Raw genomic sequence first — 72089 nt, 5'->3', positions numbered from 1 at the left:
TATAGAGTCAGCAAAGTGGTGGTGACTTTTCTGCCCTCTGCTCCTCAGCACACAGCCCCCCACTCTGTAATGTTCTGAGGTCTCCACTTTGTGCCTGATTAGCCGCAGTTTCTTCCACTTCTCAATAATATCAGTCATATGTGATGATGGAAAATTTAGAAGGAAGAAGTGTCATGAATGGGCTTACTACCCCGGTGGCTCCTATTACAGGACTCCGCTGGTATCTCTGAGCTCTGCACCACCGGCCATTCTGACACATGTTAGTAAAGGCAGATGGCATGTGGGGGGGCAGACAATATACAACAGGGACAATGGGAATAAAGTAGAAAACTGAAATAAATGGTTAAGGGAGTGGACCAATACTTTTCTCTATTTAGAGTATGATAGAACGCTACACGTAAAACTAATCCTCACTCACTATGGGTAAGCAGCATCTAATCTATTTTCTATGTGCCACCCTGTACTGATAGCTACTTGGCCTTCTTTATCACATATTGCCAATGGAGACTGGCTGTTTAGGTGTTTTGCACACTGGGACCTACTTCATATAATGGATTTTTTTTGCATAATATTTAATAGATGCATAATAGATATATATAGATATTGTAGATAGATAGATAATACATAGATAAATAGTAGTGATGAGTGAGTATGCTTGTTGCTCCGGTTTTCCCCGAGCATGCTCGGGTGATCTCCAAGTATTTGGATGTGCTCGAAGATTTAGTTTCTTTTGCCGCAGCTGCATGATTTGTGGCTACTTGACAGCCTGAATACATGTGGGAATTCCCTAACAAAGAGGCAATCCCCACATGTATTCAGGCTATCAAGTAGCCACAAATCATGCAGCTGTGGCGACAGAAACTAAATCTCCGCGCACATCCAAATACTCGGAGACCACCCGAGCATGCTCGGGGAAAACCGGAACAACAAGCATACTCACTCATCACTAATAGATAGATAGTAGATAATATATAGATAATAGATAGACAATAGACAGATGAATAGAGATAATAGATAGATAATAGACTAAACCAAACTTAGTAACGACTTACTTACAGCCAAAGCTAACAGACAATTCTCTATACTCCTCCTTCTTGACCTGTCTGCTGCCTTCGATACAGTTGACCACTGCCTTCTTGATCTATCCTCGATCTCCTCATACCTTTCCAACCGCACATTTAGCGTTTCCTACTCCCACACTGCATCCTGATCCCATCCTCTCTCTGTTGGTGTCCCTCAAGGTTCTCTCCTAGGGCCCCTTCTCTTCTCAATCTATACACTTGGCTTGGGGCAACTCATAAAGTCCCATGGCTTCCAGTACCACCTTTATGCTGATGACACTCTGCTCTACCTCTCTGGCCCAGACGTCACCTCTCTGCTCTCCAGAATCCCGGAGTGTCTATCAGCCATATCCTCCTCCTTCTCCTCTCGTTTCTGTGGTGCCCCAAGGAGTATGGCCACCACAGTGGCTTTGCCTTCCTCCAGGGAGGGTAATGCCAGGCTTGGAAGCAGTGAAGCGTCTCTCTCGCAGTTAACCCATACATGCAACACAGTTCCACTCCAGGCCAGCAGGGGGGATTCTGAACCGGAATTGAGGGGAGGAGTGCTCTCTGAGGGCCAGGAGGAAGGAGTAGTCAGTTAGTGTGAGGAGGGTGAAGTGTGCAGACGTGGGGAAGAAGCGCGGAGATCGAGCAGAGAGGAAAGGCTCATCTCCAGTGAGAGCGCATGAACTGGAGCCTGGTCTCCACGGTTGTATGGATACTAATGGTCCTGCAACAGACACCAGAGGAGTAGGAGGCTGTAAATGCACTACTCCCATCTAAGACTTGAGGGCACAACAGCAACATTGATAGTGAGCCGGGACTTAGGAGCAACGAGTCCCCGAAACAGGCTACAGCTGTCTGCCGTACAAGTAGAGTTCTTGGGAACATCTGATAGGAGGAACTCCAGTGTAACTCAGTACTGGAGATCCCTCAAATAAGCGCTAGGAAGGAGACTGCACAGCCCATCTGCTGAGAAAGAATCCCTGAGTTGCTTCCAGGCTAGCCTGCTCTGGTACCATCTGTAATCAGGACCCTGGACTGCATTTGCCAAGTAAAGGTACAGAAACTGCACCCCGCTGTGTCTTTGTCTGCTTCCTACCTTTCCGGCACCGCTACATCCCCGTGCCAACCACATCTACACTGCCCTGGGACTACAGCTTCACCTGTGGGGAGCTTTTACATCTTTGCTGCACCATACCATCATTCCCAGTGGATCTGCATGCAGCGTCGGCTTAACACCTCCCTTGCCGAACACCACAGGTGGTGTCACGAACTATTCATTCAATTAACTACATTCCACCATTCAATCCCCCTATTACTTGGGCGCCCAGGGCCACGGACCGGGTCACTGCTGCTGTGACACATCCCGCTGATATCGGCCCGGTACCGAGTACCCCACAGCCCTGGGAGGGCGACCCACTTCCTCAAGCTCAATATGGACAAATCTGAACTAATTATCTTTCCTCTATCTCGCATATTTTCCCTACCTGATCTATCTATCACAATAAATGAAATCACACTTTCCCCTGTCCTGGAAATCTGATGCCTCGAACTAACCCTTGACTCTGCCCTGTCCTTCTAACCGCACATCCAAGCTATTGTATGGGTTTAGCAGGAATGCGGGATGCAGTGACGAGCAGGAGGCAGAGCAAGAGTTAACTGGTATTTTATGCAGAAAAAGGAAATCAACAGTAAGCGCTCCGCGCATGGAGCACAAGAATTTGATCGGTTAAAAGGTACACATATTGTAAACAAAATACGGTGCAGATTAAAACAAGTTTTAAACAAGTTAACTTATCAGTCTGGGGGTCCTGGAAGGAGAAGGTTGGAAGATCCCACGATGGTGCCGAAGGTGGCGCAAGACGTAGATGAAGTGGTCCCGGATAAAGTTGTAACACAGTCTCTGAACTGAAGCGGCGGTTACTAGTTTTCCCCAGCGGGATCTCTTGGTCCTGGTATACGGCGTGGAACAGGAGGAGCTCTGTGACACTGAGAGCGGAGTAAGGAGACCTGGAGCAACAGCCGCGGCTGCACCTTCTGAAGCCGCGTGGTAAGAGGGCCTAGCACTGTGTCCCGTGCCTGGTACATTTGGGGCACCAGTCTGTCTGGACCCTCATGGTTACATGTCGGAAGGGTCCTAGCATCTGGAGCTGTACAGTCAGTGTACGTAGAGGAGGATAGGCTGCGGAGTGGGCTGAATCTTTGGTCAGGTTCAACGGAGACGGAGTCAACCTTCTCCCTCTGGGTAAGCTGTCTTCCCGCCAAGAGCCCCGACCTTGCGCGCTTTCCTCTATTTATCTCTGACCCGCCTCCTTCAGTTAGGTGCACAGGTTTGCTCTGGACAGAAAGTCCTTCCCCTGGCCACACTGGTGACAGGCCCGACAGTTCCGGCCCGGATACGCAAGGAGCAGCCCTAGCTTGATCCATCTTCCTACGCTCTCACCACCGCCTGTCGGATCCAGCTCAAAAACATTTCCAGAATCCGTCCTTTCCTCAACCCTCACTCTATCAAAATGCTTGTGCATGCCCTCATCATCTCCCACCTTGACTGCTGCAACATCCTCCTCTGTTGCCTACCTTCTAACACTCTCGCACCCCTCCAGTCCGTCCTTAACACTGCTGCCTGACTAATTAATCTCTCTCCATGCTAAACTCCTGCTTCCCCTGTTTGCATATCTCTTCACTGGCTCCCATTCCCTCAGCGTATCCAGTTTAAACTACAATCAATAACCTTCAAAGCCATCTATAACCTGTCTCCATATATTTCCCAACTAATCTTCCAATATCTTCCCTCACGTAATCTCTGGTCCTCCAAAGACCTCCTTCTCCCCTCCATGCTTATTCACTCCTCACCCAATCGCCTCCAAGACTTCTCCCGAATATCCCCCATCCTCTGGAATTCTTTGCCCCAACACGTCCAGTTATCCACCATGTTTGGATCCTTCAGACGGAACCTGAAAACCCATCTCTTCAAGAAAGCTTACAACCTGTAATGTCCACGCTGCCACCACAACACCATCAAAGCTACTGCAACCCCCGACCGACTGTCTCCTTCCACACCATCCTGTAGAATGTAAGCGCGCAAGGGCAGGGTCCTCTCCCCTCTGTACCAGTCTGTGATTGTTAGTTTGTTTACTGTAGGTGATAACTGTATTTTGATGTGCAGCACTATGGTATTAGTGGTGCTATATAAATTAATAATATAATAGATAGATAGATTGATAAAAGATAAATGATAGATAATTGAGAGATGAAAGATAGATAATAAATAGATAGATAATAGATAGATAATAACAGATAGATAATAGATTGATAGATAGATAGATGATAGATAGATAGATAGATGACAGATCATTAGATAGATAAATAAATAACAGATAGATAATAGATAATAGATAGTAAAAGGTAGACAGATAGATATTAGATAATAGGTAGATAACAGATCGATAGATAATAGATAGATGATAGATAATAGAAAATAAATATTAGATAGATAGATAACATCTGTAAGGAGTTTGTATGCTCTCCCCGTGTTTGCGTGGGTTTCCTCCGGGCACTCCAAAGACATACTGATAGGGAATCTAGATTGTGAGCCCCATCGGGGACAGCGATGATAATGTGTGCAAACCGTAAAGCGCTGCGGAATATGTTAGCGCTATATAAAAAGAAAGATTATTATTATTATGGATAGATAGATAGATAATAGGTAGATAGATAATAGATAGATACTAGATAGATGGATAGTAGAGAGATAGTAGATATGTAGCTAATAGATAACAGAAAGATAATACATAGATGGATAAGAGATAAATTGCTAGGACTTTGCTAGGAGTCGCGGCTCATGGTGCTGAGCTCTGCTGCTTCCATACGTATCTGTGTTTTCTTCCGGTCTCTGTGGATAGATCATTCTCAGGATTAATAATAATCATACAATCAGAGACTTTTATCTCTCCCGATATGTAGTTTGTCGACATCCGTTCTTCTGGGATTAGATAAATATTTACTGTACAGACGGAGGAATCCTAAGTGTTTTTGCTCTTATTAGGAAAGTTTGGGGAAAACATTGGTGATTACTGTTCCCCATGTACCTCCCAGATGTTACAGACCATGATGAACACAGTGAGGTGTAAACCCAGGAGCAGCCCCTGATTTCTGCTGTATGGCCCATGGCTTCCTGCCTCCGCACATGATTCATCCTCCCTTCTCATCACTAAGGCACAAGTAACAGCAGTGACTGTGGATAGAGACTTCCTCCATTCCATGTGTGGTAGCTGAGGTCCATGTGATTTATGGAGTGAAGCCCTCACTGATTTGTTTAACATTTGCTTGACTTTTGTTCCTTGCGGCTCACGCCGACCAAAAAAAATACTTTCATTGTGATGTCATATTCGAAAAGAACTATTTAGTCTGAGAGCAGAAATCTCCTGGAGCTGTCCCAGCTGGTCTGATAGGACACATTTATAGAGGTTGTGTCAGACTCATCATGAATTACTGCGGAGAAAAGAGTGAGAGCAATGGATGGTCGGAAACTTCTATTCCAGGTTTTAGCAACCAGATTTCCTACAAATATGGGCAGAATAATAAGAACCAAGATCAGCAATGTTGCCATGCTGAGACAATGATATGGTGTGACTTAGTAAGTATCAAGAGCCAAGATGAGGGAACCTTTTAAGATTCAATTTTGCCACCGTCGCCGAATTTTCCCAGGAAGTTGATCAAGAATCTAAAGTATTCCAAAGCCTCCATTTGCTCTGAGGTCTCCTAGGACTGCATCCAACCTATCTCAAGCTCTTCAACCCAAACACAGTCCTAGTAGTCTCTCCTGATTGGCTCTATGTAATATCCTAGCTGTAAGACATTATGGGTAAACTCGCCAGGATGAGCCTGAGATTAAGTGAGTCCTCTCTGGCTGATCCAATCTTCTGCAATGTATAAAATGACACAAAAGAGCACAAAAGAAATCGCAAATAGTTCAAATTTGCCAGATGTAGGGAATCCCTCAAAATTTGACACAAATTGGCACCAAATTTTTTCATTCATCTCTGATTAAGAGAATATAAGAAATGATGAATATAGACCATGGACAGTCTCAAAGCGTGGTTCTCCAATGGGTTTCACTTTCTTCATGATGCAAGTGACGTCTCCTCAGTCGCCTGGGCATTGGAAATGTCTGGTTGACTAAGTTTTATTACTCCCAGTGTGTAACAGTAGGGAATGTTAATTTCTTTCATGGAAATCACACTAATGTGAAGAAACCAATCTTTCCAATTGTGAAAAGTTGACAATTTAATTGTACTGACCTGTTATCGTTAAAGGTATCAGTCAGTGGTCATCTAATTCAGTGGAAGCGACACACTAGATGCGTATATTTCCCATCTGGCCAACTCCTTACAATAAAGCCACCCTGTGGATTAAGTGGTCAGTGCCATCATTGGCATGGAGCTGTGGAGTGTGCACATTACTTAGACCCTCAATGGAAGGTAATGTTACTCCTTGCAGAGACCCAGATTCGCATAAAAAGGTTTACAGGCATACCTGCAAAGTCTGCTAAAATGTGTAGGGAGACCTTTCAAAAGAGTTGTCACCAAGTCGTCATTTTGTAGGATTCTTTTGGGGGATGGAAAGGCATTGACAAATAATAAAAGATTACAGTATACTCACCCATCCAAGGCCCACTTCTCCAGTCCTGTCACCGAAGATCCACGCCTAGTCCTTTGCTCATTTCAGATTTGTCTTCTTCTTGGTTTCCTGTTCAGATCTTCCGACGCTAACTGAGCTTTGTTGGGCTCAACACTCATCATTAACATTAATAATTTGCATCATGACCGGCATCATCACATGAGGCCTAGGCAGCGACAGAAGATCAGGGTCAAAGATGGAAGAGAAGACCAATCCGAAGGCCAATGAAAAACAGCATAAGACCAGGCAGGAGCTTTAAAGGAAGGACAGGACAGGTGAACAATGGGCCAATGACAAGTGGGTGCACTCTTATTTTTTTATCTCTTCACAATCATCCATTTATTATCCTATGGGGCATGAAGAGACCTCAGATCCAAATGAACGCCTTTTCTTGTAGATTAATTTCAAACCGCATCAAATCTACTGGCTGTGTAAAGCTCTCCATTAGGTTTTAGTGCCCTTTTGGGCAGCATTATTCTGCGTCACTGAAGCAATGGAGTAAGACCCTGATACAAGAATACCTGCATGGCATTGGCATGTTTTTCCTTGCAGGAGTTTCTCAGGGTCAATAAATATTATTTTTAGTACGAGTCAGATCGGTTAAAAATATTTTTTTTAAAATGATGCTAATCATTACTCTATATTTATTATAATCATTACTAATCTCTCTTTTTTTCAAATAATATTTGAAACTGTTTTATTAATTATGGTTCTAATGACCAGACATTTCTAAGGTGGTCAACAAAAGAACCAATGATTGACTGAGAGGGCATTTCAAACTTAGAGACTATAGGAAGAAGACGAGACCAGTGGGTAAGAGCTGGAATGGGATCTTGAGAGGGTGATTTAGTCTTCATTATTATTTTTATCCTTTCTGAACCCAAACTGATTCTTGGTCATCCTATATTTTTTATTTAATTCAATGGCCTTCGGCTCGGTCATGAGCCATGGCGACTTCATGGATGAACGATCTTGTCCTAGATAGGTTCAACGGGGTCTTCTCCACCGTTATCTTGATAGTATCAAGCCATCACATTGCTGGTCTTCCTCTTCTCTTTGTTCCTTCTATTCTCCCAATCATTATGTCCTTTTCCAGTGATCGATCTCTTCATATGATAGGTCCAAAGAAGGCAAGTCGTAGTCTGGTGATCCTTCCTTTGAGTGACATGCCTGGCTTGATTTGTTCCAAAATGTATTTCTTTGTTCTTCTTGCCATCCATGGTATTGATAACATCCTTCTCCAGCACCACTCTTGAAAGGCTTTGATTCTTCTGTCTTTATTATATATCGTCCAGGCTATATATCCGTATGTTACCATGGAAAAAAACAAACTATGTATGAGCTGTGTCTTATATTAGCCTCCCCCACTCAACATGGAGGCCATATGCTCTTCCAACCACGCGATTTGGTTTCTAACGTAACAAAGCTCTCCGTGGACATAAGGAAACTTCACATCTATCTACGTCAAACAGAAAAGTCTGCTTTTGCCCAAACTTAAAAGGCTATTGAGTCAGACAAGGAAACATTTTGTAAATCCCTATTTTCTACTAATCAAATCATTTTAATAGCTTTTATGGTTTTTTCCGCATTCCAAAAATCAGATTTCTAAGCAAATGGGGAATACATGTAGACTTATAATATTGAAGTCACAGACACAGAAGTGACATGATGACATTTACCAAATCCATAAAAACATCCCATATTCTTCAGAGCTGCCAAGTCCAATAAAATGGATGTAGGAATCTACTCAGCACTAATCCGGATCTTAGCGCACCGGAGTCAGTATTCCAGGAAGCGGCTTTTCAAGTTATATATTTCCAGTGGAGAAAGCCAGAACACAATAGATTCAGCTGCCTGAAGTCAGGATGTTTTTAAAATTATTATTATTTATTTATATAGCGCCATTAATTCCATGGTGCTGTACATAAGAAGGGGGTTACATATAAAGTTATAGATATCGTTAACAGTAAACAAGTTTCCACAACAAATTTACAATGACAGACTGGTACAGAGGGGAGGGGACCCTGTCCTTGTAGACTTACATTCTACGGGATAGTGGGGAAGAGACAGAAGGTCGGAGGTGCAGCAGCTATGGTGGAGGTGAGGCGGCAGCTCAGGCGGTGGTGAGGCGGCAGAATGGTTATTGCAGGCTGTAAGCTTTCCTGAAAAGATGGGTTTTCAGGTTCCATCTGAAGGATCCGAGGGTGGTGGATAATTGGACGTGTTGAGGCATGGCATTCCAGAGGATAGGGGATATAGGGAGAAATCTTGGAGGCGGTTGTGTGAGGAACGAATAAGTGTGGAGGAGAGTAGAAGGTCTTGGGAGGATCGAAGATTACGTGAGGGAAGATATTGGGAGATTAGTTCAGAGATATAGGGATGGGAAAGGTTGTGGATGACTTTGTAGGCCAGTGTTGGTAGTTTGAACTGGATTCGTTGGGGAATTGGGAGCCAATGGAGGGATTTGCAGAGGGGAGAGACAGGGGAGTAGTGAGGAGAGAGGTGGATTAGTCAGGCAGCAGAATTGAGGACAGACTGGAGTGGTGCAAGAGAGTTAACAGGGAGGCCACAGAGGAGAGTGTTGCAGTAGTCAAGGCGGGAGATGATGAGGGCATGTACAAGAGTTTTAGTAGATTGAGGACTGAGGAAGGGACGGATTCTGGAAATATTTTTGAGTTGGAGGCGACAGGAGGTGGCAAGAGATTGGACGTGCGGTTTGAAGGACAGGGCAGAGTCGAGAGTAGAGAGTCGAAAATATCAAAAATATACAATGTACCATCTTCAAAGCTGGGATTCTAGGACGGTCATGTGCTGGCCTAATTGTAGTGGTTGATATGGGGCCAATTGGGGCGCCGCGGGTTTATGTCCTTCCCTCTCTTTTGTCTCCGATATGCCTGTCCTGGGACTGACCATATTGCACACCTTGGTTTGGCTGCATTAGGAAGGACTAGATTTAGGGTAAAAAAAAATGGGCAAATATCAAGTATGCTATAGGACCTCAAGAATGGGAAAACCAAAAACAACTCAGTAGTGTCTGTTGGTACTATGCAGAAATGGAAGTGCAGTACTGTGTGAGAACTACAGTTTATAACAGCACCATGAGCCATTTTAAATGTGGACAATTCTTATTCAGACATTATAGAGTGATATAATATTGGCTGAATAGGACAATAATAATAATACAGTATTTTCATGAAGTCAGTTCTCCTTGTGGAGAATGACATGCTAAGCATGCCGAGATGAGGAGACTTAAAGCCGCAATGCTCCTCTGGGAAATACCGTATGCAAATTGTCTCTTCAGAGAGGAAGAGCACAAGAACTCTAGTGCCACCTAGTGCAAAGTATTTTCATGGCACTATGAAGCAAGATGGTAAAAGGAGGGGTGATGCACACCACTTCTGATTTTGAAATACTAAAGTGCTCAGGAAGGGCGTTCTTCAACCTCAACCATGTACCCAAGTCCTGACCACATCTTAAGATTGCCTCTATGTAGCCTGAGTACCTGACAGCTGTTAATGCTGTCTGTCCGGAAGGTCTGTGATGCGCAAAGCAGACGGATAAGAATATTCCCAACATTAGAAAACCAACAGGTCATCACACCAGTAATGACTTCATCCAGGGTAATCGGCAGCTGGAGCACAGTGTGTCAATATAATCAAGTAAGATAAACCCTGCACTCCATCCTTCTTGAGAAAACTCTGTGTTTATTGCAACTTTATTCCATACATGATAAATCACTGAACACAGATTCTTAAACATCTGACGTGTTTTGGAAGTAAACTTCCTTCTTCATAGATGAATGAAGTAATAAAGACATTTACGCCTGAAACGCGTCAGATGTTTGAGGATTTGTGTCCTTACATGGTTTTAGCATGTATGGAATAAAGATACAATCAACATGGAGTTGTCATGGTTTGAACAGAGTTTTTGCCCTGCACTCACAGGGTTAAGTGTTCATGGCCTCTTTCTGGATCTGGGAGGGGTATTTATACACACTCTTTACCAGGGTTCTCTGTCAGCTATACTGTTGTTCTGGTGTGTCTGACCCCTGGTGTGCGTGTATTCTGTGTTGCTTGTTTGCTTCCCGTGTATGACCCGGTCTGTCCCCTCACTCTGTACTCCGTCTCTCGTTTTGGTACTATTGTCTTCTCCGGTTCTGATCTCCTGGTTGGGCTATCTTTACTCCGTTACAGTTTGTCCTATTGTACCGTCTATTGCCCGTTCTGGTTTTCTGATCTGTTGCTACGTCCTGACTATCCATTCTGTCTAACCCTTTGGTACTGTATTGCTATCTTGTGCTTTGACCCCAGCTTCATCTGGTTTCTGTCTCTGTCTATGCCCCTTGGTAACACTGTCCTGTAGTTACCTTTCTAGGAGTTTCCCTGCAGCTCCTAGCTCTGTGGAGCTTAGGCCATGCTCCCAGCAGTCACGTGCTTCAGGTCCTGATATGATAGTCTGAAGCACGCATCGTCACCGCTGCTGCTCTGTTCCACAGGTATCTTTGAGCATTGTTTTTGTACCCAGGACACACGCACTGGCTCAGTGAGCAAGTGCAGTGCGGGGTTCCTGAAAGGAGTTTTGTCAAGAAGGACTGGGGTTTAAAGTGTAACATTTCTGCTTCTGGAGAATGACAAGCCAAGCCTGGCATGTCAGAGTGAGGAGACTTATATGTAGAGATGGACTAATCCAAACTGTTAAGTTCGGGGTTTGTACCGGACACCTAGTGTTGGGTGCTGAACTTCAAACACGGACTTCTACTGGAAGTCCATTTTACAGTTTGGAATTTCTTGGAGGAAAACGAGAGATGGAGAAAGAGTAATGGGGATAGCCACTGACTTCTATGGTGTTCAGGTTCAGGTTCAAGCTCGAGTAGAATTTGGTACCCGAACCGAACTTTAGGCTAAAGTTTTTTTTTTGTTTTTTTTTTTCATTTTGTCTTTTGTAGGTTTTGTAAAGTTCTGTCGAACCTGAACATCAACGGATCCCCTCATCCCAACTTATAAGTCATGCATGCTCCTATGGGAAATTATATACGATAATTTTCTCTTAGTTGGACTGAATGTCGGCTTTTCTCTTACTTGCTGAGTTTTGCAATCTCTTCATGACTCTCAAAGGTTTCCTTTAACCATACAAATACTGGAAGTTATACCGGTAGACCGCCATCAGATATGTTTTGTATATGTGTGCTGAAATTGTAGGCAATAGAACCACCTAATAGTGTAATTCTAAAAAGAACTGCAATAAAGCAGCAACTGTATCTATCAGAATAGATATCTCCTCATCGTGGACAATGGCAATGTGCTTTTACAGTAAATATATAATTTTTTCTAAATCTACGGGTATTCTGCATTTGCCAAAATATGTCCATGTCAAAAAACTCCTTTCGCTTCAGAAGTCCTCAGTGTTGAATAGTAGTCATGGATGACAAATACTTTTATCGGAGTGAAACATCTCTGGAAATAAAACATATTTATTAGGATCCAGAATCAGCTTTTAAAGCAAACATGAAGTAATCTAATGAAATAGTGCGGGGGTCAAAAAGATTTATGATCTGTTCAAGCCCCAAGTAGTTCACTGCCTGATTCCAGAGATATTAAAATCAATATAAGTTGGATTAAAAATGTTGAAAAAAATGTAATAAACTGGGCTATGAAACAAAGAAATTTCTTCAGAAAAATAGTTGTTTTGTATCCTTCGTGTGTGTTCTCTATTAACTTTCATGAAAAACTACTATACAAAGTTTGGATGTCATTAAGCGAGTTGTAAGGCGTCGCTGGTTCACATCTCCTAGTAGTGGCCATGCTGCCATCCACTACCGATTTCAATCTGTATTTCGCCTCTCGATTCGTGATAGTTCCTCAGGATTCTTAAAAGCAATGGACATCTTTGGGGCATTTTTTTATTTACATTTTTTTTTAATTTGCAATCTGGCTTTAGTAAACATTCTAGACCAATGACTCTGACAGTAAAATGTCCTTATTTTTCCTCTCCTGAACCATCACCTACTCTGATTAGTCACCAAATTAATGCCTTACCCTCCTTTCCATTTGGACAATCAAACAGCAGAACTTTTTTTTCTTCGGTGCAGCAACTTAGTGTTACAGAATGGGGGCTCAAAAGGTGAAGTGGATCCTCTAAACCCAAGGTCCGAGTGGGCTCACAGGTGTCAGCGCAGCAATCGAATGAGGCACGCAGGACGCATTCAGTTAACTGGAGGACTGGAATCCGCAGGCAGCAAGGAAGCAGAGTTACTAGAAGCCACAGGCTGATTGCAGAGTTGCTGAAAACCGCAGGTGGACTGGACATTCCAGGATTGGAAGCCGCAGGTATACCAGAGGCATCATGGAGACCATAGACAGGTAGAAGACAAAATTCTGAAGTAACAAGAAAGTCTAAGTACCATGGAAGCCACAGGTAGCTAGAAGATGTCCTGGAAAACGCTGACAGCCACTCAAGAGCGGTCATAGAAGACCGGGAACAAGTAGCAGTCAGAACTCCAAGGTAATTAGAAAAGTTGAAAACCATGGAAGCCACAGTCAGAAAGGAGACTCTTCCAAGTTAGCAGTAGTACTAAAAGCAGCAGACAGATAACTCAAGGACTGGATCCACAGGGAGCCATAAGATAGCCTGAAGACTGTGGATAGGAAGTGTGTACAGAAAAACTAAAAGTGTAAAAGTGAAAGACTTAATACCCAGACACAGGTGTGTGTCTTGGGACGTGTTATATAGGCATAGGAAGTTTAACACATGGGAGCATGCCGGGCTATTTGCAAAGCCTGAAATGGAGTGGAAGAAAGTTCAGTGGACAGGTGTGCAAGGAGCAGAGCACTGACCCCGGAACAGGGGGGTAATAACACCGACCTCTCCTGAAATATGAAAATATGTGAATTTCCTATGAAATTACAACTGTGGGTGATCTTTCTCTAGACATCTAGAGACATCTGCTGTTTCTCTGTTATTCCTCCTGTATATGAAGAATTTGACAACAGGGTCGTAATGTTCCTCTTGAGGATTGGATGTTTAGATGCTCAGTACTGAAACAGACACATCAGGGCAGGTCTTCAACAAATTAAATCAAAGATCTTTTCTTCACCAATTTTGCATGGAGAAAGGTGAGGAGGGAAAAAATCTTTGACTGATCAGATATAACAACATAAAGCAGAAATAGGTTTATGTCCAAGATATGTATTTTTGGACTTTTTCTGTCCAAACACAACAGACAAATCTAAAAGAAAATCATAATCCTCCGCCAATACCACTGATCAAAAGGTTCATGAAGTGAGTAATGGTGATAATGGAGCCTGGACTTATTATTTAATTTGGAGGACATTATATCTACACGGTCAAAATTGAGATGTCTCCATGTTCTACATGCTGGCTGAACATGTTAGAAGGTGTAGGCTGAGGACATTGAGAAGATTGCTTTCTCAACCTGTACTCAATAACATTTTTGGCTTTGACTCCAGAGAACCTGTTTGCTGCATGAGGTAAATGACATCTATTGGCCATGAACCTCAGATGTCATCTCCCCCCTACTGCAGATTTCCAACATCACAAATACTTGGGTGATTCTCAAATTTTATCACATTTTGCTCTGATCATGTAAAGACTTTAAGACAACGGTTCACATGAGGTTCACTGAACACATGTCCAACCTTAAACTTTTTTTGCTTTTATTGGAACATGAGAAGATAAAAAACATCACATGTCCATTGCGAAATTGCGAAATTGATAGATGGAAGGTTAATCACATGGTCTGATGGTGACACAGGTTGAGAAGGATGTATGAGGATACATACAGGCAGCTATGTAGTCTTGTCAGTATGTGCCCCAGAAGCTCCTGCCACAGTCCTGTGTTTCTAGTGTTGACCCTATGTAAAGGGGTTAAGTTAATAATGTTCATTGTTGTATTTATGATTTTTTGCTAACCGGTATTGCCACATGTTACATCTACTACCTCATGTATGATATGGTACTGCTACCCCTTCTGGGTATTACCATTGCCTTGTCTTCACATTTTATTGTTGTTACTTGCACATACTGTAGTTGTGATAATGTTCACTACATTTCATGTACAGTATAGGGAAAGCATAATGCTCTTGTTTAGACACTAGAGGGGGGCACTCTAGTATACAGAACAGTTAGTAGTTAGAATAGGGATAAGTGTAGGAGGGGCTGCCGGAAGGTAAGGTTACAGCAGAAGGGAAGTTAGTCAGATGGGGCAAGGGTGCCTGAAGTGTCCACATGTGCTATAGGCCCAGGACATCTCAGCAGTCACGCAACGTTAAGCAGTGACAGCCCACGTTATCCATGGCTGCTGGGCATCATTGCAGTGGGCCAGTACAGTAGACAGAAAATGTGGCAACTCATAACCTGGGCGGAAGCCTTCAGGGCGGGAGTCGGTTGGAGTGAGGCACAGAAGGAAGTTGGTACAGATGGGCTGGATACTTTTCCAGAGGCAACCAAACCTGGTGACAGATGATTTCAAGTCTGGGGCGAAACAGGCAGAAAGAATTGTCATCATGGCGAGGTTGGCCAGGAAGAAGCTGGGAAGCAGTCAAAGACTGTCCGGTCCGGACATGTGCCGTATGGAAGCGTCAGCACAGTTGGGAGAGCTGAGTAAACAAGTGAAGTTGAATGCGTATCCCATGATGTGCCAACTGTGGATATAATGTGTGAAGTCATAAGTAAAGAAAATGTTCAAGTTATTCTGGACTGTGTCTCCATTACTGAGGGTCACTTCAGAGAAGGGTCATCGCCGCTTGGGAAATGCCCAGGGGTACCCAAACCTGAAGACGCAGGTATGTTGAGCAGTGTATTACAGTTTTCTGTGAGGGAAGGTCGGGACACAGATGCTTCAGTGTCTCTGGCCACGACTATAGTCCTGACTTCCCCTTACACCTATGATAAAAGTGTGATGACCGAGCAGTTGATATTTCACAATCAAATTCTTTTCAGATCCTATAAAAGCTGAAGCCTTAACACAATTTCCTCTATTTACAGATGCTAGGAATTTGCTGAGCTTAGATATTGGATAATGATGTTCTGGAGTTAGCCAAAACTGAACTACTCATCTTTCCACCAAACTCCCTACCTGACCTATCTATCACGCTAAAAAACTTCATGCTTTCCCCTATATCACAAATTTGTTGCCTCAGAGTAACCGTTGACTCTGCCCTGTATTTCAAACTGCAGATCCAAGGCGTCTTTCCACCTTTGACCTCAAAATATTTTTAATATCCATATTTCCCTCAACCCTGAATCTACTAAAATGCTAGTGCATGCCCTCTCATTTCCCAACTTGACTATTGCAACATCCTCCTAGGTGGCCTGCCAACTAACACTCGCACCTCTCCAGTCCGTCTTTACCTCTGCTGCCTATTTAATCCACTTCTCTCCTCACTAGTTCTGCGCCTCTTTCTCTGCCAAGCCCTTCACTGGATTGCAATTCCCCACCAAATCCAGTTGAAACCACTAACAATTTACAAGGCTGTCCATAATCTGTCTCCTGCATACTTCCCATATCTTCCCATACACAATCTCCAGTCCTTACAAGACCTCATTCTCTCCTCCACACTGAAATGTTCCTCACGCAATCAACTACGTCCAATAGTAGATTCATATGCCCCAGTGACTAAACTTATGCTTAGCTGGGCAGGGCCTCCCAACAGGTCCAAAAACAACATAGAAAATTCAGAGAGATTGAGGCATGAAAATCGCGGGATCTTGATAAAAACTTGATCTTTACTCCATATTAGTTAAAATAGGAAGATAAAGCAGACAACGTTTCGGCCATAATTGGCCTTCTTCAAGCCAATTTTTCTCAAGCCGTATTTTTTAGGCTTGAGAAAGGCCAATTATGGCCAATACTTTGCCTGCTTTGTCTTCCTGTTTTAACTAATATGGAATAAAGATCAAGTTTTTATCAATGACCTGCGGTTTTAGTGCCTCGGTTTATCTGAATTTTTTCACGCAATACACACCTAGATGTTATCCCAAACATCCACCATCTTTTGGATTCCACCACCACATATGGATGTCTCTCACACATGCTTCAGAAGCTACCTGAAAACTCTTACCTACAGAAAAATCTACAGCCTGCAATGACCCCGCTGCCATGTCACTACCACCGAAACTGTCAACCCCTGGCCTTCAACCTACTTCCCCAATACCCTGTAGATTGTAAGCCCACGAGGGCAGGCCCTCTGCTCCTCTGTACCAGTTTGTCATTGCTCTTTTCTTTATTGCAGTTTCTATATGTGTTTTGTATGTAACCCCTCATCATGTACAGCTCCATGGAATCAATGGTGCTCTAATAATAACAAATAATATTCTATGTATGTGTAGAGATTTTCCAGAATTTACCATTAATGATTTATCTCTCAGGAGAGACCACCAATGTATGATGTTTGGGATTGGTTGCTGTCTGAACCTCATGACAGCACGAGGTATGAGGGCCTATTTATAAAAGTCAATATTTTGGCGTTACTGGGGATCAGAAACAGAAGAGCCACCTTCCCAGAATGCAGCGTTAGTGCTGCTGAATGTGGCTCTTTTACTTAAAAAGGCCCTGGGGGGGTGGTGACAGGTTCCCTTTAAGCTAACCAGCCCAGTTCTAAATGGAGGGAAGGTGCACATGCTCAGCCACCACTCTATTCATTGTCAATGGGACTGGTAGAAATACCTGAGCGATTTACTCATCTGCTCCAGCGGCAATGAAAGGCTGCAGAGCTCTGTTCTAGGGGTTCTTGCGGGGTCCCAGTGGTCAGATTCCCAGCTATTAGCAAGTTTTCCTATGGATAGAGGATGAGTAAAGTTTTGGGGAATAACCCTGTAATCCCTTCACGATCTTTGATGTATATTTACATCAAAGGTGATGTCCATGCTTTTGATGTGAGTTCACATGCCCATTCCACATATTTCCTTGCATATGATGACTGATTTAATCAGCCATCATGTGTCTTTAACCCCTTTTCGACTTCGGGTGTAATAGTACGCCGATGTCGGACTCCCTCCCTTTGATGTGGGCTCTGGCGCTGAGCCCACATTTTTCCTGGCACATATCAGCTGTTTTGAACAGCTGACATGTGCCTCTAACAGCCGAGGGTGGAATCACGATCCAACCGTGGCTGTTAACTTGTTGAATGCCACTGTCAAATTCTGACAACGGCATTTAACATACGCTTCTGAAAAGCGTGCCAGAAATCCCGCTCATCGACGCCCGTGTCACATGGATCGCCGATGTGTTGGCATGACAACCAGAGGTCTCCAACAGACCTCTATGGCTGTCACTGCCAGATTGCTATTGGCGCCTCCCGGCGGGTGGCGCTCATAGCAAATGAGCAATTCTGCTACATACAGGTGATCTGATCATCGCCTCTATGTAGTAGAGCCGATCGGGTTATGGCAGCTTCTAGTCTCCCATGGAGGCTATTGAAGCATGCCAAAAGTAAAAAAAAATGTTTTTAAAAATATTTAAAAATAAAAAAATTATAAAAGATCAAATCACCCCCCTTTCGCCCTATTTAAAATAAAACAATAAAAAAAACAAACATACACATATTTGGTATCGCTGCATTCAGAATCGCTCAATCTATCAATAAAAAAAATAATTAACCCGATCGCTAAACGGCGTAACAAGAGAAAAATCAAAACGCCAGAATTAGGTTTTTCTGGTCGCCACAACTTTGAATTAAAATGCAACAACGAGTGATCAAAAGATCCTATCTGCACATAAATGGTATCATTAAAAAGATAGAATAATAGAATCGTAGAGTTGGAAGGGACCTCCTGGGCCATCTGGTCCAACCCCCTGCTCAAAGCAGGATTCGTTAAATCATCCCAGACAGATGTCTGTCAAGCTAAACATTCCCAAATCCTGTAACCTTTCCTCATAAGACAGGGTTTGCAGACCGGTTACCATTCTGGTCGCTCTTCTCTGAACTTGCTCCAGTTTGTTGATGTCTTTTTTAAAATGTGGCGCCCAAAACTAGACACAATATTCCAGATGAGGTCTGACTAAAGAGGAGTAGAGGGCAATAATGACTTCACGTGATCTAGACTGTATGCTTCTGTTAATACATCCTAGAATTGCATTTGTCTTTTTTGCTGCTGCATCACACTGTTGACTCATATTCAGTCTGTGATCAGCTCAGCCAGCAAAAAATAAGCCCTCACCCAACCCGAGATAAAAAAGAACCTAGACATGTTTGGTGTCTATGGACTCGTAATGACCTGGAGAATCATAATGGCAGGTCAGTTTTACCATTTAGCCAACATGGTAAAAAAAAAAAAACAACTGTGGGATTGTATTTTTTTTTGCAATTTCACTGCACTTGGAATTTGTTTCCCATTTTCCAGTACACGATATGGTAAAACCAATGGAGTTGATCAAAAGTACAACTCATCCCGCAAAAAACAAGCCCTTACAAGGCCATATTGATAGAAAAATAAAAAAGTTATGACTTGGAATAAAGGGAGGAATGAATGAAAGCGCAAAAATGGAAAATTGCAAGGTCATGAAGAGGTTAAATCCTTGGCCGGCTGCAACTCACTTTCCAACTACGAGGTGAGAAAGCATAGACACATGTAGCACCAACATCTCCCAATAGTGCCTCAATGAATGGAGAGCTTGAGTCTCATTTTCTTCCCTGGATCTCCCCTGGTCACAAGGCTGTGGTGCTGGAGGAGAGGATATGAGTAGGCTGGGCATGTGCCACACCACGCCATTCAGCTGCTCCTGGCTGCCATTTTGCAGCCAGGAGAGAATGATTCTCCAGATCTTATTATTATTGGGTCCGTGTTGGCTCCCTAACCAATCTTACTTTTATCACCCATTTAGAGAAGTTTTCTGCTCCTTTCAGGTTTATCTCTTGGACAAGCATTCGACATTTGATTGGTTTGGGTCCAACTCGCTACCAAATGTATGGAGCAGTGCAGGGTAAATAATCAATCAGTCGATCGGTTGATCACTTGTATGGAATAAAGCCGCAATATCCAGCACAGACGCTACTAAATGTAAGGCGCTGCTGGTGTACAGAAGAATGTGAGCAACGGAGGAGACACGGTGCTCTCCAAAGTGTCATGGCCTCTTCCAAAAGTTGACCAGCTGGGATTCCGAGTGTCGTAGGTCCTCTCATCTCATAATAATGATTTAAAAGAGCAGAAAACCCCTTCTAAGAAAACTGTCCTATAAGGGGTTTTGCCTTCCTATGGGTAAACTACTGGAAAATATATTGACCCTGATGGCCTCCTGTCCTCCTCACCATGTTACTATATCTCATGGGGGGATAAACCTGAATAACCGAGATGTAGCAGTGACTCATCGGCCCACATTTGTATCAGTCAGTGAGTGGTTTTCACTATTGCCTAAGTTCACACCAGTAATTTCTATAACAGTTACTTCCAGGACATTACTGTCATAATAAACCATCATTCTCCAGTCTTTCCGCGGTAGCTGCTGAGTAAATTATTGCAGCTGTGCCTGTAATATCCTTTATGATCTTCGTGCTGAAATATGCCCAAGGTCAATGAAGGTTAAAGGTCACGACAAGTGCTCTGCCTACGCTTCCACCACAATTGTGCAATTGTCTGGATAGGGGTCTGCACAGAACCTGTAGTCACGGGGCACGGGTCTGCTCCTAATTACCTCTAGCTCAGCCAGGCTTGCTGGGAAGGGAACAGCCACATGCACAAGGTATTAATGATTTACAGAAGGATGCTGAGATCAATTGTCAGGCTTGCCAGAGGTTAATAAAAGCAGTGGCTTTGGTGAATTACAATTAATATCTGTTAAAGACATTAATTACATGACACCGAAATCCCCCACTATATTTAATGCAAGCCCCAGTCCTCATTTCCATCAGGTAATTAGAGATTATTTAATACCAGTGGCGTAGCTAGAGTCCGACGGGCCCCAGTGCAACATTTGGACCTGGGTCCTTACCTGCATGTTGGTCAGTTGTATGGACTATCATACCATTCTACATCCTATAAAGACATATGTATTCACACCCGCATGTAATAATGTCCCCATCCTGGCCTGGTCCTGTAGTAATGTCCCATCCAGTGCTCCATCCTGGTATAATGTCCCCCCCGATTTAATGTCCTCATCTTAACCCCTTCCTTTTATAATGTCCCGGATCTGCTGCTCTTCTCGAACACTTTTTTTTTTTAATATTCTTCTTACCTTTCTCTGCCCCCACAACATACTGCGTCCTCTTCTATAGCCAACACAGAGGCCAGCAGCTGTTTTTGGGACAGTCACAGGTGGAGATGATGCTGCTGCCATGCACCGCCCATGACAAAAATGTCAACATCAGCTGCCAACCACTGATTGGCCAGCGGTGAGTATTGCAGTGCAAGGACCTGGTGGGTCTCAGCGCTGCTATACATTTCAGCTGACTGTGCATCCTTTTCTCTCTGGTATAAGCAGGGCCCCATCCTGAGAGTCCAGTGGTCGTTGCACCCTCTCAGACAGTGATATTTGTGACCCTGATTAATACCCCTGCCCCCTGTAATGGTTTAAAAAAATGTTTTTACTTTTTACAACATTATTTGGAAAAGACCCTTATAATGAGCTGACCCCAAAGTTTTTGACAGCTGGGCCCGCAAGGATCAGCTGTGGTCTGTAAGGGGATATGGTTGGAAGTGTTCAACTTTTGAGCAACATCCTCACAACCTTCTTGTTTGTCAGTGAGTCCTTTTGTTTGTCAGTGAGTCCTCTCGTTTGTCAGTGAGTCAGTCCTCTCGTTTGTCAGTGAGTCCTCTCATTTGTCAGTGAGTCCTCTCATGTGTCAGTGAGTCCTCTCATTTGTCAGTGAGTCCTCTCATTTGTTAGTGAGTCCTATCATTTGTTAGTGAGCCCTCTCGCTTGTCAGTGAGTCCTCTCATTTGTCAGTGAGTCCTCTCATTTGTCAGTGAGTCCTCTCATTTGTTAGTGAGCCCTCTCGCTTGTCAGTGAGTCCTCTCATTTGTCAGTGAGTCCTCTCATTTGTCAGTGAGTCCTCTAGTGTGTCAGTGAGTCCTCTCATTTGTCAGTGAGTCCTCTAATTTGTCAGTGAGTCCTCTAATTTGTTAGTGAGTCCTCTCATTTGTTAGTGAGCCCTCTCGCTTGTCAGTGAGTCCTCTCATTTGTTAGTGAGCCCTCTCGCTTGTCAATGAGTCCTCTCATGTGTCAGTGAGTCCTCTCATTTGTCAGTGAGTCCTTTCATTTGTCAGTGAGTCCTCTCATTTGTTAGTGAGTCCTCTCATTTGTTAGTGAGCCCTCTCGCTTGTCAGTGAGTCCTCTCATTTGTCAGTGAGTCCTCTCATTTGTCAGTGAGTCCTCTCATTTGTTAGTGAGCCCTCTCGCTTGTCAGTGAGTCCTCTCATTTGTCAGTGAGTCCTCTCATTTGTTAGTGAGTCCTCTCATTTGTTAGTGAGCCCTCTCGCTTGTCAGTGAGTCCTCTCATTTGTCAGTGAGTCCTCTCATTTGTCAGTGAGTCCTCTCAATTGTTAGTGAGCCCTCTCGCTTGTCAGTGAGTCCTCTCATTTGTCAGTGAGCCTTCTCGTTTGTCAATGAGCCTTCTCATTTGTCATTATTCCCTCTCGTTAGTCAGTGAACCTTCTTGTTTGTGAGTGAGTCCTCTCATTTGTCAGGGAGTCCTCTCATTTGTCAATATTCCCCCTCGTTTGTCAATGAGCCTTCTCATTTGTCATTATTCCCTCTCATTAGTCAGTGAACCTTCTTCTTTGTCAGTGAGCCTTCTCGTTTGTCAGTGAGTCCTCTCGTTTGTCAGTGAGTCCTCTCGTTTGTCAGTGAGTCCTCTCATGTGTCAGTGAGTCCTCTCATTTGTCAGTGAGTCCTCTCATTTGTCAGTGAGTCCTATCATTTGTTAGTGAGTCCTCTCATTTGTTAGTGAGCCCTCTCGCTTGTCAGTGAGTCCTCTCATTTGTCAGTGAGTCCTCTCATTTGTTAGTGAGCCCTCTCGCTTGTCAGTGAGTCCTCTCATTTGTCAGTGAGTCCTCTCATTTGTCAGTGAGTCCTCTTGTGTGTCAGTGAGTCCTCTCATTTGTCAGTGAGTCCTCTAATTTGTCAGTGAGTCCTCTCATTTGTTAGTGAGTCCTCTCATTTGTTAGCGAGCCCTCTCGCTTGTCAGTGAGTCCTCTCATTTGTTAGTGAGCCCTCTCGCTTGTCAGTGAGTCCTCTCGTTTGTCAGTGAGTCCTCTAATTTGTCAGTGAGTCCTCTCATTTGCTAGTGAGTCCTCTCATTTGTTAGTGAGCCCTCTCGCTTGTCAGTGAGTCCTCTCATTTGTTAGTGAGTCCTCTCATTTGTCAGTGAGTCCTCTCATTTGTCAGTGAGTCCTCTCATTTGTCAGTGAGTCCTCTCATTTGTCAGTGAGCCTTCTCGTTTGTCAATGAGCCTTCTCATTTGTCATTATTCCCTCTCATTAGTCAGTGAACCTTCTTCTTTGTCAGTGAGCCTTCTCGTTTGTCAGTGAGTCCTCTCGTTTGTCAGTGAGTCCTCTCGTTTGTCAGTGAGTCCTCTCGTTTGTCAGTGAGTCCTCTCATTTGTCAGTGAGTCTTCTCGTTTGTCAGTGAGCTTTCTTGTTTGTCAGTGAGTCCTCTCATTTGTTAGTGAGCCCTCTTGCTTGTCAGTGAGTACTCTCTTTTGTCAGTGAGTCCTCTCGTTTGTCAGTGAGTCCTCTCGTTTGTCAGTGAGTCAGTCCTCTCATTTGTCAGTGAGTCCTCTCATTTGTCAGTGAGTCCTCTCATGTGTCAGTGAGTCCTCTCATTTGTCAGTGAGTCCTCTCATTTGTCAGTGAGTCCTCTCATTTGTTAGTGAGTCCTCTCATTTGTTAGTGAGCCCTCTCGCTTGTCAGTGAGTCCTCTCATTTGTCAGTGAGTCCTCTCATTTGTTAGTGAGCCCTCTCGCTTGTCAGTGAGTCCTCTCATTTGTCAGTGAGTCCTCTCATTTGTCAGTGAGTCCTCTCGTGTGCCAGTGAGTCCTCTCATTTGTTAGTGAGCCCTCTTGCTTGTCAGTGAGTCCTCTCATTTGTCAGTGAGTCCTCTCATTTGTCAGTGAGTCTTACAGGAAGGCTCATTGTAAGAATTTCCTTCTGCAGAGAATAAAATTGTCAATTCACTTCCAGATGAACAGTGCCTTTGGGAATGAATTGATTAATTGACCCCAAGTGTTGACAGTTATATGGGCCAGTAAGTAGGCACAATTGCATTCACTAACTAGCAATATCAAGGACTTTTATAGGGATCTGATGACTATAAAGCTGGATGTATAGAGAAGACCAGGCTCTTCCAAAATGCAGCCACTCAATGGGATGTCGGATCATTCATATGAAATGGCAGATCAAGGACATGTAACAAAAAAGTGTAATGAGCAAAAAGTGTACTAAGCTTGTACTTGTCGTCAAACTTGTCCGCTCATGTACTATCTGCCTAGCGTCATCTGACAATGGTGAAAATAATTCCAACCTCCCTGATTAGCACCAGGGAGTCAACTATTCACAACTGACAATTCACATAGAATTTAAAAATTATAAGTGTAATAGACAAAATCAGGTAATTAGACTGACTTTTACTTTATGTTTATGGCCAACTCTAGAGTAGAAGCGATAAGATAAGTCACATGGTAACTTCAAAAAAGAACATAAAAGCAATTAACCTAATGTCAAATCTGTCGATTCCTGGTTTTATAAATGAGCAGGAAATTTAATTTCCCTTAAATTTTAAAACAAATTCTTATTCTCCAGGATGCTGTTTTTTTCCTGTTTTTACTCTGTGTGATGTATGCAGACTAGCGGCTAGCTATGGATGCCATTTTGCTGAACTTAGAAGCCCAGGAAAAAAGTATAGAAAATAATAATAATAATGCTGACCTCATTGCTCACCTGTCCGCTTATCCTGCAGCCACTACTTCTTCTTTTCCCCTTTCCCCTCTGTATACATTCTCTTTGGCATCTTCACTTCAGGTCAAGATTTCCGGCACTTCTAAACTACTGACATCTTTGCTCCATTTAGTTGTCACAACATTACAACGCGTGAAGGCATGGTGCGCAGTGACTCCTGAGACCTAGACATGACTAGACCTAGACATGCCGGTAGCCACGATCTGAAGTGAAGCGTCTGTAGAGAATGCACCTAATGTTCGTAGAGGAAAAGAAGAGTTACAGAGGACTGGATGGTGGGCTATAAGGATGGTGAGACAGGTGGTTGGTAAGGTGCTATTTTTTTATTTTTAATATGGAACTAATTTAATCAAAATTCCTTGTAAAATCTGCGTGATTTGCCAAATTTGAATCTCGGAAAATCTTCTCGTTTCTGCTGAACTAAATGGTGGAAAACATTCTTGTTTGGTGAATCTTTATGAAAGGAGGTCAGGTTTCTTTCAATGTGCTTTCAAACCTCTCAGAATTCAATCTGACCAGCCATGACCGGCTTCTGGTACGTCCCTGGAGACACCACTAGTGAATCAAAGGCTTATGAAGCCATGCTTTTTTTGTCCTCAGGCTGGTGAAGTTCATGTCAACACTTATTCCTTCTTCAGACATAACCAGACTGGGGTGAGCCTCACCATAAGGTCACGTTGAGGTACATAGAACAATTCAGACTAAGAAAAAAAATCTAATTAATTCTGTGCTTTTTTTTTACAGAGCAGTAAACTTCTTCCATCTGCCAACTGCCGTAGACGTGAATGCAAGTATTGACGTGTGAATGGCACTTGAGGTCTGCCAAGAATGGTTGGTGTTTAGTACTTCAGCCTTACATTTTGGCAAGTGAAAACCCAGGGGCAGACTATGTTTCCTGACCAAGGTTATACAACATTTCCCCACTTGTTACAGCCGGGTAAAGTGATAGGTAATAAGCATCCATATCATTCCGCAGCCCATATAATCTAAACATAATTAAGTTCCTAAGCGGGCCCCGTAATCTCTCCTGGGTGACATGTTATAGTGCCCTCGTCTCGTGATCCCTTCATATCAATTACTACTAGGCATGTCATTGTGCACAGCTCAGCCGAGGCTTTCGGAAATGGCTCTCATCTCAGGGCAGCTTGTCAAATAAGCCATACATATGTTGAAACAACCTACATCTGAGCAACAGAGAAACGCAACACAATTCTGATACACCCCTTTCCACCGTCCCCCCCCTCTTCGAACCTCAAAATGGGAAACACATTGATTTTCACTTGTATCAGTAAATGGCAAAGAAAGGTCCGTACTTTGCATAATATATTTATCTTGGAAATCGCCCTTCTATTCAAGCTCTCCAAGAATTCAAGTGCTGAAAGTAACACTAAATCAACAGCACTTTTAGTAATGAAATAAATTCTTTATAAGAGTCAAGTATAGGGGCTGACAAGGGTTTCGAATGGCGTGTTTTTATTAAAATTCTTTCATTCTGCAAAGCCCGTATTGTCTGTGATTCTTGGATTATGATTGGGGATGAGGAATAGCGAGAAGTCTATGCCGCTATTTATTTAGTCTGTCTGCCTGTGGCAAAAGAAAACACAATTCTTAATAAAAGGCTTCCTTTTGTGGGTGACCTAGCAAATTTTCAGATTGCTTGATAAAAAAAAAGGTAGAGGGCTACGAAAGAGGTGAGGGCTCCTGGTTTAGTATTTGTCTTACTGAGGGCAGGAAGTCTAGAGTAAACTTTCCGACATGTATTTCTTAAAAGAAGGGTGTCCACCATCGTTACATGTTCATCTCTTCCCGAGGGACAGGTTCTCAACATATGTTGGCCAAGTTTACCACTCATTCACTCCTTGAACTGATTAAATACTGAATATTTTGGTGTTAAATTAATTATGGGTAAGACTCGTTACTAGATGATTCCCCAGTTGGATTGGGTTGTAACACAATCACGGATCTAGAGGAAGACAACTCCATTGAAGCTCATTTGGAGTCAATCTCTCCCACGAGAGACAAGTCTAATTGGTCACCTTAAAAAAAAAAAAAGGAACAGGAAAATCCTTTTTTTAGTTAGTGGCTGAAAAAGATAAAAAAAAAACAGATACACTGCCTACTATTGCAATAAACCCCATACAAGGTGGAAGTAAAGGTAGGGTAGTGAGAGAGCGCTCACTTTCTGGTGTTGAGCAATTGAGGGCATGACCCGGGTAAAGACTTGTAGAATTATGGTCTGTCCGCTGCTGCTCCTTTCCTCAGTGATGGCGGACAAAGACCACCTCAAGATACATAACAATATAGAAAAAATGTAGGAGACGGGCTCTTCTCAATGACCATCCAAAGAAGTACTTGGCCTGAGGAAGATACCAATTTGGCTTTGAAACACTTAGCCTGAATATTTTGTCAAACAAGAAACCTTTGGCAGATGTTAGCAGCCCGTGTCCTTCCCATTTTTTCTATATTGTTTCTGTGTTTTCTGTTTTTTTTTAACTATGACATTAAATTCCTTATCAAAATCCATGGCTGCTCGCCACCTACTGAACAATCCTCAAAGCTTAGTTCTAGAGATAAGCAAATTTTACGCAAGTGGAATTCAACTCTACTCAATTATTCAGAGATACGCATTTTTGAGAATATGCATTTTTGTAAATTCACTTTGTGCAGATTTTGTGCCATTTTGTCATTTTGCTGGCAAAAGTTTGAAAAAGAAAAAAACTTGTATTCAACCCACTGCTCATCTATTTTGCAACTCCCACTGCTTATTGCCCTCCATCCGGTCCTCAGAGCCTCTTATTTTTCCCATCACATGCCCACATCTCCTGGGTTGTTCACTCTCGGCCAGGACTTCTGGCTGCGACCAGGCCATGAATATTATGTGTCATAATGTTATGATGTGTGACGCGAAGTCTGGTCATGGCCTGAAGTCCTTATTTAGAGTAAACAGTCAAGAGTGACAATGGCACAAAGAAGAGGCGCTGAGGACTAAACAGCGGCAGAGAGCAGCAGATAGGCCACACATGTCATGTAGGTTTTTCTAACATCTTACTATTATTATGCTCAGAGCATAATACGGTACATTACATTTGTAAGTCGGTTAATTGGATATACCAGGAAAATTAACGCAATTCGACAAATTCAAATTTTGGCTCAACAGGTTTTGCATTTGGTTGAGCTCAGGACCTGCCCTAGCGCATCCCTCTTTGTTAAGTATCCAAAAAGTGTCCCATAACTTAAATGTAGTGGAGGATACTGTTCAATGTGAACTTTAATGACTAGTGTGGTGTGTGGACCGGTACTTAATAGATGCACTGCTGCGCAAAAGGCCGGTTGACATTTTTGTTCGAATACTTTGGCTTCAGTGTTTTGGATAGTGTTCGATATTTAACAAAAATATTATTTCTCTTTGTTACGTAGTTGTTGACTGTAATTTAGCCTTTTAGGTTCTTGGTTGGGAAGAAGCTGTAAATACGTTCTGTTGCTCCATGTTGTTTTCAGTCCATGTTATTTCCTTGGGACAGAAGGAGACCACCGTTGAGCTCCTCAGTGATGTGAACCCTGGACGCTTCGCTAGAGTTAATAGACCCCTGATATTATAAATCGTCTGTTTTGGTGCCACCATTGACGAGCATCAGAGACCAATTCACCCCCACGTTACTCACATTTTATGTTTTCCTTTTTTATTCCATTAAGAAAATCCAATGTGTGTCGTTAATAATTGCCTGCTCTCACTTTGACCTTGGTGACAACACTGTTTTTGCCATTAGTAATTGGAAGCTCCTCATTTTCTAAGCTCTTGGGGGGTTGTAAAATATTAAATTATAGATTTACACTTTTACCAAAATTCTTTCCAGCTAAGGTTTGCTAAATGAACGAGGCTCTTTTCTCACTTCTTCACGCTTTCCAGTTGGGTGAGCCATGAATCAACTCATACTACTCGGGCGACCTAGGTGACACATAGAGAACAGAAAGCCTAAAGTTTGCGTCAACGCTGTAAGGGAAGAAGACATTGTGATGTACAAATGTCTGCAAAATATGTTTTCTGTTGGAATGTGCTAGAAATCTCCCCTTCCCTTCTGAGTTACATGGCACACTGAAGCTATAGCAGTGCCTACCCTCCCCCAAGTGTTATCACCTCTCCAGCTAGCAATAGGATACTTCCTGCTATCACCATTTGGCTCCTCTTCAGAGCGGGAAAAACTTCTTCGTTTGAAACGAATAAAACTATGAGAGACTATACCATAAGAACCAAATACCCTAGAGATATGAAAATCACATTTTTGTAATCCGGGCGGTCACAGCGTCGCTGCCGTGGTTCTTGCGAAGCCTAATTCTTTCAGAACCTGAGATATGTGTTCCAGCTAAACGGTGTATCAGAACTACTGCATATTTGGTCTTGAATTATTGTACTCAACAAATCTCAACCAATGATGCCCCATATGTGTCTGTGCGGGCTGCCCCCACGGAGTTATGATTAGTATAAGTTTTCTAGTGTAAATCTAAATCCAAAAGGGAGAGGTGGGATTAACCCAGCATGCATCTCTCCGTGATGTCACATAGCAAGTCTATAAAGCATTTCCTGGACAAAACCAGCTCAGAACAGCTGCAGGGTCCGGGCTGACAAGAACTCAGATGAGCGGAGAAGTGCAGCTCCGCCTCCACCCCCCTTAAAACCACATGGGATGCCTAACAACAATATGGAACTGTGAGTGTAATCTCTTTGTTTTCTCCACTTTTATTTTATACCTGTACTGTACATATTTTAGGTCTCAATTTTATAGCAACTTTTATCTGTAATCACTGTCCTCTTTCGGAAAATAAATGAAATTATTTAGATCTGTCTCCATGCTCTAAGAATCGAACTATACGCCTTTGATAGATAATCGCTACTAATTCAAGGGGTTTGCCACGGACCCTCTTAATTTAACACTGTGAATTAAGTAACCGTGACTGGTGGCAGCGCGTTGTGTACGGCTATTGCGGCTTGCTGGCAGTCTAGAAGGGTCTTATATTGCTGAATGAGGGGCTGCGGCCACAGCATTGATAATTCCCTTTCTGCAGAAGCCTGATTGCCGGTTCACAACAGGCAGCCCATCCGGCGACCAATTATCCTAGGTGCAGTTCCCTGACTGACCTGAGGGTAAGGGGGGCGCCGGAGAGCTGCAAGTTCCGAAGTGGAACTGAGAAAGTGGGATATACATAAATCCCCGCAGTACTTGGAAGATTGATAGCAGTGGTGGGGCATCCAAATTAAACTCCCCCTGCGGAAAATTGTAGAGCGAGATTAGCTTGCTGGATATTTTTGGTCACATGGTGCCAGTGGTGGGATAACTAAGATAAGCCCCAACGGTGCCTGTGATAGCCGTGTGCCGGCAGTGTGTCTCGTCCCTCCGTCCGCTGATACACCCGTGTCAGTGGTGGGATTGTGACATAGTGGTGACACAGTGTGACATCGGCGGCCGTGCCCGCCGATGCCCCTTCAGCGGCGGTGCCCGCCGCAGCGTCCCCTCACCTGCGCCCTCCTGTCCACGCGCACTTCCGCTCTGCTCCCCGCTCTGCTGCGGGTAACCGCGCCGGCCTTAGGCCGCGCACGCGCGTTCCCCCGCTCTCTTCTGCTAGTAGGGGGCGTCGCTGAGGGGCGGGTCTGTAGGACGTACTTCCGGGTTCTGGATATATCAGGCGTCCGCTCTATTCTGAGGGCGCCTGGTGATTGTGTGTGACTTCCTGCACCCATCGGCCCATACCTACTCTAGTGAATCCTGCCTATCCTTTTGCTGTTTTCCCTGTGTGCTCTGTGGCCTGCTCCACTTCCGTCTGTCTGTCTCTGCCCTGTTCCCCCTCTCTGATCCTTCCCCTGTGGACTCCTGGCCAGTATTTTCCGCTATCCCATCCTGCTATCCTTGTTCTGCCTGCCTGTCCATCGAGCCGTCCCTCCTGGCACCGGCTGTCGCGGTTCTGCCCCCTGCGGTCCTGCCCCTAACGATCCCTGTACAGGGGTCGGTCTTCACCAGGTGCGCTCGGCCCAGGGGCTCCTGATCCACGACCCAGAGGGTCCACTCTTGGACGTATTAGACCAGAGTTGTCACAGTATCACCAGGCCATGGATCCCGCCGGTGCCGCAGCCGCCACACAAAAGGAATTACTTTTCCTTCGTGAAAATCAGACCCGGATAATGTCCTTTATGAAGTCTATGGACACCCGGCTATCCGCCCTGCAGACCTCTGACCCCGGGCACGCTCCCCTCCTGGTCAGCCTCCAGCAGGAGCTCGCGCAGCAGCGCGACGCTCAATCCCACATCTTAAGTTACATGGCATCCGTGGATGATCGATTGCTTGCTCTGCAATCCTCTGCTGCCGCAGCAACTTCCCCCCGTGACGTAGTCTCTGCCCCGTCTCCCCGTCTGGGTAAACCCCCCAGGTACAGCGGAGACCCTAAGTTGTGCCGGGGTTTTCTGAATCAATGCAGGCTACATTTTGAGCTTGCCCCCCTTCAGTATCCTACTGACCGCGCCAAGGTGGCGTTCATTGTGTCCCATCTCGAGGGTGAGGCCCTGTCCTGGGTGAACCCCTTGTGGGAGAGGGATGACCCCGTAGTGTCAAGCATTCAGACCTTCTTGGAAACCTTTCGCAAGGTATTCGATGAACCGGGTCGCTTAGCATCCACCACGGAGGCCCTTTTTAACCTCCGCCAGGGTTCCCTCACAGTGGGGCAATACGCCATCCGCTTTCGGACCCTCTCTTCAGAGTTGGGGTGGAACAATGAGGCTCTTGTGGGAGCCTTTTGGAGAGGCCTCTCCAGTAAGATCAAGGATGAGCTTGCCGGGCGAGACACCCCCACCACTCTGGAGGACCTTATTTCGCTGGCCACTCGTATTGATCTACGCTTTCAGGAGCGCGCTCGAGAGGCGGTCGGAGAGAGAAGGTCCTTTAGGCTGTACCAGGCTCCTGTCCCTCGTTTCCCTGCATCTCCTGTTAGTACCGCTCCTGAGCCAATGCAGATTGATCGTGTCAGACTGTCCGAGCAGCGGCGCAGGGAGAGGATGACCAAGGGACTCTGCCTGTACTGCGGAGGTGCCAACCATTTTGTGCGTTCTTGCCCGGAGAAGCCAGAGAGGTCGGGAAATGCCTCCACCTAGGTCAGGTAAGAGAGGACCCCCTAGGTGATCAAAATTCCTCTCTCCCCCTTACCCTTTCAGCTTTGATAATTGCAGGTCGGGAGCGTGGATCTGTGGAGGCGTATGTGGACTCGGGTGCTGCTGGTAATTTCATCCGCCAGGAGGAGGTTGATAAACTCCGGATCCCGGTGAATGTATTGAGGAACCCTCGTGCTATTTCCTCCGTTGATGGTAAACCTTTACCCGGACTCATCACCACGGTTACCGTCGAAGTAGACCTTCAAATCGGAGCACTCCACCTCGAGAGGATAGCCTTTTATGTCCTGCCACAACTAGCCCATGCTGTTCTTCTAGGGCTACCCTGGCTCAGACGGCACGAGCCGGTGATTGACTGGCGCTCTGGGGAAGTTCTCCATTGGGGGCACTCCTGCCAGGAGCACTGCCTACGGGCTCTCACTCGTCCCCGTCCATGCTCGAAGCCTGCCGACCTTCCGGGTCTACCCGCACCCTATCACACGTATGCTGATGTGTTCAGCAAAAAGGAGGCGGACTCCTTACCACCTCATCGCTCCTATGACTGCCCTATCGACCTGGTCCCCGGAGCCACCCCTCCCAGAGGGAGAACTTATCCTCTATCCCCAGCAGAGACCACGGCTATGACGGAATACATACAGGAGAATCTGGCCAAGGGGTTCATCCGGAAATCCTCGTCCCCTGCGGGCGCAGGTTTCTTCTTCGTTCGGAAGAAAGATGGGTCCCTGCGACCCTGTATTGATTACCGGGGCCTGAACAACATCACTGTTAAAAACCGGTACCCGCTCCCGCTGATTCCAGAACTCTTCGACCGGCTGAGGGGGGCCAGAATCTTCACGAAGTTGGATCTGCGGGGAGCTTACAACTTAATCCGAATCCGAGCGGGGGACGAGTGGAAGACGGCCTTCAATACTCGGGACGGCCATTATGAATACTTGGTCATGCCGTTCGGTCTCTGCAATGCTCCGGCGGTGTTTCAGGAATTCGTAAATGAGGTATTCCGGGACCTACTCTATTCCTGCGTGGTGGTGTATTTGGATGATATCCTCATTTTCTCGGCCGATCTCTCCTCCCATCGGAGAAGTGTACGCATGGTCCTGCAGCGCCTTCGAGAAAATCGTCTTTACGCCAAGATTGAGAAGTGCCTCTTCGAGCAAACAGCGTTACCTTTCTTGGGATATATCATCACGGATTCCGGCCTTAAGATGGATCCGGAGAAGCTGTCCGCGGTACTCCAGTGGCCTCGTCCAGTTGGCATAAAGGCCATCCAGCGTTTCCTCGGCTTCGCTAACTATTACCGACAGTTTGTACCCCACTTTTCTACAGTCACCAAGCCCATCACGGTCCTGACCCGTAAGGGGACGAAGTCTAACGACTGGTCTACCGAAGCCGAGGACGCCTTCCTTGCCCTGAAACGCTCGTTTGCCTCTGCTCCGATCCTACACCGCCCAGTGGCCAGTAGGCCCTTCATCCTGGAAGTTGATGCCTCCTCCACTGGAGCTGGGGCGGTCCTTTCCCAACAGGCTCCATCCGGACGTCTAGTCCCCTGCGGGTTCTTCTCCAAATCCTTTTCTCCTGCGGAGTGCAACTACTCCATTGGGGACCGGGAATTGTTGGCCATTAAGATGGCTCTGGAGGAATGGCGATATCTGCTCGAAGGGGCAGTGCATCCCTTTACTATCTTCACGGACCACAAGAACTTGGCCTACCTGCAATCTGCCCAGAGACTCAACTCCAGACAAGCCAGGTGGGCCCTGTATTTTTCCCGTTTTGAGTTTAAGCTCCACTTCCGGCCCGGCAGTAAGAACATCAAAGCTGATGCGCTTTCCAGGTCTTTGCAGCCACCTGAAAAGGAGGAGGATCCATCATATATTATCGAGCCGGCTAAAGTTATCTCCGTGGCCCCTGTGAGATTCTCTACTCTTCCGCCTGGCAAGACCTTCGTTCCTTCGAACAAACGTCTGGAAGTGCTGCGCTGGGGACATTCCTCCAAGGTTGCTGGGCACGTTGGGATTAAGAAGACCCTTTTGCTTCTCTCCCGGTATTACTGGTGGCCCTCTCTCCACCAGGACGCAAAGGACTTTGTAGCCTCCTGCAGGACCTGTGCTCAGAACAAGGTTCCAAGGACTCTGCCCTCCGGTCTCCTTCATCCGTTGCCTGTGCCAGAGGTCCCTTGGCAGCAAATCGCCATGGATTTCGTGACTGATCTGCCTCGCTCTGCTGGATGTACTACCATCTTAGTCGTCGCAGACCGCTTCTCCAAGATGGCCCACTTCATTCCCTTGTCCGGACTGCCATCTGCTCCGAAGTTGGCCGAGATCTTTATCCACCAGGTTTTCAGGCTGCATGGTCTTCCTCTACGAATCATGACCGATCGAGGGGTCCAGTTTACCTCCCGATTCTGGAGGGCTCTCTGTCGGCTCCTGGGCACGTCTCTCGACTTCTCCTCAGCGTATCATCCACAAACCAATGGCCAAGTGGAACGGATTAACCAAATTCTGACTACCTACTTACGCCACTTTTCTAATGCCCATCAGGATAATTGGGTCTCACTCCTACCTTGGGCAGAATTCGCTCATAATAATCATCCCAGCGAATCAACGTCCAAGATGCCGTTCTTTGTGGTAACTGGGCTAAATCCTGGGGTTCCGTTGCCCTTTTCCGCATCGTCTGGAGTTCCTGCAGCAGATACTCTCGCCAAGGAATTTTCGCAAATTTGGAGGGAGACCAGGGAGGCGCTCGAGGTAGCCAGCATCCGAATTAAGAAACACGCAGACAAGAGACGAAGGGATCTACCCCCGTACCATCCCGGGGACAAAGTCTGGCTTTCTACCAAACATATCCGCCTAAAAGTCCCTGCTTACAAGTTAAGTCCTCGATACATCGGGCCTTTTGAAGTACTTGGGCGCATTAACGAAGTAGCCTACAAATTGAGGTTGCCGGCATCGCTCTGGGTCCCTAACGCCTTCCATATCTCGCTCCTTAAACCTGTAGTTTTGAATCGGTTCCAACCAACCTCCATGTCCCCTCCTTCGCCAATTTGTTCGGACGATGTCTTTGAAGTAAAGGACATTTTGGCCATGAAAAGGGTCAAGGGTAAAACTCTTTTTCTTATCGACTGGAAGGGTTTTGGTCCAGAGGAGAGGTCCTGGGAGCCCCGAGAGAATGTCGATGCCCCCCTTATCATGAAAAGATTCCTGACCAACCTCAGAAGGGGAGGACATATGGGGGGGTACTGTGACATCGGCGGCCGTGCCCGCCGATGCCCCTTCAGCGGCGGTGCCCGCCGCAGCGTCCCCTCACCTGCGCCCTCCTGTCCACGCGCACTTCCGCTCTGCTCCCCGCTCTGCTGCGGGTAACCGCGCCGGCCTTAGGCCGCGCACGCGCGTTCCCCCGCTCTCTTCTGCTAGTAGGGGGCGTCGCTGAGGGGCGGGTCTGTAGGACGTACTTCCGGGTTCTGGATATATCAGGCGTCCGCTCTATTCTGAGGGCGCCTGGTGATTGTGTGTGACTTCCTGCACCCATCGGCCCATACCTACTCTAGTGAATCCTGCCTATCCTTTTGCTGTTTTCCCTGTGTGCTCTGTGGCCTGCTCCACTTCCGTCTGTCTGTCTCTGCCCTGTTCCCCCTCTCTGATCCTTCCCCTGTGGACTCCTGGCCAGTATTTTCCGCTATCCCATCCTGCTATCCTTGTTCTGCCTGCCTGTCCATCGAGCCGTCCCTCCTGGCACCGGCTGTCGCGGTTCTGCCCCCTGCGGTCCTGCCCCTAACGATCCCTGTACAGGGGTCGGTCTTCACCAGGTGCGCTCGGCCCAGGGGCTCCTGATCCACGACCCAGAGGGTCCACTCTTGGACGTATTAGACCAGAGTTGTCACACACAGGGTCCGCTGTCCGTCGCGTTTTGGTGGCAGCGGGACCCCCGTTAGTCGCCTCCGTAAGTGGACGAACGGCCGTGGGCTGTTCGTCACATATTGGTGGCAGAGCGGTGGGATAATCCTAGAGCATTAGTGATTTGGTTTGAGCAATCATTCCTCTCACTAAAAACCTGCACGGTTCCTGCAGGAATCCTGCATCATAGGTTTTGGAGAACAGACTCAGTGGTTACTAGTTCTGAGACATTTGTGTGTACTTGCAAGTATTCCCTCCCATTTCTTCGTTTTTCTTTTCTATCTTTTATTTGGCAACCATGGCTACGTGGGGAGAATCTTATTATAAGCAGCTTAATAAGGACATCCTGAGGTCCCTGTGCACGTCAAAGCAGATTGATGTCGCCGACAAGACCAAAGCCCAGTTGGTCGCGGCTCTAGTGCAATGGGAAGAGAGCCAGGGCGCAGAAGGCAGCACCCATGCCGATGGTGCAGCCACAGGGGTCCAGATGGTGCAGACTGCCAGCCGGGAAGTCCTGGACCCCTATCTGCAATTGGCTCTACAGCAACTCCCTGCCGAAGACCATGTTGGACGTCTGCAGCTGATCCAGCAAGCTCAGGAGAGAGCCAAGCGCCAAGCAGAAGCTCAGAGAGCCCATGAGCTGGAGATGCTCCGAGGGGGGTGGAATGCCCCCACAGCTCGACGCAGTGAGCCCAGCAGCGTCCAGACTCCTAAACCCCGGCCAGAGCATTTTCCCGTGATGGAAAAGGATGGGGACTTGGACACGTTTCTGCGAGCCTTTGAGAAAGCCTGCAGACAGTACCGACTGCCCGAAGACCAATGGGCCAGGTACTTGACCCCAGGGCTAAAAGGTAAAGCCCTGGAGGCATTTGCTTCTCTTCCGCCAGAAGCCGATGACGACTATGACGCCATAAAGCAGGCGCTGATCGCCAAATACCGGCTGACACCTGAGGTATACCGAAAGAAGTTCCGGCACCTCCAACGTGGCCCACACGATAGCTACAGTGATGTGGTGCAAGGACTCAGGACCCACTTTGACCAGTGGATCCATGGACTGTCCGTTGAATCCTTTGAGCAGCTACGGGACCTGATGATCAAAGACCAGTTCCTGCATCTCTGCCCAGCTGAGGTCCGACAGTTCATCCTGGACCGCGAACCAACGAACGCGGACAAAGCGGCGCAGATCGCTGACAACTACGAGGCCAACCGGAAGCCCGAGACGCGGAGGCCAGTCGCCACCAGCTGGAGAGGGGGTAAGCCAGCAACCAACCCCAATGCCCCAGCTAGCCGTCCCTCCGGAGGCCCTGTCCCTGTTGCCAACAACAGGCCGGCTACTGACAATCGCCTGTGCCACCACTGCAAGCGGCCTGGTCACTTCTCTTACACCTGTCCGGATAGGCCGAAGAACCCCCCAGCCAAGGCCCCCGGGCCCAACGCCTCTGTTCTTTTGGTGGGAGGTGTGGTTGGGAGGGCTGACGACAACGTTCAACCTGTTCAGGTGGGGGCCCGTCTTGCTACAGGCCTCAAGGACACCGGGGCTGAACGAACCCTCATCCGTCCTGGACTGGCGGCCCCTGAAGAGTTTGTTGAGGGGAAAACCCTGACTGTCACTGGGATTGGAGGCACCCGTTGTCCCTTGCCAGTGGCATGAGTTTTCCTGGACTGGGGTGCCGGGAGCGGGTTGAGGGAGGTGGGAGTGTCTGAAAACCTGCCCACTGATGTTTTATTGGGGACTGACTTGGGGCAGATGGTTGCATACTACGTCCCTGACACCCTTCCCCAAACTGATAATAAGGGTAACGTTAACCCTGATGATGATGAAGGGAAACTGAATGTGTTACCTGCTAATGCCTTGATGAGTATTGATGCAACTAACAACCATTCTTTCCCCAGGTATGATGCTGATGCTGATGTGAATGTACCAAAGCAAACTGATAACCATTCTTCTCCTAGGAAGGATGATGATGATGTTGATGTATCTGTGCCGACTGAACCCGCTAACCCTTTCTTTGAAGCGGTAGATGTGTCCACAGGTACCGAAGTGCTCAGCCCCGTCACTCTGCGGAGTGAGACGGCTGAGGAACCCCTGGCAGGAGTAAGCAACGGTGCTCAAGGAAATGGGGAGGTGCATGGGGACCATGAGGAAGGTAATGCCATGCAGCTGACCAGTGCCACCGAGGAAGGTAACTGGCCCATAAGTAGCACTGCTCCTGAAGTGTTGGGGGTGGATGGGGAGGTAGAGCCCAAGCCAGCACCGGCTGGTGGGTCTGTAGAAATCCCCAGGGAGACAGCATACATAGCAGCTGTCACACGCAGTCAGAGTGCCCAGATTGCAGGTAACACACTGTCTTCTGGACCCTCTGCTGCTACAGGAGAGACTGAACCAGAGGTGAACCCAGAGCAAGTTCCAGAGGGTCCCAGTAAAGAGGGGACCCTGACGTCACTTCTGGCAGCCTCCAGCATGGAGTTCCAGGCTGCTCTGCACTCAGATGCCAGCCTGGAGAAATTGAGAGGTCTCGCCGAGGCGCCCACCTCCAAGTCTGATAAGGAGATGGTGTTCTGGGAACGAGGAAGGTTGTACCAGGAGACAGTACCCGGAGATCCTAAAAAGGAGTGGTTGAGGGAAAGACAGCTGGTCGTCCCCTATCAGTTCAGAACCGAGTTGTTGTGGATTGCCCATGAGATTCCACTCGCTGGACACTTGGGGATCAGCAAAACAAAGGCACGGCTGTCTCAACACTTCTATTGGCCCAAGATGGGGACAGATGTAACACACTACTGCCGCTCCTGCGCCACCTGTCAAAAAGTGGGTAAGGCGGGGCCTGCTCTTAAGGCTCCCCTTATTCCTTTGCCGGTGATAGAGGAGCCTTTCCAGAGAATCGCGGTGGACATTGTAGGACCGCTGTCCGTCCCCAGCAGCTCCGGAAAGCGATACATTCTCACCGTGGTAGACTACGCTACCCGGTACCCAGAGGCAGTAGCTCTGTCTTCAACCAGGGCAGATAAGGTGGCTGACGCACTGGTGACCATCTTTTCAAGGGTAGGATTTCCAAGGGAGATGCTTACCGATCAAGGGCCCCAATTCATGTCTCGCCTAATGGAGGCTCTCTGTGAGAAAATGCAGGTGACGCACCTGGTATCGAGTCCGTATCACCCACAGACTAATGGTTTGTGTGAACGTTTCAACGGTACCCTCAAACAGATGCTCCGCATACTGGTTGAGACCCAAGGGCGCGACTGGGAGCGGTACCTCCCACACCTGCTGTTCGCTTACAGAGAAGTTCCGCAGGCCTCGACCGGGTTCTCTCCCTTCGAGCTCCTGTATGGCAGGCGAGTCCGGGGACCCCTTGGGTTGATAAGAGAATCCTGGGAAGATGAGCCAAACCCCACAGAAGTGTCCATCGTGGATTATGTCATGCGCTTCCGTGACAAGATGCAGACCTTGACGCAGTTGGTGCATGACAACATGACGCAGGCTCAGGCTGACCAGAAGCGCTGGTACGACCAGAACGCCCGGGAGCGGACCTACCAGGTGGGTCAAAAGGTGTGGGTGCTGGTCCCTGTACCAACAGATAAGCTTCAGGCAGCCTGGGAAGGCCCATACATCGTCCACCAACAGCTCAACCCGGTCACCTACGTGGTCACGCTTGACCATGCTCGGGGTAGGCGCAAGGCCTTTCACGTCAACATGCTGAAGGCGCACTACGAACGTGAAGCTTGCGTCCTACCGGTCTGCAATCTGCCAGAGGATGGGGAGGAAGATCCCCTCCTGGACATGCTGGCCCAGGCCAAGGCCAATGGGTCCATTGAGGTCATGGAGATAAGTGGTTCGCTCACCGTGTCCCAGCGGTTGCAGCTGATGGCCACCCTGGAACTCTTCCGGCCCGTGTTCACCAACCGTCCTGGGAGGATGGAGTTAGCGGTTCATGAGGTGGACACCGGGAATCACGCCCCATTACGGCGAACACCTTATCGGATCTCTGAAACGGTGCAACAAGTCATGCGCCAAGAGATCGATGAGATGTTAAGGCTGGGGGTGATTCGACGGTCAAAAAGCGCGTGGGCTTCACCTGTAGACCTCGTTCCTAAAAAGGATCGAACCACCAGGTTCTGCGTGGACTACAGGGGGCTCAACGCCATCACAACCTCTGATGCCCACCCGATGCCGCGCATCGAGGATCTGCTCGAGCGGTTGACAAACGCCAACTACATATCCATCATGGATTTGAGTCGGGGATACTGGCAGATTCCCCTGAGCCCTGAGGCGCAGGAGAAATCCGCCTTTATCACCCCCTTTGGACTGTACGAGTCCACGGTCATGCCCTTCGGCATGAAGAATGCCCCTGCCACTTTCCAGCGGATGGTCAACCACCTGCTTCGGGGACTGGAGGAGTACGCGGTGGCGTATTTAGACGATATTGCCGTCTTCAGTTCCACCTGGGAGGAACACCTTCAGCACCTCCAGGGGGTGCTCAAGCGTCTTCACCAGGCAGGCCTGACCATCAAGCCGGGGAAGTGCCAGATAGGCATGCGCAAGGTCCACTACCTGGGGCACCGGGTAGGCGGGGGTTCCATGAGTCCAGAGCCAGAAAAAGTGGACGCAATCGTGTCCTGTCCCACCCCCAGGACCAAGAAGCAGGTGAAGTCCTTCTTGGGCACTGCAGGGTACTATAGGCGGTTCGTACAGGACTATAGCGCCCTTGCCAAACCCTTGACTGACCTCACCAAGCAGAGGCTACCCCAAACAGTCAACTGGACAGATGACTGTGAGGCGGCTTTCCAAGCTTTGAAAGCAGCCCTGTGCAACTCTCCAGTGTTGAGAGCAGTCGACAGCAGTCGCCCATTTCTGGTACAGACTGACGCCAGCGAGTTTGGCCTCGGTGCTGTGCTTAGCCAGGTCGATTCGGGGGACCAAGAGCACCCCGTGTTGTACCTGAGCCGGAAACTTTTGCCGAGGGAAGTGGCATACTCGACCATCGAGAAGGAGTGTCTGGCCATGGTGTGGGCACTGCAGCGTTTGCAGCCCTACCTGTACGGGCGTGCCTTCATGGTGGTAACTGACCACAACCCTCTGAGCTGGTTGCACACAGTGTCCGGAACCAATGGAAGATTGCTCCGCTGGAGCCTTGCCCTTCAACAATACGACTTTACTGTAAAACACAGGAAGGGCAGTGAAAATGGCAATGCCGATGGGTTGTCCCACCGGGGCGAACCCACTGAGGTGCGCATGGCCGATTACCGAGAGGTAATGCCTCCTTAGCGCCCTCTTAAGGGGGGAGGTGTGATATACAAATGTCTGCAAAATATGTTTTCTGTTGGAATGTGCTAGAAATCTCCCCTTCCCTTCTGAGTTACATGGCACACTGAAGCTATAGCAGTGCCTACCCTCCCCCAAGTGTTATCACCTCTCCAGCTAGCAATAGGATACTTCCTGCTATCACCATTTGGCTCCTCTTCAGAGCAGGAAAAACTTCTTCGTTTGAAACGAATAAAACTATGAGAGACTATACCATAAGAACCAAATACCCTAGAGATATGAAAATCACATTTTTGTAATCTGGGCGGTCACAGCGTCGCTGCCGTGGTTCTTGCGAAGCCTAATCCTTTCAGAACCTGAGATATGTGTTCCAGCTAAACGGTGTATCAGAACTACTGCATATTTGGTCTTGAATTATTGTACTCAACAAATCTCAACCAATGATGCCCTATATGTGTCTGTGCGGGCTGCCCCCACGGAGTTATGATTAGTATAAGTTTTCTAGTGTAAATCTAAATCCAAAAGGGAGAGGTGGGATTAACCCAGCATGCATCTCTCCGTGATGTCACATAGCAAGTCTATAAAGCATTTCCTGGACAAAACCAGCTCAGAACAGCTGCAGGGTCCGGGCTGACAAGAACTCAGATGAGCGGAGAAGTGCAGCTCCGCCTCCACCCCCCTTAAAACCACATGGGATGCCTAACAACAATATGGAACTGTGAGTGTAATCTCTTTGTTTTCTCCACTTTTATTTTATACCTGTACTGTACATATTTTAGGTCTCAATTTTATAGCAACTTTTATCTGTAATCACTGTCCTCTTTCGGAAAATAAATGAAATTATTTAGATCTGTCTCCATGCTCTAAGAATCGAACTATACGCCTTTGATAGATAATCGCTACTAATTCAAGGGGTTTGCCACGGACCCTCTTAATTTAACACTGTGAATTTAGTAATCGTGACTCGTGGCAGCTCGTTGTGTACGGCTATTGCGGCTTGCTGGCAGTCTAGAAGGGTCTTATATTGCTGAATGAGGGGCTGCGGCCACAGCATTGATAATTCCCTTTCTGCAGAAGCCTGATTGCCGGTTCACAACAGGCAGCCCGTCCGGCGACCAATTATCCTAGGTGCAGTTCCCTGACTGACCTGAGGGTAAGGGGGCGCCGGAGAGCTGCGAGTTCCAAAGTGGAACTGAGAAAGTGGGATATACATAAATCCCCGCAGTACTTGGAAGATTGATAGCAGTGGTGGGGCATCCAAATTAAACTCCCCCTGCGGCAAATTGTAGAGCGAGATTAGCTTGCTGGATATTTTTGGTCACATGGTGCCAGTGGTGGGATAACTAAGATAAGCCCCAACGGTGCCTGTGATAGCCGTGTGCCAGCAGTGTGTCTCGTCCCTCCGTCCGCTGATACACCCGTGTCAGTGGTGGGACTGTGACATAGTGGTGACACAGGGTCCGCTGTCCGTCGCATTTTGGTGGCAGCAGGACCCCCGTTAGTCGCCTCCGTAAGTGGACGAACGGCCGTGGGCTGTTCGTCACAGACATAATACATTTGATTACGTTTGAGTCATTACAAACATTGTGATTGGTGTATGCACCAAAAATGAGTTGTAACTCATAGCGGAGGTGCTAGCAGAATGATGAAAAAAAAAAGAACTATCCACTCAAAAAGAGAGGATTCAAGTTACAGAATCTGGACCTTCACTGGACATTTTAGATTGGTATGTCTACAAATTATTTGTTGCTTTTCCACAGGTTTTAGTAGGAAAGGACAGGTACAATTTAATCCAGTGACACTATCCAAAAGGTAAATGTTGTAGACACTTGTTCTGAAGCCGTTAACCAGTTAATTGATAAACTAGACAAGTCGGGTGCGTAACTGAAAATCAACTGCAAGAACAAAATTGGTTCCAAACACATAGCCAGTAAATGCAGGGCCAGAGTTTAGGAAGTCAAGCTGCTTATGGCAAAATGTAGTAGGCATTTACAGTACAGTATGTCTGGTCAGGAAGAAAGACTGATTGGAGAACTAGTACTACAATCCAGAGCAACTCCAGGGTAGTATAGCAATCTACAATGTCAAATACTGCGCCAGGATCCTCGATTGTCTCCCAGTTGGTTGGTCAAATGGATGGTGTGGTTGGTCGGAACTGCTGCATGGAATGCTGGATCATCACTGTTAACCAATGTGTCAACTATAAACCTCATGAATGTTATTTCATCACGGTGAAATATAGAAGACAATCACACATCAGACTAGACCAGAAAATTCCAGCTTCACTCCAGTGAAGACTGTGTTAGATATGTCAATGCCATGAACTTTGCAGCCATGATCATCAGCATCCACCAAAGATGGAGAATTGGTGCAGAAGACACTAGTGACATTTCATAGATGTGGTTTCATTGTGAGAAAGATGATTCTGGGGGTTGGTTGGTGACTAAGAACTCATTCAGACACCAGTGATTTCTCAATGCCAAAACCAGTAGTGGAACATACAGAGAAAAAAATATAATTGAAAGATTGACAAATGTTTTGGAGACAATCCTGATTTTGGCCTTCAAACAATGATGAAAAATCACTGACGTTTGAACGAGCCCTACCTGATTGAATTAGAATTGGAAAGATCCTCTGAAATTCAGATGGGAAAATTAATTTATCCAATCAAATTGAATTGCCAGGAGAAGTGGTTTATTGTGGTCTGTGGTCTTTCCAGACCCCACAATATGGAAGGTTAAAAAAAATTACAGCTACTTCCTCACTCACCTATGCTACCACCGCAGCTGGTCTTCTCCTCCATCTTCAACTCCACTCTTCTGTATCTGCAACGCAACGTCATGATTCTCCATGAAGCCTAGTCAATACCAAAGGGATAGAGGTAAATATATATATTTTTAACCATAAATTTGCATGAATTGGATCGCAAAGCGATAGGGCTTTGGTGAATTGTTCAATTCAAAGCAAATTCAATTTGCTGGTCTCTACCGGTGACTTTTCCTTCTTCCAATGACTTACTAACGCTATTGACGTCTTGAGCTGCAGGTAACACATGGGGGATTGGGTATTTAATGAAAGCCGATGGAAGAAAGGACTCCATTGAAACAACGTTTTATTGGAAACACCTACTCAAGTTAGATTTTTGTAGCTCCTACCCCGATGATGCAATCACCTTGCACCTTGCCTTCAAAGTCGAGAATGGGGGGGCTTAACTGTTTTCCTGTATTTTGTCTCAAAGTAAAAACTGTGGAAAGGAAACGTCTCTCTAGAGAGGAGCGTACAGCCCGGCTGCCTAAATGGAACGCCTTTCTACCTAATAACCCCTGTAATGATGGATTAATCTTTGTAAACAGAACATCAAAAAAAGGTCAGCTTTATGAAGAAAAGGCAGAAAGCCACAAAGGATAAAAACTAACAAACAAAACAATTCAAAGGCAACGGGGATGCATGTTAAGTTTTAAACAAAAAAAAAATAATTTAAAATATTAAAAAGAAATGACAAATTGCGAAATGCAAAAAAAAAAAAATCTAAAAATGTTTGAAGAATAAAAATAAAGGAATATTTAAAAGAAAATATAAAAATGTCGTAAAAAGAAAAATGCTAAAAATAATAAGGATAAATTATTATTACAATGTCGGAACAGTGGCAGCAATAACGGGGGGGGGGGACATTTAGGGCCAGAAGAGAATAACAGTTTGTTTTAATTTACTCTGAGATCTTTATAGAAAAGCTCAGGTATCAGCCGGTCCAGTAGTAAATCTTGACAAACACTATAAATTCCAGAAAGTTTGTGTTTCTCTAGTATTTCAGGATGTAGAGCAGACCACAATAGTATTCTAAGCTTAAAGCTCTTAGTAATTTATCCTTTAACTCTTAGCCCTCGTTTAAGCCTGAACTTTACTCATCTCACCGTTACATTTCTGCCATGCTATATTAGCCGGTCATATAGGGTCATTGTATTTTATACGTTTATATCTGCTCATATTGATATCATACAGTGCTGAACTGACGATGGAGCTGCTCATATCCATAAGTGATGGGCAAATCAGCTGAAATTAGAATTTATCAGTTCGCTCAATTTGCATCATCGTTATTAGATCAGAGTATAGAACATATAAAAAAAAAATAATACTCATCTATCCATTCACTGAACCTGCCATTGATGCAGCTGACATCAACAGTGCATAGTGAAGATTTCCAAAGATTTCTTCTTTGTTTTTTCTCACCTTAGTCCTGGATTCACAGCTGCACTGCTTAGTACTGTTGTATAACATCTTCTATGTTGTTGCCTCCTAGTTGGTGTTTTATCTCGCCGACAGCTGGATTTACAGCTGCACTGCTCATTATTGAGGTTTTCTAATTTCTGACTGGAATCACATTAGTGTATGGTATCCAATGCGATATGCTAATGACACTAGGCACCAGCTTTGTGCATGCATGAGCCGAGTGTCAGTGCTCTGTGCTCCGATACTCTTGCATCAGAGAATCGGAGCACAGGTGCGGATGAGACAGAGAAAATTAATTTCTCCATTTCCCCTGTTGCCAGCATCCATGGGATTCGCATTGCACTCGGGTGACATCCGAGTGCAGTGCGATGTTTTACACGCACCCATACACTTATATGGGTGCGTGAGATCTGAATTGCGCATGCAATCACAGCATGCTGCGTTATTTTCAGTCTGATCTCAATCTGATCGGAGCTGAAAAAAAAAACACAGATGAACCACTCAATCAGAATAGCATTGGTTGAAATGCATTCCAATTTATTCGCAAGTGTGAGCGAGCCTTTTTTGTCTGATCCCAATGCTGGATTCACAGCTACACTGCTCAGTACAGTTGCAAAATTACCCACATGCTGATGCGTCTTCAAAACTTGCCACATAGAGTCAGGAGAGCAGTATTCCATCCTGACAATCTGTGCTGTGTATGGCAGACACCATGGCAGCTAGTCTCCATTTACAAGCTCAAAGACAATGAAAAATTAGAGCATGCAGAGTGGAAATGTTACATTATGGGAGGAAATGAAGTTCTTCCTCATGTACACATATGACTAAAATGACAAATATGTGTTAAGTCTCCTTATATAACCTATATGCTGCCAAATATGGCAGGTGGACCTTACTTCTTGCTTTCATGTTGGACTCATAGCTTCTTGTACCTATAACTATTCTCCTTCCAAACCCAATAAAACACATTTTTCTAATTTTTATGATGTTCTTACATGGTCATACCATTGGCACTGAGTATTTAGCAAGCTGCTTGCTTATGGATGACACTTAATGTTTGACTATAAGTTTCTCCAGGTCACTTTGCCCTGGTTTACACCAAGTTTTCAAAAATAAATATTCCAGAACAGCATACTCTCAGTTTAGTGAAATTGTAATTTGCTTCAGATTATGCGTCAGTAGTGTTTTTTTACAGCACCAACGTAGTCCAAAGTAGTCTATATAAAGTCTCATACAGTGGACATATAACTAAGTTGTAATAAAAAAAACCCTGACAAAGACCCCCTGACTAAGCACGCTGTGCGAAATGTGTCGAGAGAAGTGGACACTTTCATCCCCTATGCACTTGCTTGCTTTAGGGTTTCTAGTTTTCCCAACTCCTTTTGATATTGAGGATTTTTTTAATATTTGTAGCTGATAATAAAGTTTGTGATATTTTTTTTGCATCTATATTATTTGGTTGCTTTCACGCTAAATTTTTTTTTTTCTCAGAAGAAAGCAAGTAACAAGATCAAGTCTCGTTGAAACTATCGTACAACTGCTTGCGATAACTTGGTGTAAACTAGGAATAAAATGATAATCAGACCCCGAGAACTCGACCATCAACGCCACGACCACAGGACCCCGCCGCTGATTTTCACCCATCCCTGATAAATTTTACGTTGACAGGTCGGCGTTGCATTAGAAAACATTTTACAAGCTGTAAACCCAAAAATTGTTTTCCAATTTCCATCTGAATGGGAGCTGTGTTGTGCAGGCGCGGCACAACGCTCCTTGTAAAGACTGTAGAGAATTGGATTAATTATCGGTTCTGGGCCGGTCGCCGGGTATTGTGTTAGGACACTTGCCAATGACCAAACTGGCAGCTCTCTGACAACACAACCTTCCTCTCGGGCGTAGAGTCATTTTTGTAAATAATCTCAGCTGATCTCATATTTTTGTATCCCCCCGGTAAGGAGCAAATATGATACAGCTATTGAAAATATCCAAATATATATCATGTTTTCTAGTGCAGGAAGTCGATGAATGGGAAGCAGCCTGGCGAAAGTTCTTGGAGACTCTAAAAAGTCTCTTTATTCAATTTCCAATCCGGACCAAAGTTAGGAACATCCATCAGTTTATGTTGGACGCCTCTGCCGACTCCTTCCTCTTCTCACTTTATAAACCCCCCATGTTCCTCATTTCATCAATCAGACTGGGAAAGAACACTGTCACCCCTACTATTTGTTTTTCCAGCTTCTCCCCACCGCTACTTCATTCTCCAGCCTCATTCTTGTCATGTTGGCTCCCAACCGTATACTATAACATCGCCTTGTGGTACTGGACGTGCTTAAAAAGATATTAAAGGCTTCCATATGGCTGATAGTCGACCGATGCTAAAAGCATTTTTGTAGCTGATGTTCAGCGCTCTCTCGAAAATCGTAAAAACATCCATTTTGTTTTTTGTCTTATTTGCCTTCAGACGACGATGACTAAATAAAGAAGGAAAAAGCCAACGAATGTAACAGCGCCGTATCTTGTCTACCGGAATAATACTGGGGGCAAAACGGAGCTCGAAAACAGATCAGCGTCTCCCGGCAGCCCCCAAACCACATCACAAAGGTTCACACCAACGTATCGCTCAGACAGGAGGAGACGGCGTACATCACATGAATAGAGCGGAGAGGTCGACCATCTGCGAGAACGTTTAAGAACGATCATTATAAAAAGAGAAAGCAGGAGGTGAAATGTGATTCCACCAACAACCTGTCTGCACAAAGGGCGAAGGAGTCAATTATCACATGGAACAAGATATGGAGAGTTTACAGAATATGTCATTGCTTCAATTCCAAAAATATCCACAGATAATTGTGTAAATATATTACGGTATATTATTCATCTTGTCAACATTCTGCACTATATCCTGTAGATCTTTTATTATAAAAATGAAAATCATAACAATAATAATAACAGAAACATAACAAGAATATCAGCCAGACAATACTCCGTATACTGAACACTGGTCCGGCCGCTCATTCTCTCCTCTCACACATATTATACATATATACAGAATAATAACTAATAATAACTTACACCTTACGGTCCGGTCACCAACAAACTAATAACAAACAATAAAATAAACAAAGGCCGACATAAATAAATAAACATTTTTTTAAAATATATATATATATATATATATATAATAACCAAACTATACAAATATATACAAGACTAAACTAAACACCCCACACACAAGCCCACCATTCCCAACCCCCGCACTGACCTGAGAGCTGGTCCTGCGTCTTATGCCTCAGTCCATGTCCAACGTCCATAGGCCAGATCAGGCAGTGCCATTATTTCCCCCAAACACCCCAGTGTCCCATAACCCGTCGGCATTCCACCGGTGCAGTATAAAGGACCGCCACACCGCTATACGGCTCGGCTACAAGAGACCAATAGGAGGGCCCGAGTCTACACTCCCTCTTCGCTTTAAACACATCTGCATTGTTTGGCAGCCTGGTCTCTTGCAAAAGATATAAATAAGCTGGAGAATTGGGCAGCAACTAACAGAATGGTTTTTAACAGGGAAAAATGCAAAGTACTACATCTGGGCAATAAAAATGAAAAAAGCATATACACAATGGGAGGAATAGGCCTAAGCAACAGCACATGTGAAAAAGACTTGGGTATACTAATAGATAACAGACTGAATATGAGTCAACAGTGTGATGCAGCAGCAAAAAAGGCAAATGCAATTCTAGGATGTATTAACAGAAGCATACAGTCTAGATCACGTGAAGTCATTATTTCCCTCTACTCCTCTTTGGTCAGACCTCATCTGGAATATTGTGTCCAGTTTTGGGCACCACATTTTAAAAAAGACATCAACAAACTGGAGCAAGTTCAGAAAAGAGCTACCAGAATGGTGACCGGTCTGCAAACCCTGTCTTATGAGGAAAGGTTGCAGGATTTGGGATTGTTTAGTTTGCAAAAGAGAAGACTGAGAGGAGACTTAATAGCTGTCTACAAATATCTAAAGGGCTGTCACATTGTAGAAGGATCAACTTTAATCTCATTTGCACAAGGAAAGACTAGAAGCAATGGGATGAAACTGAATGGGAGGAGACACAGATTAGATATTAGAAAAAACTTTTTGACAGTTAGAGTGATCAATGAGTGGAACAGGCTGCCACGAGAAGTGGTGAGTTCTCCTTCAATGAAAGTCTTCAAACAGAGGCTGGACAGACATCTGACTTGCATTTAGCGAATCCTGCTTTGAGCAGGTGGTTGGACCAGATGGCCCAGGAGGTCCCTTCCAACTCTACGATTCTATGATTCTATAAAAGGAAAATGTCAGCTTCAACAGGCTGAAATCAAAGGCCGCAAATCTGGCTGTATTTGACTTTATGCTGGCGATATTAATGGACACCAGTGTCAACGGAATGGGTACCGCCATCATTGGTGATTGAGTTAGATAGCGTTCTTCTTCCCACTCCCCTTATCCTCTGCCTCAGAGGAGGAATCCTTCCCCCTCTTTAACGACACAGAGGAGTCCATTCCCAAGGGTTTTTTATTTTTGTCGTCCTTGTCTCCGGACTCTGGGCCAGTCCCTCACTCCAAGGACCTTCCATTCCCAGAAGAAGGAGATTCGGCACCCCCTGTAAGCTCCGCCGAATCCGGAACCTCACCCTCAGCTTCCTCCTCACAGGAACAGATGTTCTCAAGGGCTTGGAACCGGTTAGAAAGACCAACCAGAGGGGAGTAAGTTTTTCCTTCCTTAGGTACCTTGGTCAGAGCGGGAGAAGATATTTTATCTCCCTTCTTTCTCTTATTTTTGGTGCTGAGCTTACGCTTGTCCTGTAGCCACTGCCTATTATCCTCATCCATACTTTCATAATGGGAGGATTCGGAGGTAGTGGCAGTTTCCTCCTTGTGGATCCTCCTAACCCCTCATCCAACTCATCATCCCTCCGGACCTCAGCAGCATGACTGGCATCCAGGAAAGGGGTCACCTCAGTAGCCCGGGGCTCCTGTCTGCGCTTGTCTAGATGCCTCAGCAGGGCAGGCATTTTTTATTGCTTTTCCTCCTTGGCCCCTTAGCTCCCTCACTCTGCTAATCCCTTCCCCAGCAGAATCAGCCTCACGGCTTTCTCCCACCAGAGTCACGACTGCATTAGTGAAGGAGCGAGGACAACGGCTGAATGGGTGACCTAAGTCACCACACAAGATGCAGCAAGATGGCCAATATCCCCACACAATGTACATTTCTGCACTGTGCAGTTTGCACTGAAGTGTGTGGGGTCACGGCACTTGTGACAGAGCTTCCGTTGCCCCTGATAGAAGACCTGGATACGATCCCTAGCCAGTAAGGTAGATGATGGAAGGTGGGCAACCATACCACCTGAACGCTTAAGTTTTACAGTGCTGTGCAAATTAATTGGGACAAAGCATTTTTTTAAGTAAAATCGTAAGTTGGTTACCAGTCAGTGATTCAAACCAGTTTTAACTGCTTTGAACATGCACTCACATCTGTTCAAAGCAGTTAAAACTGGTTTGAATCACTGACTGGTAAGCAACTTATGATTACCATACCAAACTCATCACAGTTTTTCTTTAGCATCTCCACCAGCTCTCCATATCTGCCAAGCCACATCATGATGTCATAACAAGAAAGCGACTCGTTACAAGTCATCACGGTCACTTTCTTGAATTGATTTTGGCGAGACACGGGCTAGATGGCAAAGTCTCGCCAGCCGGGCTCATTTTTTGCCAACTCCTAATTCAACCACAAGAGCTCAAGCCCCTCTGGCCGAACAAATCTGAAATCAAACTCAGGCATGGAATAGGGATGTATCAAGGCGTAGATGTCAATAGCCTTGAAGCCTATCTTCAGCTGGAGCTCCACTGTTAGGCGTCGGGTTCCTGCAGCTGCACAGTAGGAATCCAGAGCCATGCAGCCAGCGGTCTCCCATTCCCCTCCGACCTCTCAGGGACCTGCACAGCAATCTCGGTGATCCAGACGCCCTGCTTAGACCAGTTCTCTGGGTCTGGTTGTGGCTGGCACCTCTGGACCAGCAATAGTAGCGCAGCCTGCTCTGCAGCAAACCACTCCAGAGGCTAAGTCCTCTTGCCGCGCTACTGGGCATGCTCACGAGACGATCTCCCAGTGGAGATCGGGAGTCATATGCTCAGGTCCTTCTCCTGATCTGGTCCATCTCAGAGATCTGGAAGGTCCCGGCTATCAAAGGCCCGCATGGCCCCTTGGCCATGCGCTAGTATAAACTCTACTTGCTACCTGTGTGAATGATGATGTGCCTGCGAATGACTCATTAAGATCCCCTCCTTCTGATATTATGTGTGTGGATAGGGACTTAGTATTTGAGTCAGCGCCAGTCAGTGGCATGATACAGGCCACAGTGCATATCTTCACCTAACTAGCGTCCGACAGTGCGCCTCCTCTGGGCACTGTCGTATAGCGGCTGAGTCAGTCGCCGCGCTGCAATCAGCAGCATCTGTGGGCGTCCGCGGTACTGACGCCGCACACATGGTAGGTCTAGATGGACCCTGACCCTCTGCTTTGGGTTCAGTTCCTGTGACCATATACCGTGCGTGCAGTTCTCTGAGACCTGTGAGTTCAACAGGCTCAGTACTTACGTTTATGTTCCAAGTAACTCTGTGGAGATAACAGAGTACGCTCTGTGCACACCGGGTGACGCTCAACCCATGTGGGATATACCGCCATATTGTGCGTCTGCCATTATCTAGCAGCGGTGTAACACCTACTGCACGGTGGACCCCGGGCGGCGAACGCACTTATTATTATTTATTTATTAATGCGTTCCGCCGTCCCTAACATTACACTAGCACCAGAGGTCTGGCTAGTAATGGCGGACCTGCAGCAGCTACAGCGGTACATTCGGCAGCTGGAGAGCAGGTTGGCGGCTATTGAGAGCTCCACCTCAGCTGCGAATGGTTCAGTGGCAACAGCTCAGGCAGTCGCAGAGGCTGTCTCACGCGTGTCCACACTCACGCCTATGCCGACAATAACCCACCTATCGTTGCCCGATAAGTTTACCGGTGACAGCACCGCTTGCAGGAGTTTCGTGAGTCAGTGCTCTATCCAGCTTGAGTTACTCGCAATGCGATTTCCTACAGTGCGGGCTAAGGTGGGGTTTATTGTTTCCCTCCTATCAGGCAGGGTGCTAGAGTGGGCTATGCCATTGAGGGAGCGTGATGACCCCGTGGTTCAGGGCACTGCTCAGTTCCTCACAGACCTGAAACAGGTCTTTTTGGGACCACGGATCATGCACAACACCTCTCTCCAATTATTGTCCCTAACACAGGAGTCTCTCTCGGTCAGCCATTATGCCGTCCGATTCCGGACATTGGCTCCCGAACTGGAGTGGCCTGATAAAGCACTCGTCCCTGTGTTTTGGAGATGGTTAGTGGGGCATGTCAAAGATGCTCTAGCAACCAGAGAGTTCCCCACAAGTCAGGAGGAATTGATTGCCATCTCCACCCGCATTGATCTCTTGTATACAGAGCGCGGGCTGGAACGTGCGCAATCCAGACGAAGGGTTAACTTGGCTCCGACCTTCTCCGAGCTGCTAAGATTTCCTGCTCAGGAGCTTACACCTTCTGAACCTATGGAGGTGACTCGCGCCGGCCCCAAGCCACGTCCGGTGCGAAGCTCAGCACTTTGTTACCAGTGCCGGCAGTTTGGTCACTCGGCTAGCACGTGTCCTCTGCGGTCGAAAAAACGATCACGGCCAGTGGTCATAGGTGGTGGTCTAACTAATATGAAACCCTTTTCTCCCAAACCAGTATTCCAAGGGACCTTAGATAGCGGGGCTTCCACCTGGGAGGTAGAGGTCACGGTGGATTCTGGGGCAGAAGGGAACTTTATGTCCTCGACCTTCGCCCAAAGCATGCTATTCCTCTGGTGTTACTGCCCCAACCCCTGACCATCAGGGTGGTTAATGGAGCACCTTTACCATCTCAGGTGACCCACCAGACAGCACCACTCGGTCTCTCAATCTCACCGTCCTACCGTGAGATTTTGTCCTTGTTCATTTTGCCTGATGGCATCGACCAGGTGCTTCTCTGAGTTCCCTGGCTCTGTTGCCATTCCCCTCATATTAATTGGGCTTCGGGGAATATACTGGGTTGGAGCAAGGACTGTGAGGGAAGGTGCCTGAGTGGCAGTGTTCAGGTAGCTTCCACTGAAGTACCCGCTGATCTCTCCATGCTTCCCAAACCGTATCATCAGTACGCGGACATCTTCTCTAAAAAATCTGCGCAGACGCTTCCGCCGCACCATCCTTACGATTGTCCGATAAATCTATTGCCAGGCACGGAACCTCCAAAAGGCTGCGTGCATCCACTATCACTCCCCGAGATGTGGCTATGTCTCAATATATCCGGGAGAACCTGGCAAGAGGTTTTATCAGAAAGTCGGTGTCGCCGGCTGGTGCAGGGTTCTTCTTCGTGCAGAAGAAGAGCGGAGAGTTACGTCCCTGCATTGATTACAGAGGTCTCAACGCCATAACGGTTAAAAATAAGTACCCTCTTCCGTTGAGCTCTGAGTTATTTGACAGGTTGCGAGGGGCCCGGATCTTTACAAAATTAGATCTATGGGGGGCGTACAACCTGATCCGCATTCGCGAAGGAGACGAGTGGAAGACAGCATTTAACACCAGGGACGGCCATTATGAATATCTGGTCATGCCCTTCGGCCTCTGTAATGCGCCTGCTTTCTTCCAGGATTTTTTTAACAACGTCTTCCGCGATATGCTCACTACCTCGGTGGTGGTCTATCTGGATGACATCCTCATCTTTTCGCCAGATTTAACCTCCCACCGGAGAGACGTCTGCAAGGTCTTCGACCGTCTGCAGCCAAACTCTCTTTTCGCCAAGCTGGAGAAGTGTGAGTTTGAGCAGGAGTCCTTGCCATTCCTGGGCTACATCTTCTCGGCCCAGGGGTTGGCTATGGATCTGGCCAAACTGCAAGCGGTAATAGACTGGCAGGAATCACATTCACTCAAAGCGGTGCAGCGCTTTTTGGGGTTCGTCAACTATTATCGCCATTTTATCCCCCACTTCTCCACACTGGTAGCTCCTCTGGTTGCTCTCACAAAGAAAGGAGCTAATCCTAAGGCTTGGTCTGAACAAGTCTTCAAGGCTTTCTCGTCTCTAAAATCCCATTTTGCTGGCGCTCCCATCTTACACCGTCCCGATGTGGATAAACCTTTTATCCTAGAGGTAGATGCTTCTTCCGTCGGTGCAGGAGCAGTCCTTTTCCAGAAGGATGCTCAAGGTCGGAAGCATCGCTTCTTCTTCTTCTCTAAGACCTTCTCACCGGCGGAGAAGAACTACTCCATCAGGGACAGGGAGCTGCTGGCAATGAAGTTGGCCTTTTCCGAGTGGAGACATCTCCTGGAGGGTATAAAGACCGTTGGCACAACTTCTCAGAATGGTGGTGCACAAGTAGGGTCCCAAACCGTATACAAGTGCAAATTATCTTGGCACACACACGTGGAGATGCAAATGACAATGAAATTTAATGAGTGCAGTACATACAGTAAACGTTTCGGTCAATAATGACCTTCGTCATTGTACTGGATCAAAGAGATTACAAATAATAAACAAAAGTATATACAACATAATACTGCTGGGTACAATCGTATTTGAAAATAGCATTTTTGCCGCACACCATACAAATATTACAGCAAACAAGCAGGATAATTGGAAATAGGAATCGTATTTGCACTGAAGTACACCAAAATAACAGAGCACGTACCTATATACTGTACTGAATGTACTTGTTTAATAGGGCCACCTGTCCTCAGGAAAAGCTCAGGATTAGTGGCGTTATCCTAAGAGGAACTTGGTGAGCACTCTGCTATACATCTAAGAACTACTGTGCCTTACCGGTAATAGGGTTGTATGATGAAAGGGCATATGGACGCGGTTTCCACCGCTTGTCATCCGTGCTGTATGGAGTGCGCCCGTTTAGTGCAGGTGTAGTTTATATACATAGAGGCTGTTATCGCCCACAGGAAGTTCAGGGGCGGAGGTGCCCTTAGCGTGCGGCTCACCAGTGTCATGCTGCGTTCCACAGACATGGAGGCTGATACCGCCGACCGGAAGTTCGGGGGCAGAAGTGCCCTAGTGTGCGGGTCATCGGTGCCATGCTGCGTTCCACAGCAAGGAAGGGCATGGGAGGAGAGGGGGCGTGTATCATTGCTGTCAGTCATGGTGGATTGTTGTCAAAGTGCTCAGTACGTGTGGCACTAGATATACCGGACATATATGCATTACGCTGTGCATAGGGGGACGTGCTCAGTGTTGGTCCGTGCTCACAGATAGTATTTCATAACATTCAATTCCGGGCATTCTGAAATAGAGGTTAAGATTATCAGTTTTATAAGAATAACAATCTTGTCATAAAATATGGCATATTAATGGTTATATATACTGAAAACTATCTGAGACAAGTTAAACAGAAAGAGAGAGACATCAGGAGAACAATTGTGCGAATAGTAATATATAATAGTATAATAAGATGTCAAAAAGGATTGCAAATCGTATTCTTTGTTTAACCCCTTCGGTGCCAATGAATTCAATTCATGAATCCAATATGCTTCTCTCCTTTTTAATAGATTAATACGGTTGCCTCCCCTGCGTGGTGTCTGAACCTGCTCTATTACCTGGAATTTCAGTTGGGCAATATTATGACCCGCTGTGATAAAATGTAATGGGATGGGAAGAAGTAGATTTTTACACCTGATTGTAGATTTATGTTTGGAAATCCTGTCTTTTACGGGTTGTGTGGTTTCTCCCACATAGAGGAGTCCACATGGACATTTTATCAGATATACCACAAAAGATGTATTACAGGTGTAGTAATCCTTAATGTCATATCTCTTACCCGTATAGGGATGAAAAAAATGATTGCCTTTAAGTACATTATTGCATTGAGTACATTGTAGTTAGGGGAAGGTGCTGGATTTTGGATTCATTAAAAAACGTTGTTTTTTAGGAGGACCTGCGGAGCCAATATCTGCTCTGACTAGATGGTCTTGTATGTTTCGCGGACGCCTAAAGCAGGGGAGAAATGGTTCCTTGAATTCCTTGATATTAGGATAGGCCGCACTAAGAAGGTGCCAATGTTTGCGTATGTTGTTATGGAGGCAATATGCTAGGGGATGATAGTCATGGACAAAAGGGATACGATTTTCCATTTTTGGTTTAGGTGGAGCCTCCGAGAACACCATTAATTTTTTGGGGTATCCCCCCTCTCCATGAACTTTAAGCCCATCTTCTCCATTCGTTGCTCCCGAATGTCCCGATTGGATACTATTCTCTGCACCCTTTTCATTTGAGATTTTGGAATGGCATTTTTCATTTTTGTTGGATGAAAGCTCTCATAATGGAGTAAGCTGTTGCGATCCGTGGGATTGACGTATAGATCTGTTGAAAGAATGCCATTTTCGTCTTTGATAACCATGGTATCGAGAAAATTTATTTTTTGATGACTGTGTGACATCGTAAAATCTAGGCCCGGCCAAGAGGAACACAGGCGAGAGAAGAAACAGTTCAATGTGTCTAAAGTGCCACCCCAAATGCAGAAGACATTATCGATATAGCTCTTCCACACCAAAGCATGTGTGCGGAATAGGTCATCCAAGTAGATGATGTCTTCTTCATAGTGCGCTACATAGCAGTTTGCATAAAGGGGTGCAGTGTTTGACCCCATAGCTGTGCCTTTGATTTGAAGATAAAAAGTATCTTCAAACAAAAAATAATTTTTTGTAAGTAGAATCCAGAGAAGGTCACAGCTGAGGTTCACTTGTTCAGGGTTAAAGTCAGATAGTTCCAATAGTCTACGCATGGATCTCAGACCCTCTATACGTGGTATTGATGTATATAGATCTTTTATATCAAAGGTGACAAGTAAGGCCTCCTTGGGAATTTGTCCCAGATTTTGGATGAGGTCAAGAAAAGCACCTGTGTCCAATATAAAAGATGTTGTACGTCTGATGAGTGGTGTTAAAATTTTCTCTAGGTATTTTGAGATAGGCGAGAAAATGGACTCAGTGGAAGCTACGATCGGTCTTCCGGGTGGATTCTCAAGGTTTTTATGGATTTTGGGGAGTACGTAAAAGACAGGAATAATTGTATGTTTTTTTGTAAGATAATCACAGGTTTTTTTATCAAGAGCCCCTCTGTTGATATATTTCATTAATACCTCCTCAATTTGGTTCTGAATTTCATTGGTGGGGTCTCCCTGTAGGGGTTGATATGTAGATATATCACAAAAGCTGACGGTATATTTCATTTTGATACATGGATTTGTCGAGGTCCACAACTAGAGGGAGCCCGGTTTCCCTTCCAGGTGTATATGGACCATAAAAATCTGGTCTATTTACAAACGGCCCAGCGCTCGAACTCTCGTCAAGCTAGGTGGTCGCTCTTCTTCTCCTGCTTCCGTTTCACCTTGCACTATCTCTCTGGAGAGAAGTACGTCCGTGTGGATGCTCTCTCGCGCTCGGTGGTTTCAGCGGAGGAAGAGGAGGCTGAGCTTTGGCTAATTCTCCCTACTTAGAGCTTTAGGACCATGGCTCCAGTTGCTCTCAAGTCAGTGCCGCCGGGCAAGACCTTTGTCCCTCCTCAGCTACGGCCGGAGGTTCTCGCGTGGGCACACTCTTCCAGGGTGGGTGGTCACTTCGGCAATAAGCGGACCACAGAACTCCTGGCAAGGTTTTACTGGTGGACGCACATGGCTCAAGACACGAAGGAATACATACAGGCATGCGTCTCGTGTGCGCGGAACAGGTCCTCTAGACAGAGGCCGGCTGGGTTATTGTATCCTCTGCCGGTGGCAGACAGACCTTGGGAGATGGTTGGCATGGATTTTGTGGTTGGCCTGCCCAAGTCTGGTGGCAGCACAGTCATCTGAGTAGTCACCGACCATTTTTCTAAAATGGTGCATCTGGTGCCACTCGCGCGGTTGCCTTCCGCTCGTGGTCTTGCCACACTGTTCATAAAACATGTATTCCATTTGCAAGGCATGCCGGACAAAATTGTCAGTGACCGAGGTCCCCAATTCGCGTCCCGGTTTTGGAGGGAGCTCTGCAGCCTACTCAGCATTGAGCTAAACCTGTCCTCCGCTTATCACCCCGAGACGAACGGGTTGTTTGAGAGAGCCAACCAAACCTTGGCCATGTACCTGCAGCATTTTGTCTCTGCCAGGCTGGATGACTGGTCATCCTTGCTACCATGGGCTGAATTTGCCCTGAATAATGCAGTGGCTGATTCCACTGGTCAGACGCCGTTCCTTCTTAATTACGGCCAGCATCCATGCGTCCCTGTCCCGATGCCAGTGTCCGCCACTGATTCCAGGGTGGCAGACTGGGCAGTGGAGGCTCGCGACATTTGGGATCGCACCCAGGATGCTATTCAAGCCTCTAGAGAAAGAATGATGGCGTCCGCCGACACACATCGGCGTCCCGCTCCAACCTTTTCCCCCGGAGACATGGTGTGGCTCTCTGCTCGAAATATCAAGCTGAGGGCCGAGTCTACCAAGTTTGCACCGCGATACATCGGACATTTTAAGGTTCTCGAGCGAATCAGCTCGGTGGCCTACCGCCTGGCTCTTCCACCATATTTGGCCATCTCTGATGTCTTTCACGTGTCCCTTCTCAAACCTGTTCACATGGCCCGGTTCTCCGAGTCATCTGCCGGCTCATCAGACTTGTCTTCGGATGAGTTTGTGGTTAACACCATTGTGGGACGTAGGATTGTGCGCGGCAAAAAATTTTATTTGGTGGACTGGAAGGGTCATGGTCCAGAGGCCCGGGAGCCTAGCGAGGCCCAGAGGGGGGGGCCCTAGAAGGGGGGTAATGTTAGGCATCGGGTTCCTGCAGCTGCACAGCAGTAATCCAGAGACACGCAGCCAGCGGTCTCCCATTCCCCTCCAACCTCTCAGGGACCTGCACAGCAATCTCGGTGATCCAGAAGCCCTGCTTAGACCAGTTCTCAGGGTCTGGTTGTGGCTGCCACCTCTAGACCAGCAATAGTAGCACAGCCTGCTCTGCAGCAAACCACTCCAGAGGCTAAGTCCTCTCACCACGCTACTGGGCATGCTCATGAAACGATCTCCCAGTGGAGATCGGGAGTCACGTGCTCAGGTCCTTCTCCTGATCTGATTGGTCCATCTCAGAGATCTGGAAGGTCCCGGAAGTGCATGGCTATAAAAGGGCCTCTCGGCCATGCGCTAGTATAGACTCTACTTGCTACCTGTGTGAATGATGATGAATGCATGTGCCTGCGAATGACTCATTAAGATCCACTCCCTCTGACATTATGTGTGTGGATAGAGACTTAGTATTTGAGTCAGCGCCAGTCAGTGGCATGAAACAGGCCACAGTGCATATCTTCACCTAACTAGCGTCCGACAGTGCGCCTCCTCTGAGCACTGTCGTATAGCGGCTGAGTCAGTCGCCGCGCTGCAATCAGCAGCATCTGTGGGCGTCCACGGTAGCGACGCTGCACACACGGTAGGTATAGACTGACCCTGACCCTCTGCTCTGGGTTCAGCTCCTGTGACCATATACCATGCATGCAGTTCTCTGAGACCTGTGAGTTCAACAGACTCAGTACTTACGTTTACGTTCCAAGCGTCTCTGTGGAGATAACAGAGTACGCTCTGTGCACACCGGGTGACGTTCAACCCGTGTGCGATATACCGCCATATTGTGCGTCTGCCATTATCTAGCAGCGGTGTAACACCTACTGTACGGTGGACCACGGGCGACGAACGCGCTTATTATTATTTATTTATTAGTGCGTTCCGCCATCCCTAACACTCCACAACCTTAGACCTTGGAGGACACGCATCTCTGCCCCTCCACCGCAGACAGACCACGTTCCTACGCACACTACCCGGGAGGGACCACACTGCATCCCCCTTTTTGCTCATGGAAAGCCCTGAGGCCATGCCTCTCTATCCAGAAGGATAGATCAACCTCTCGACCCTCTACCATTAGTGATCTCTCCCCCTTCTTTAAAGCCTCCAGGAGGGGCCGCTGCAACATGCCCTCTTCAGAGCCCATAGATGAGGAGGACGCCCTACTTCCCCAAGAGGTGACAGTGGCATAACTCCTGATGGATTCTGCCACCACCGGGGGGGCAACCAGACCAGCAACCCCATCATCACCAACCGTATCACTATTACCCACCTCCATAACCCTCTCACCCTCCATCAAACCAGCAACCACACCACTGGACATCCACACCTCCCACCACATTCACTCCTGCTGAACCAGTGACAATAGGGGGTGACATTTTAACCTCCGCATCATCAGGCACAAGGGCCTCAGTCTCGTCCACAGAACTGGAGGCGACCTCACCCCTGGACTTATACAGTATGTGCCCTCCGCATCATCAGTTGTTCATTTTCATTGCTTTACTGTTGATGCCAGGTACTCTTGATCTTTCGCTGCTGTGAGGTGTCGCTGATCCTTTATATCAGGATCTTGCTGACCAGCGGCACCAACACAGAATAGGACTTTGGGAGGACCAGAACTACCAGCCCCAGTAACTCCCTCACACTACTGCCACTTCTCAACTAAGTGATCAGCGGCAACAGTATTAGTATTCAGGGGCGCCGAGGCTACCGGAGCTGCCCTGACACTGGTCCACTCCCCCCTCCCACTGAGGAGCATACCACAGTATCGTCGCCTGCTGACAGGCCACCCTCACTGTCCAGCCTCTCGGCCGACGCACCTCCTGCTCCATCCCTGCTACTACAAGCAGAGACGGAGCTCTGTGCCTCACTACCATGCTCTGTACTCACCCCACGCTTTTGCACCGCATCCACGGCAGGACCCGGGCTGGGCAGGGCATCAGGGCTTATACAGCAAGCTGACCCTGCATCTGACTCAGGGGGTACAGGGAGGGAGGCATATACATAGCTTACCGCTTTCTGCACCTTTGGCTTGGTCTTCTTTGCCTTTTTCTTCTGGCTCCCAGGTGCCTCCTCTGGAAAATCATCACCAAGATGGAAATTTTGAAGGCACACTGGGGACTCTAGGAGCTTGATCTCCACCATTAGTGCCCCTCCCTGGCCACTGTTATCACTCTCCTCCCCAGAGCCAGCAGAACTGCGACCAGATGTCAATGTCGCCTGTCCTGCAGGGAGCTCGCTGCACGTGGCCTGCTGGTGACTTTGCAGGCAGCCAGGTGGGGTTTTCTGCTCTTCTTCATCATCATCATCATCATCATCATCATCATCATCATCCACCTGTCTCTCAGGCTACAGCCCCAGCTGCTTTTGCTCTCTGTTGTCAGCCATTTCTTTAAATCTGTCGTCGTTCATTAGTTTATCCTTAAATGGACCACTCTTCTCTCTTATAAAGGCTTTTCTGACTTCCAGCTAATTAAGCTCATGTTTGAGCCTCCTTACCTCCGCCTGGAGTTGCGCCTTCCTTGGTTTGAAAGTACCTGCAACTTTGGGTCTTGAGTAGCGCAGCTTCTCCTGGAGCCTCCTGATGGTCTTACTTGCTTCTTCATATGCATGGAGGTGGCTCATGACCCTGGAGCTATAGGTGGACACAGACTCCTTCGGTCTCTGCGGCCCCCAACCTTTCTCAGTGAGGTTAGCCTCACCTCCGTAAGCACTCACCTTTCCTCTGGAATGACCGCTATCTTGCACCTTGCACGCTGCTAGCAGGCTTCTCCATGTTGGAAGCATTGTGGTTTCTCTGGGTCTCTGCAGACTTATGGGGAGTAGGAGCCACATTGCTGTGTCTCCTGGTGGAGCGTGTCACCCCGAGTCCTCTGATGTGCAGGCCGGTTGCTTGTTTCTTCTGCCCCCACTGGCCTGGACCGGGAAACAGAAGCCTGGGACTTGGCTCCTTCACTCATCCCAGGAAGTCCACTCCCTCCCTGGGTAGGAGTGAGCAGGTCCCTGGGTGGAGAGGTGGTGGTTCTCTGGAGCTCAGGAGCACACAGCAGGATCAGTGGCAACCGCACCCACAATTACCAGAATGAACAACAGCTGAACAGAGCTGCACTCACTATTCTGCTGGTGCAGTCACTGTGTACATATGGGTCGCCCTCCCAGGGCTGTGGGGTACTCGGTACCGGGGCCGATGAGCTTCAATGGGAGATGTCACGGCAGCTGGGACCCAGCCCGTGGCCCTGGCGCCCATTGTAAAATGAGTTGTTGCAGTGTGCTTATGGTGATGAAAGTTTATAAGTGATTCGTGACGCCACCTGTGGTGTTCAGCAATAGAGATGTAAGCCAACGCTGCAGACAGATCCTTTGGGACAGATGGTGTGGTGCAGCAATGATGTTATAGCCCTCCACAGGCAGGGCTGTAGTCCCAGGGCAGAGTAGGTGAAGTGACACGTAGATGGTGTAGTGTCGGGCGCAAGGGATGTAGCAGTGCTGGACAGGTTGGCGCAGGAATAAGTGGAGGACACCAGGGCATGTAGGTCCAAAGCGTTACTCACAGTCTGTTGCAGGTACCGGTGCCCACATCCGTGCCGTGTCCTCCAGGTCAGGAGCTGAGCCAACTTCCAGGCAAGATGAAGTACTCCTTACCAACACTCCGCCAATATATGTGCCTTTTCTGAATGTCTCCTCTTTGAATGAAGTACTCCTAGTACTGAGTTACACTGGAGTTCCTCCTGTCAGATGTTCCTATGAACTCTACTTGTACGGCAGACAGCTGTAGCCTGCTTCGGGGACTCCTTGCTACTAAGTCCCGGCTCACTATTATGTTGCTGTTGTGCCCCCAAGTCTTCTGTGGGAATAAAGTGGTCACTAGAGTTGAGCGACTTTTGTTTTTTTAGGGTCGCGTTTCGTTTCGTGAAACCCGACTTTTCCAAAAGTCGGGTCGAGCAAGATCGTCCGATTATAGGGAAAAGTCGGGTTCGTCCCGAAACACGAAACCCAATGTAAGTCAATGGGGAATAAAAGTCGGCAGTGAGAGGAGGACAGGAAACACACCAACAGTGCCCATTTGAATGCCAAAAGCATCAATTCTTCTTACTTAAGCTTGTCAACCTTAATTAACTTCATAATACAAGTTACGCACTGAAAAATGGGGGTTATTTGGCTACAGACTGTGGGGGGGAGGGCTGGCTCCAGGTTTTCATGTGCCCTGGGCGAAAGAGCGCCCCTTTAACACATACCACAACTCATCATGCTCCGATACGGCAGAGAAATAGCGGTATAGTACAATGAAAAATACCTCACTTTTTACATCTCATGACGAGGCCCATCTATTTCTCCATACAGAATCATTGGTCCCATATAATGTTTGAAACAGTATATGATGAGCTCCACATAATGCTACAGTATATGTTGGTCCCCATGGATGAAGCTCTACTGTCTTATGGGCCCAAATAATGCTCCAAACATAATGGGCCCCATTTCTAATGCTCTAGTGTATAATGGGCCCTGTAAATGCTGCTCCAGTGTCTGATGTCCACCTTTGGAATGTTCCAGTGTATGGTGGGCCCCATCTATCATTCTCAGACGGTGTTAGGCCCAGTATGGATTGCACGTGATTGCACAAAGGTTAGAAAGGGTACCGTATCCCCAGATAACATGTATGGATAGCGTACACATTCAAAATATATGTCTCAGGAGGCAGGCTCAGACAGTGTTAGGCCCAGTATGGATTGCACGTGATTGCACAAAGGTTAGAAAGGGTACCGTATCCCCGGATAACATGTATGGATAGCGTACACATTCAAAATATATGTCTCAGGAGGCAGGCTCAGACGGTGTTAGGCCCAGTATGGATTGCACGTGATTGCACAAAGGTTAGAAAGGGTACCGTATCCCCGGATAACATGTATGGATAGCATACACATTCAAAATATATGTCTCAGGAGGCAGGCTCAGACGGTGTTAGGCCCAGTATGGATTGCACGTGATTGCACAAAGGTTAGAAAGGGTACCGTATCCCCGGATAACATGTATGGATAGCGTACACATTCAAAATATATGTCTCAGGAGGCAGGCTCAGACGGTGTTAGGCCCAGTATGGATTGCACGTGATTGCACAAAGGTTAGAAAGGGTACCGTATCCCCGGATAACATGTATGGATAGCGTACACATTCAAAATATATGTCTCAGGAGGCAGGCTCAGACGGTGTTAGGCCCAGTATGGATTGCACGTGATTGCACAAAGGTTAGAAAGGGTACCGTATCCCCGGATAACATGTATGGATAGCGTACACATTCAAAATATATGTCTCAGGAGGCAGGCTCAGACGGTGTTAGGCCCAGTATGGATTGCACGTGATTGCACAAAGGTTAGAAAGGGTACCGTATCCCCGGATAACATGTATGGATAGCGTACACATTCAAAATATATGTCTATACATCAGGAGGCAGGCTCAGACGGTGTCAGGCACAGTATGGATTTAACGGCCCAGATTACACAGCGGAGGAGCAGGGAGAGGTAAAGATTGCAAATGCTGGGGCCCTGCCCAAGCAAGGGGGGCCCACTCGTGGGCATCGGTACTGGCACTGGGCCCCTCATAGTACAGCGGTGTGTCTGACGGCGGGTGTGCTAGGTGGTGACCCCGGCCATGGGGGGGAGGCAGCACAGTTAGGGAGTTTTAGAAAGTGGCATATGTTGATGTTGGACATTCAGCTGATGCAAAAGGCGAAATAGGTGAAGTACCAGGAAGAGGTGGACCAAAGCAAGCCATTTTTCTGTCACCCTATGTGTCATCAGGGGAAGGTGGGACAAAATCCTTGGAAACCCATGCGTGGTTCATTTTAATGAAGGTTAGATCATCCACATTTTGGGTTGACAGACGGGTCCTTTTTTCTGTCAGGATTGATCCAGCTGCACTGAAGACTCTTTCCGATAGCACACTTGCAGCTGGGCAAGCGAGCTCCTGTAAGGCATATTGGGCCAATTCAGGCCAGGTGTCCAGTTTAGCGGCCCAATAGTCAAAGGGGAATGACCTGTGTGGGAGAACATCGATATGGGAGGTAAAGTAGTTTGTAACCATAGTTGACAACTGCTGTCTCCTGTCACTTTCCATCGATGCAGTATTACCAGTTGTGTGAGCGGTATTTGAAAAATCAGTCCACAACATTGTCATGAAACCCCTGTCTCCAACGCCACTTCTGCTGTGTGCACCACGAACACCTCTGCCAAGCTGCCCCCGGCCCGTACGGCTCGTGTGAGAACCATCACCGCTGCTGTGTGCTGGGAATGCCTCAAGCAACCGATTTACCAGAGTTGCTTGTTTATTAGCCAATATTAGGTCAAGGTTCTCCTGTGGCATGATGTTTTGTAATTTGCCCTTATAGCGTGGATCCAGGATGCTGGCCATCCAGTAGTCGTCATCGTTCATCATTTTGGCAATGCGGGGGTCCCTTTTTAGGATCCGCAAGGCATAATCTGACATGTGGGCCAATGTTCCCGGTGTCAATGATGCACTGCGAGTGCTGGGTGGAGGAGCACTTTCTGGCAAATCCACATCCCTCCAGTCACGCACAAACCCTGTACCAGACCTTGCCACGCCAACATTTTCACTTGCCCCACGAGATGCATCCTCCTCCCCTAAGTAATCATCCCCATCATCATCCTCCTCCTCCTCTTCTTCCTCCACCTCGTCCAGGAGAGGTCCCTGAGCAGACAATGGCTGAATGTCATCAAGGATTCCCTCCTCCTCTTCCTCCTCATCAACATTGGCTGCAGACGCCTGCTCCTTAAGGTGTGTCAAAGTTTGCATAAGCAGACGCATAAGTGGGATGCTCATGCTTAGGATGGCGTCGTCTGCGCTTACCAGCCGTGTGCATTCCTCAAAACACTGAAGGACTTTACAAAGGTCTTTCAGCTTCGACCACTGCACACCTGTCAACTCCATGTCTGCTCTCAAAGTGCCTGGCCGTGTATCCTCCCACAAATGCATTATGGCCTGCCTCTGCTCGCACAACCGCTCCACCATGTGCAGGGTGGAGTTCCACCTTGTTGCAATGTCGATAATGAGGCGGTGGTTGGGAAGGTGGAGCAATCGCTGCAGCTTCTGCATACGAACGGAGTGTACAGGCGACCGGCGGATGTGCGCGCACAGTCTTCGCACCTTCTGGAGCAGGGCTGTTAACTCCGGATAATTTTTGAGGAAGCACTGCACCACCAGGTTCAAGGTGTGAGCCAAGCAAGGTATGTGGCTGAGTTTTGAAAGGGCTATGGCTGCCACAAAATTACGGCCGTTATCACTAACTACCTTGCCTGCCTCAAGATGTACACTGCCCAGCCATGACTCAGTTTGTCGCTTCAAGTATTCGGCCAGCACCTCGGCGGTGTGTCTGTCGCCCAAGCACATCATCTGCAACACAGCCTGCTGATGCTTTCCACTAGCTGCTCGATAGGGGGACACCTCGTGTGCAACAGTGGCAGCTGCAGATGGAGTGCTCGTACGACTGTGCTCTGTGGACGAGCTTTCGCTTCTGGAGGAGGAGGAGGGTCGAACGCCTACAGCCAACTGTTTCCTATACCATGGGCTAGGCAGCACTGTCCCACCACCGCTGTCCCCTGTGGACCCTGCATCCACCACATTAACCCAGTGCGCAGTGATGGACACGTAACGGCCCTGGCCATGCCGACTGGACCATGCATCAGTTGTGAGGTGCACCTTTCCGCTCACTGACTGCTTGAGTGCATGGACAATGCGGTCTTTCACATGATGGTGGAGGGCTGGGATGGCTTTGCGAGAGAAGAAGTGGCGACTGGGTAGGTCATAGCGTGGTACTGCATAGGCCATGAGTTCGCGGAAAGCTGTGCTTTCCACCAACCGAAAGGGCATCATCTCAAACGAGATTAGTTTGGCAATGTGGGCGTTCAAACCCAGTGTACGCGGATGAGAGACTGAGTACTTTCTTGACTTACTCATAGTGTCTGGGAGGGTGAGCTGGACTTGAGAGCTGCATATGGTGGAAGTAGCGGTGGACAGGGCGGACTGAGAGAGGGTTGATGATGGTGATGGAGTTGGTGTTCTTTCTGATGGCCTAGAATCAGTCTTTCGTTGATATAACAGTGGGATTCCCTGACTGCTGTGGTCTTGCAACGACACCTCAACATTTGCTGCTGTGCTAACCGGTGGGCTTACAGTGGGGGAAACAATGTAGCGTTGCTGACTACCTTCGTTGTGATCAGTTGCACATGTGGCACTTGAGGTTTGGTGTTGTGTCCACGCTTGCAAGTGCATGCTGGTTAAATGTCTAAGCATGCAACTGGTATTCAAATTTTTCAGATTTTTCCCTCGGCTAAAGGTCTTTGCGCACTTCTTACAGATAACCTTGGCCTGATCATGAGGATTTTGTTCAAAAAAGTGCCACACTGCACTCTTCCTACTTTGGCAGACATTTTGCGGCCTAGCACGCTGTGATCTTTTGACCCTCTGGACAAGCTGTCCAGCAACTCTTTTGATGTTTGGAACCTGTCTTTGGAGTGCTCCGGGCCTGCCAGATAACAGTTGTTGCGATGTCGATGTCTGCTGTGGATGCTCCTCATCTGAGCTATTGGAAGCAGCACCCTCTTCCCCCAATGGATGCCAATCTGGGTCAACAACTGGGTCATCCATCACCTCCTCTTCTATGTCATGTGCACCTTCCTCTGTGTCACCGTGTATGGTGGTATAGTGTGCGGGAAGGGGCACCTGAGTCTCATCAGGGTCAGAATCTGGCTCTGTACACTGCGAGGACAATGTAGTGCTCTGAGTGAATGTACCAGCAGAATCATCCATCAGCGGCTGTGCATCAGTGCACTCCATGTCAGATTCATCTTGGCCTGGGTAATTCACCATTTCACTTGATAATCCAGGCATGGTATGTGAAAACAGCTCCATGGAGTAATCAGTAGTATGGCCTGCGTCATCTTTCAATCTTGGTTGGGGTGAAGGACACAAGGAAAGGTGTGGTTCATGAACATGAGCCTCCAATGACGACTCAGTGCTTTTACTTTTTATAACTGAAGAAGAGGAGGCGATAGAGCTGGAGACTGAGTCAGCAATTTAAGACAAAACTTTTTCCTGATGCTCTGGCTTTAAAAGCGGTTTGCCAACTCCTAGAAAACTAAGCGTTCGAGGCCTTATGTAGCCAGACGATGACGCAGGGTCAGCACCTCCTGCATTCGGTCCTATTTTGCTCTTGCCACTACCATCACATCCACCACCAACACCATCATTACCAGCTGCCAACCCCCGCCCAATTCCACGGCCTCTTCCACCAGCCTTCCTCATTTTTGGTAGAAATGTAGACAAAATCTAACAAACTATATAGTAATGTAAAACAAGGTACAAGGTGTCTATAGGACAGGGGAGATTTTGAATTTCTGCAGACACTTGTGGACACTGGACACTTTTGGATTGTGTGAGGCCCACTGATATCTGAGCGCTATGTCACAGGCTCGATGGCACAGGTGTGAAAAATGTCACTAGAGGATAGCGGAGATTTTGAATTTCTGCACACACTAGTGGACACTGGACACTTTTGGATTGTGTGAGGCCCACTGAATATCAGAGCGCTATGTCACAGGCTCGATGGCACAGGTGTGAAAAAAGTGACTACAGGATAAGGGAGATTTTGAATTTCTGCAGACACTTGTGGACACTGGACACTTTTGGATTGTGTGAGGCCCACTGATATCTGAGCGCTATGTGACAGGCTCGATGGCACAGCTGTGACCAAAGTGACTAGAGGATAAGGGAGATTTTGAATCTCTGCACACACTTTTGGACACTGGACACTTTTGGATTGTTTGAGGCCCAATGAATATCTGAGCGCTATGTGACAGGCTCGATGGCACAGCTGTGACAAAAGTGACTAGAGGATAAGGGAGATTTTGAATCTCTGCACACACTTTTGGACACTGGATGGACACTTTTGGATTGTGTGAGGCCCACTGATATCTGAGCGCTATGTGACAGGCTCGATGGCACAGCTGTGACCAAAGTGACTAGAGGATAAGGGAGATTTTGAATCTCTGCATACACTTTTGGACACTGGATGGACACTTTTGGATTGTGTGAGGCCCACTGATATCTGAGCGCTATGTGACAGGTTCGATGGCACAGCTGTGACCAAAGTGACTAGAGGATAAGGGAGATTTTGAATCTCTGCACACACTTTTGGACACTGGATGGACACTTTTGGATTGTGTGAGGCCCACTGATATCTGAGCGCTATGTGACAGGCTCGATGACACAGCTGTGACCAAAGTGACTAGAGGATAAGGGAGATTTTGAATCTCTGCACACACTTTTGGACACTGGATGGACACTTTTGGATTATGTGAGGCCCAATGAATATCTGAGCGCTATGTGACAGGCTCGATGGCACAGCTGTGACAAAAGTGACTAGAGGATAAGGGAGATTTTGAATCTCTGCACACACTTTTGGACACTGGATGGACACTTTTGGATTGTGTGAGGCCCACTGATATCTGAGCGCTATGTGACAGGCTCGATGGCACAGCTATGACCAAAGTGACTAGAGGATAAGGGAGATTTTGAATCTCTGCACACACTTTTGGACACTGGATGGACACTTTTGGATTGTGTGAGGCCCACTGATATCTGAGCGCTATGTGACAGGCTCGATGGCACAGCTGTGACCAAAGTGACTAGAGGATAAGGGAGATTTTGAATCTCTGCACACACTTTTGGACACTGGATGGACACTTTTGGATTGTGTGAGGCCCAATGAATATCTGAGCGCTATGTGACAGGCTCGATGGCACAGCTGTGACAAAAGTGACTAGAGGATAAGGGAGATTTTGAATCTCTGCACACACTTTTGGACACTGGATGGACACTTTTGGATTGTGTGAGGCCCACTGATATCTGAGCGCTATGTGACAGGCTCGATGGCACAGCTGTGACCAAAGTGACTAGAGGATAAGGGAGATTTTGAATCTCTGCACACACTTTTGGACACTGGATGGACACTTTTGGATTGTGTGAGGCCCACTGATATCTGAGCGCTATGTGACAGGCTCGATGGCACAGCTGTGACCAAAGTGACTAGAGGATAAGGGAGATTTTGAATCTCTGCACACACTTTTGGACACTGGATGGACACTTTTGGATTGTGTGAGGCCCACTGATATCTGAGCGCTATGTGACAGGCTCGATGGCACAGCTGTGACCAAAGTGACTAGAGGATAAGGGAGATTTTGAATCTCTGCACACACTTTTGGACACTGGACACTTTTGGATTGTGTGAGGCCCAATGAATATCTGAGCGCTATGTGACAGGCTCGATGGCACAGCTGTGACAAAAGTGACTAGAGGATAAGGGAGATTGGATTGCTTTTAAAAAAGCAGTTTGCGGAGCAGTGGGTAATCAGCAATGCAGGAATGTCAGGAAGCCTTAGAAGGCAGCCCAACAACCAACACCACTGATACACCACTATATAGCCTCCCCTTGCACTGCACACACAGTGACTGGTGTGTTGTGCAGGCCAAATTGCTAGCAGCAGAAGCAGTTTTTTTGTCTTCTCAGCAGGACAAAAAAAAAAATTGGGTTTGCTTTTAAAAAAGCAGTTTGCGGAGCAGTGGGTAAACAGCAATGCAGGAATGTCAGGAAGCCTTAGAAGGCAGCCCAACAACCAACACCACTGATACACCACTATATAGCCTCCCCTTGCACTGCACACACAGTGACTGGTGTGTTGTGCAGGCCAAATCGCTAGCAGCAGAAGCAGTTTTTTTGTCTTCTTCTCTGCCTAACGCTCTCCCTACAGAATCAGCAGCAACCTCTCCCTATACTAAGATCGGCAGAAGTAAGATGGCGGTCGGCGTGCACGCCCTTTTATACCCCCTGTGACGCCCACCAAAGCAAGCCAATCACTTGCATGCCCTTCTGAAAGATGGTGGTGACCCGTGCCTATGTCATCACGTTGCCCACAGTGTCCGTGGATCCTGATTGGCTGAAAAAGAGCGCAAAACAAACTTTTGAAACGCGACTTTGGCGCGTAAGTCGCCGACCTCGTGGCCGAAATCATCCTAGGGTCGGGTTTCGTTTCATGAAACCCGACTTTGCCAAAAGTCGGCGACTTTTGAATTTTTTCGACTCGTTTCGCTCAACTCTAGTGGTCACTACTTCTATTCCTCCGGTGTCTGCTGCAGGACCATTAGTATCCATACAACCTCGGGGACCGGACCCCGGCCTTGCGTTGTGATCTTGGGAAGGGTTCTCTCTTCCAACCCTGTTCCTTAGTTCTCCTATTCTCCTTACGCTCCGTGCTAATCCTTCTTTCTTCTGGAGAATCAAGCTTCCTTTCTTTGTTTCTTTCCTGTGCCAGCAGACCCAGATCACTGTGGCCTGCTGCAGCACTTCCTTCTCCCATCCCTCTCCCGGGGATCTTCTCTGTCTCACTCTCTGTCCTTCTACATCCTCACTCACTGACTGAATGAATGACTGACTGAATGACTGACTCAACTCTTCCCGCTCTTTTATGTAAATTAATCTCCACCCACCTCCCAGCACGTTTTGTGTTCCAAGCAGGGAGCCACCAAGGGGTGCTATGCTACACTCCAAGCAGGGAGCCGCCGAAGGTGATTTGCTACACTACTTTGTGGTGTGGGGTGCAGGTGTTGGAGTGTGGTCAAACGTCTCCACCTTACCTGGATAGTGGGGTACCACACCTCAGGAGGAGGTGCAGTACCTCTGTGGCGACTGAACCCTCAGGGGCGCCACACATACATTACATTATTTATCCTGTACTGATCCTGAGTTATATCCTGTATTATACCCCAGAGCTACACTCACTATTCTGCTGGTGCAGTCACTGTGTACATACATTACATTACTAACCCCTGGGCTTGATATCAGCTGACATTACAATGCTGACATCAGCTACACACATATTACCCCACTTGCCACAGCCACATGGCAAGATAACAGAGTCGGGCA

The sequence above is a fragment of the Dendrobates tinctorius genome, unplaced genomic scaffold (assembly GCF_039654945.1).
Source record: "Dendrobates tinctorius isolate UK_male_01 unplaced genomic scaffold, ASM3965494v1 ptg000216l, whole genome shotgun sequence".
NCBI classification, from domain to species: domain Eukaryota; kingdom Metazoa; phylum Chordata; class Amphibia; order Anura; family Dendrobatidae; genus Dendrobates; species Dendrobates tinctorius.
This window is presented reverse-complemented; position numbering follows the sequence as displayed.